The following is a 64,715-nucleotide window of genomic DNA, read 5'->3' as shown; positions in this document are numbered from 1 at the left end:
AGAAACTTAGGGTGGGAAAATTAAAGGAAAATTTGTGGATTCCAAGGAATCAAGCAATCAAAGGTAAAATTTCTTGATTTTGACTTGTGATCTACCTTTCCCATGCTTTTCTCCTTGTGTTCCATGGTTAGATTTCGTGTTTTCATGGTGAATTCATGGCTGCCCAAATAGGTATGGAGAGAGAATGAAGTTAGATTAATTTGATTTTAAGTTATGTTAGTGTTTTTAGTTAGTTTAGCATATTTAGAAACAAAACAACAAGAAAAGATTCATTTTCCTCCATTACCATTATTGGCCGAATTTTCTAGGGGAATATTGGCTTCTGATCTTGATGTTTATTTGAGGAATTATGATGAATAATGATGAATTATGAGCCTAGAAAAATAATGAGAATTTTCGGAGAAAAAATATGAATTTTTACCCATTAGGGGTATTTTCGTAATTTGCTATCGGGACTGATAATTTGCACCACACTGAGGAACATTAAGTCAATTTGGGTGCAATTGAGGTATAGAAATTGAAAAAAATTAATTTGGAGTTTAAACAGACGCGTATATCGATTTATCGGGTAAAAGACCGAAATAGGCTAACATCTCGTTTAGGCAAAATTTAGACATTTTGCACTTCATATCATGCATTAGTAGTATAAATTAGTTTATTTTGGTTTAGTACCAAAGTAGTAAACCTCTTAATTGTGCAATTTGTCAAGGTGACGAATCCTCTAGCAAGGGCAAAGAAATCGCACCCGAGGAGTAATAGTTGGAGTACCTGAATTTAGTTTTCGAAAACTGTGAGTAAACTTGTTATCGTCTTATTTATCTAGAGTAGTTTTATACAATTGTGTGATTTTATGGAAAATGGGTTTAAATGATAAATTGCTATGTTTTAAGAGAAATTGTGATTTTATAAAATGATTTTATAAATATTCTGGAAAATCGAATACTGGTTTTGAAAATAGAGTAATTGGAGACTGCATGCTTGTGTTATAAATTTATGGTTTTAAATTGAATGGCTTATGACAATAAATGAGCATGAATGGCTAAACTGATTTTGGTGTTAGAATTATTTGTATTGTGTTTTTAGCCTTGAGAGGCTAGGTTGCGATAAATTGTCATGTCATGTAGAAAAAGATTTTATAAATCAAGTGGTAGATAAAAGATTAGCTACTGCAGTGGTGGGGGGTTCCGTGGGCTAGCCTATTAGAGGGGCACGATAAACTTTTTTGTATTCTCACCTCAATCGTAGAGGCGCGTAGGGTATCTCCTGAGGTGGGCTTTTTGAGTGCACTTCACGTGGACCACCGCGTGAGAGTGAAACTCAGCCAACGCCAAGGAATGACTATGTTTCAAAATAAAAATATGATTTATGCGAAATATGAATTTTTAACAGCCTTGACGAACTCAGTTGGATACCCTTGGTCTAGGTGTCCCCGAGTACAAGATTTGGCATGAGCCAAGTTTTGAGTAATTCACGAGCCATATTGATTATTTGGTTGAAATGAATATTTGTGATGTGAAAAATTTGCTGAAGTTAATTATTTTTAATTGTCTCCATTTACTCGCCTTTAGATTATTTAGATGGTCTTTGTTTACTCACTAGGATTTTATAATCTCACCACCCTCAATTCCCCACATTTCAAGTTCGGGATAGCCGGTAGATAGCCTATTGCATCAAGGACTTCAGTTAGCCTTGCATTGTCAAAATTATAGGTTCACAGACTCGCATCTTCTTGGTTAGTTGGGGGCCCACGTGTCATTGTAAAAGAATTTTTATACTTTAGTTATCTGATTTAAAATATGTATGAACATATTTACCTTTTACACCATGTTTTTGGGGAGTTTCGGTATTATCGAAGAAAAATGACGAAAATACCCCTGTGAGCCAGAAAATAATATTTTATTGTTTTGATTTGGAAACGACTTATGATTTCTTAAAATGCAAGATTTAATAACTGTCGCTCACCGGGGCGATGCGAAAGCTGATGCTAAGCCTTGCGGGGTTCCGATCGGCATTTGGGGTAATGAGTGCCTATCGGGACGTCGCGACGGTTGTCACGGATTCGATGGGAGTTCCGGATCGTGACAATTAAAGTGGTATCAGAGCATGGTTTAAAGATCAGAGATTTTGATTTTAAAGCTTTGAATTTTAAAGTTTTTGGTTTTAAAGTTGTTATAAGAAATCCACACTGACACTGCGTGACCCAAGTTAAGTTAAGTTAAGTTAGTCAAGTTAAATCAGGTTAGGTAGAATATAATGCGTACATCTGCATATAGAATTTAGAGTTGTTTAAACTTGTTTTGTTTTTTCTTATAGATCTTATGGGATCTATAGGAACTCCTGATCCTAGTAACCAATTTCCTTATTACTGTCATGCAAAGGTCATAAGTAGGGCTGTTGTTCGGGTTTAAGATGCCACTCGTGCCACGAGCCAGTGTTGGAGAGATCTTAAAACGAAAGCTCCTAATGAAAGATATATGAATGTTAGTGGCAAAATAAAGACATTAAATCAATGTTCTGATCACATACTTGTGATAGAAAGTTAGTATTGCTAATTGTGGTATAGACTCAGAGAGAAGCCACACGATTGTGAATAATTGAGGTAGTAGCTTTAAAGGTAGAAGAGTTGTTGGGATAAAGTGAAATCAAATAGTTGCAACGCTACAGTACTGACTCTCAAACGCTGTCGCGTTAAGAACCCCTAATGGCTAGCAAGCATGAGCAAATTGAGAGTGGCATGAAGATGAAACTTACGAGTTGAGGAATGGTCATTGATTTTCATGCTAAGCTTTGTTGTTTGGAATCTTAAGTGCATTGGGGAGGTATTAAGATAAAGATGATGAGTGAAATTGTAAAGTTTCTTTATTGCCTTGTATATTGGCATGTAAAAGAAAGAAAAGTTAGAGAGTTTTTGATATGGTTACATAAAAATAAATTAACATGGGGAGTGTTAAGATGAATAATATGATGACTGAAGTCAAATCTTAAGAAATAAGGAAGATAAGAGATTAAGTCTTGTTAAAGACTAATGAGGAAGCGAGCGAAAGGTTAGATGAATGTATGAGATACTGATAAGAGATGTCAATACCAAGTGAGGAAAAATGTAAATAAAGATTTCAATAATGATATAGCAAATGAGTTGATATAGAATATTGTTATGAGAATATACTGATCTTGTCTTAACTTTGTTGAAAGGAAAGGATTAGTAACAACACAAGTAAACTAGGTGACATGCTAGAAACTCTTGGAGATAAATTGAAATATGAGTAGTTGGGTATACCTTTATGGAAATGATATACTTGGAGTATGAAAGAGCAAATAAGTGATTAGGTGTTTCAAGAATATTTAAATACCTTTGAGGAAGAATTATACATTATACGAGATGAGTATAAGATGTGTGATTTTAAAACTTGTTGAGGAGCCTAACGGCTAAGTCACAAGTTAAGTGATCGTATGCTGTGAGACATAAGTCTAAGATAGATATTCCCAATGAAATACTCAAGAAGAGTTTTGCTACGGATTTCGTGAAAGCAAGCACTAAGTTATGTGATTATAAAAAGGAAGCTGTAAGCTGAAAGTGATATTCATATTAATATTGAAAAATACTTGAGGAGAATCTAGTTTCAAGTTTTACAATTTCAGGTACAATTTGTAAATTGGTTAAGGAAGAATGATGTTATATTTATATGAAAGAGTAGAACAAAGGATGATAGAAGTTAACCTTGAAAATGAAGTTAGATAATGAAATTTTCCTAATACATTATGGAAATTGGAATTCGAAAATGCTTGAGGTATACATGATTCAAATGAGTTTGAGTCTTAAGTGACAAATCAATATCGTAATGCAAGAAAGATACAAGGTAATATAGAGGCATGAAAGATGATTAAGGACAAAAGGATGACTCTGAGAAATTATGATATTGCATCATATTCAATGATCAAATCAAGGTAGATCTTGGAAGCATAAATGGGATTATAAGGCATATACACATATGTGGGGTTGATATTGTGATCAACTAAAATGAAGAATGATTTTTAGTGAATTAAGATTCAAACTTAATATATGATGAGTGATGTAGGTAGTACCATGATAAGAAATTTTATCAAAAATTGAACTATGTGAGCATAAAAGACTCTGAGAAATAGTCAAGGAGATAATATCAAGGAAATGTGATCTATAGCATGGTTAAGCCGTACGAGATGGATTAATATGATTAAGAAGATTGATATTTCATACCTGTGAGATAAACAGGAAGTACATGGAAATAATGGAAGAAAATACCCCACCTTTTCTTTGAGTTTGATAAGTGAAATTTTGAGGACAAAATTTTATTTTAAGGGGGGTAGTGTTGTCAAACCCTACTCTATAAAATAATTACGACGTCATTTACATGCTCAATAGAATGTTTGCATGTTTAGGAAGTTCGAGGAATCGTTAAAAGACGATATTGCCCCTAATGGTACCATTAAGTCGATTAAGCCTCGAACTAGTTCAAATAGGAATTTTGAGGTGAAATTAAGAGTTTCACAGTTCAGGGATGACTCAAAATGGTAATTCGGAGTTCGAGGATCAATTTGGAGTCAAATCGAAATTTTCACTATCTAGGGGCAAAATGGTCATTTGCCACTTGGGGACAAAATGAGAATTTTGAGAAAAGATTTTTTTTGGCCCCATTTAACTTATTGGAGTATGATTTGAGTATTGGAGTATAATTTGAGGGTTTGGCAGTGAAAAAGTTTAATTCCGGTGATTTTTGGAGTGTAAGGGTAAAATCGTAATTTTTTCACCCACGGACAAAATTTGAGATTTTGAGAGAATTTAGATCACATTTGACAAATTGGAGAATGGTATGAGTATAAGGGATGAAAAATATGTCTATGGGCAATTTTTCAGTTTTTGGGGCAAAAATGTAATTTTGCCACCCCAGAGGTAAAATGGTAATTTTGCACCTCCAGAGCATTTTTCCAGCACAAGGTCTTCACCCGTCATCATTTTTGACCCTTGAATAATGTGTGGTGGAGAGAGAAAGCTTAATAGTTAAGAAATGACACATGGACCAATAATAAGGTGACATGTGTCAAGTTTATATTCATTATTTATTTAGCTTTAAAATAAGCATAAAAAATCAGCCAATTTTCTTTTACATGGCCGGCCAAACAAAGAAAAAGGAAGAACAAAAGGAGGAAAGGAAAAAACAAGAAACCTAGGTGGGAAAATTAAAGGAAAATTGGTGGATTTCAAGGAATCAAGCAATCAAAGGTAAAATTTCTTGATTTTGACTTGTGATCTACCTTTCCCATGCTTTTCTCCTTATTTTCCATGGTTAGATTTCATGTTTTCATGGTGAATTCATGGCTGCCCAAATGGGTATGGAGAGAGAATGAAGTTAGATTGATTTGATTTTAAGTTATGTTAGTGTTTTTAGTTAGTTTAGCATATTTAGAAACAAAACAACAAGAAAAGAATTCATTTTCCCCCATTACCATTATTGGCCGAATTTTCTAGAGGAATATTGGCTACTGATCTTGATGTTTATTTGAGGAATTATGATGAATAATGATGAATTATGAGCCTAGAAAAATAATGGGAATTTTCGAAGCAAAAATATGAATTTTTACCCACTAGGGGTATTTTCGTAATTTGCTATCATGACTGATAATTTGCACCACATTGAGGAACATTAAGTCAATTTGGGTGCAATTGAGGTATAGAAACTGAAAAAAATTAATTTGGAGTTTAAACGGACGCGTATATCTATTTATCGGGTAAAAGACCGAAATAGGCTAACATCGCGTTTAGGTAAAATTTAGACATTTTGCACTTCATATCATGCATTAGTAATATAAATTAGTTTATTTTAGTTTAGTACCAAAGTAGTAAACCTCTTAATTGTGCAATTTGTCAAGGTGACGAATTCTCTAGCAAGGGCAAAGAAATCGCACCCGTGGAGTAATAGTTGGAGTACCCGAATTTAGTTTTCGAAAACTGTGAGTAAACTTGTTACCGTCTTATTTATCTAGAGTAGTTTTATACAATTGTGTGATTTTATGAAAAATGGGTTTAAATGGTAAATTGCTATGTTTTAAGAGAAATTGTGATTTTATAAAATGATTTTATAAATATTCTGAAAAATCGAATACTGGTTTTGAAAATGGAGTAATTGGAGACTGCCTGCTTGTGTTGTAAATTTATGGTTTTAAATTGAATGGCTTATGACAATAAATGAGCATGACTGGCTAAACTGATTTTGGTGTTAGAATTATTTGTACTGTGTATTTAGCCTTGAGAGGCTAGGTTGCAATAAATTACCATATCATGCAGAAAAAGATTTTATAAATCAGGTGGTAGATAAAAGATTAGCTACTACAGTGATGGGGGGTTCCGTGGGCTAGCCTATTAGAGGGGCACGGTAAACTCCTTTATATTCTCACCTCGGTCGTAGAGGCGCGTAGTGTATCTCATGAGGTGGGGTTTTTTAGTGCACTTCACGTGGACCATCGCGTGAGAGTGAGACTCAGCCAACGCCAAGGAATTGTTATGTTTCAAAATAAAAATATGATTTATGCGAAATATGAATTTTTAACAGCCTTGGCGAACTCGGTTGGATACCCTTGGTCCAGGTGTCCCCGAATACAAGATTTGACATGAGCCAAGTTTTGAGTAATTCACGAGCCATATTGATTATTTGGTTGAAATGAATATTTGTGATGTGAAAAATTTGCTGAAGTTAATTATTTTTAATTGTCTCCATTTACTCGCCTTTAGATTATTTAGATGGTGTTTGTTTATTCACTGGGATTTTATAATCTCACCACCCTCAATTCCCCACATTTCAGGTTCGGGATAGTCGGTAGATAGCCGATTGCATCAAGGAATTCAGTTAGCCTTACATTGTCAAAATTATAGGTTCACAGACTCGCATCTTATTGGTTAGTTGGGGGCTCACGTGTCATTGTAAAAGTAATTTTATACTATAGTTATCTGATCTAAAATATGTATGAACATATTTAGCTTTACACCATATTTTTGGCGAGTTTCGAAATTATCGAAGAAAAATGACGAAAATGCCCCTGTGAGCCAGAAAATAATATTTTATTGTTTTGATTTGGAAACGACTTATGATTTCTTGAAATGCAAGATTTAATAACTGTCACTTATTGGGGAGATGCGAAAGCTGATGCTAAGCCTTGCGGGGTTTCGATCGGCATTCTGGATAATGAGTGTCTATCGGGACATCGTGGCAATTGTCACAGGGCCGATGGGAGTTTCGGGTCGTGACACACGGCCCTAGCATTCAACCAAAACAAAACCTACACAGTTCCCATAAAGAGGCTTGGTCTTCCTTCACTAATCCCCACTTAGTTAATGGATATATAGATTCATAGACCCCAACCTCAATCCCATAGAAACACAACCCGAACCTCACCTCAAAGCATGTTAGTATTACTGAACAAAGTAAAGACAAGGAACCACCATTTGCGAGATTTTACGTTCATTTGACAATCTGAATATTGCATTTGAAATTTATCTTTTATCAAGATATTAATTGGACATATCATATCCATTTTGTCCAACATTTTGAGGGCACATCCATATATCAAAAAAAAAAAAAAGTACCTAGCTTATCTAAATTCTGAATGAACTAAAGCCTGCTCGAATTTGCTTGACTTAAGTTAGTAACTCTACAAAGAGCAAGAAAGATCAATACGATTTGTCAAATTACGGAGAGGATCTGAAGCGATGATATCAGAAAGCTAACCGCTTGGTGGTGGAATTATAACATGGAAGTAATAATACTGCTGCTGGCTATCATGACTTTTTTTAACTTTATCCTTGAAGAGCAAGATGTGGAGTGGGATGTAACTTCTCAGGCTGGAATCTAGCTAACAATAATTTTCAGCCATATACACTTCTAGCAAACCAGACATGACCCTTAAGGAATCTTATTTCAATCTGAATCCATAAAGCTATTAAGCGAAGGAACATATCTTTAAAGGCAAACAAACCATTTCATAAAAAGGTATTTTTCGACTTTGCTATGTTTGTCTCGTATTCGTCCAAAAGTAAGAAACGTGATGCACGGTAACTTATAAACAAGGTTTTAAGGTATTAAAAGTGAGATATCAATAATTGGTGCCATCATGTGTGTATATGCTCTTCAACTTTTACTTTTATTGAAGCTTCAATCATCTTTAAGACAACTACAGGATGAAAGAGGAACAATAATAGTGCGAAAATCATAATAACATCAGTTTCAGTTTGGTTCCAAATCGGCTGGAAAACGATTCGTTAACAAGGATTTATCCCAATGTATACAATACATGAAATGTACTTTAGGGTTAGATTAGTATGCATATTTATATTATATATGAAATGTATATATATACACACACACCATGTGAAGCACATTGGACTAGTTGGTAAATTAACATTTCACTCTATTACATCGCCTGAAATGACTGCTCACAAGATCTAATATCAAGTCTCAGTGTATATTGTCCAATTTCATTAAGTTGAGCATGTTTGTTGGAAAGCTAATTTCACGCAAAAAAGTGAAAAATCCAAAGTATATATGTCTCAAGAAACTATAAAAAACGTCATGTGTTCTACTTCAGTACATGATTGAGCTACAAAAATTTTCTTCTTAGTGCTCCAAGAAATAGGATTAGATCCCAAGAAAATGCAGTAACCCATTGTAGACGATGTCAGGCTGAGTAAAAGTGAGATACTGAAGAGTATCTACAATGCTACGATACTTTTGAAAGTAAAGTTCCATCATAAAAAGAGAGTTTCTTTCTAGTAGTAACAAGGGTTGAAGTGAATTTACAATTCTCCATGTCAAACAAGAAAGCAAAGAATATATATATATATATATATATATATATATATATTCATTTTATCTAAATTAACACCAATTATTGAAGCGAGTACTTCGCTTTTATTTCAAAAAAATAATGAAAATCTCCAAGATCTTTCTTGGAGAACTGTGAAGAAAGATTTGAGATTAAAGAAGAAATAACACTCATAGGAAAACTTGTAAGAAAAATATCACCCACATACTATAAGAGGATCAATATGTCAGATGAGGAATGCCATATAAACATACACGCATGACCGCTTTTAAAACCAATATTATAAAGAGTAATGCTACATCTTTGACACCAAGCTTGTGGAGCTTGATGTAGGCCATAAATTGTGCGACGAGACTTACAAACGTTAGGGTGTCAGAATCTATAAAACTCAATGTCTAAGATGTCTAGGACCTACATTAAGACAAGTGGTGTATGACACTATTTATTTATTGAAGTGTCAAAAATTTCTATTTGTTATACTACTTATGTTAGAGTTTTATGTAGTTAATGATACTAATGAACTCACTAATTTTTTTACAATTTTATAAGGAGGTCAAAAACTCCAAGTCAAAATAGATTTATCAAAATGTAGTTTATATATTAATATTTAAATACTACATGGAAAGATAAAAAAAAATTTACTTTTATAATTTAAATATTAATTTTTTTTAATTATTTGAGTTATGGCACTACTTAAAACAATTTTTGATTACCTCTTTGTATACAAACCACCATGCAAAAAGCCTCTTTGATGGACCATCCTTTAGAAAGAGCAACAAATAAAATAATCCAAATAGTAGTAGCCTTGATAAAACGACTAAAAGTGTTGTCAAAATCATTACCTTTTTATTGCTTATATCCCGTTGCTATCAATTGTGCATTGTATCACTTAACCATACCATCAGCTCTCTCTTTTTTCTTTTTTTTTTGGATTTTGTAGACCCAACCTCAACCAACTATATATTCATGGATGGCTATTATGGCACTAGAGACCAAGTATCATTTTGCAAGAGACCTGTGAATTCCTATTTCATAGCAGAGATCCATTTACTATCCTTACAAGTCATTTGAAAGATGCGAGTTTAAGAGATACGAAGGCCTTTAGAGAAGTAATGACATGTAAAGAATAAGAAACTTTAGATCGACCAGTACCGTCACAATTGTGAGTCACCATTGGATGATAAAACCTAAAGTCGAGGATAAAGGTTAAAACTGTTTTTGGGTTGATGATACCAACATAGTTGAAGGAATGGAATCATTCATGACTGGAACTACAAGGTCAGTGAGAAGTATTGGGGTTTAGTAGATGATTTTCCAATAGTATTTTCAACTGTTGTAAGGGGCAAAAATTGTTCTATCACATGCCCTATAACATCAGGAAAAGAAGTGACTTGATCATGTCAATGTTAGAAATATTTGAGAACAAAGAAGAAATTTTGAGAAGAAAGAGGAGTATGACTTTGAGGATGTAAATTAACACATTTCTTAAGGTATTTTCTTAACTTCCAGAATACAACAAAACCCTTAACACTCTTATTAGAATTGTGAAAATAGATAGTGTAAGAACGTTATTTATATAATAAGTCAACGTATACGTCTTTCAATGAAAAGATATGTTTCCTTTCATAATATAACTCTTCAAATAGTTATTTCTTTTCATAATACAACTATAACAAAGTTATATCTAATAACCTTTTATAGTACAACTATAAAAAAGTTATACCTAATAACCTTTCTATTAAAAAAATATATTTTAATAAGGTAATTTGTTATAAATCTTTAATCACAACTTTTCATTAATAAGTCCAACATTAACAAACCATCTAACAGCCAAATGAGGTAATTCTCGAAATCCAATTTAATAGAGACAAGATTAGTGATGTTTGACATAGAGAAAGAAGGAAATATGTTCTTTGACGCCATGATAATTGAATAAAAAATAGAACAAAGACCAAGACAAGGAATTTGATTTGCTTTGAGGAATCAAGATACAATGGCTCAAGAAAAACTAAAGGAATCTTGAAGAGGTTGAGGAGAACAAGAAGTCGCCACCTTTAGCCTTGACATCATAAAAATTAGGAATATGGAGGCTGCCTTACCCTTTTAGGGCTAAGCTAGTATGTATATTTATATCACTTATGGAATTTATACATATGAAGTACATTGGACTAATTCCTAAATTAATATTTTACTCTATTAGAGTTAAATACTTAAGCGCATAATGCAAAAATAAATTAAAATATTAAATAAACCCTTGGACTATTCTAAATTTTTCAAAAAAATCTCTTATCCTTTTATTGTACAAATAAGGCTTTGTTTTATAATTTTTATCTAGATAAGTTCTTATATTGACAAAAAGATGTCACATGATGACACAAGTGCCTGTTTAATTGTTATTAAACTCATGAGTAACTAACATCCTTGGCACTCATAGTAGATAAAGTTGTTTTTGTAACATGGTGAAATTAAACTAAAATAACCCTGCCTTAGGCAAAAATGTTTTTAATTCAATCAATTTCACTGCATAAAAAAATCACATCAACGTCTACATGTGTAGAAGATGCCAGCTGACCAACAATCGTTTAAGATAATATGATAACAAGTGACATTTTTCATGAACATAGAAATCCATTTGATTACAAATCATAAAATAAAGCTTATTTAGTTATAATAAAAATATAAAAGCTTATTTTTAAAAAATTGAAAAAGTTCATGCGTATATTGATGTGGAACGTTAAAAATGTAATGATTTGTAACCAAATAGATTTACCATTTTTATGTTTAGTCATTGAATTCTTAATTTCTGTTTATATAAGGAAAGTATAATTTTTAAATTTTTTGTACATGTAAAATTGAAGTAATTAGTAATGAATACAATGATATAGTGTATTTGGGAGCAAGAACCTTGGTGCTCTAGTGGCTGCAACCACGCCCAACATTCCTCTGCTCTTCCTAAGTTTCCTCATCTCTCTTCCTCCTTCCAAACACTAAAAACAAAAAATAAATAGTTAAAATTTATAACTTCATCTAAAAGGTATTAGATTTACATTGAGAGACGACATATGTGAAGTTTATTTATTGAAACTTTTATTATGGGGCACGTGATGTTAAGATTATTTTAGTACCCACCCTCCAAAGAAACATGGCTTATTAATAGTAAAGAGCAGGAAAGGGACTAACATAAAAGAGATGTACAATTATTATAGAAAAAGATGAAGAGATTCACATGCTTTTTTTGATTGTGTTTGATTCCCTCATATATGTGGCATTAGTTTTGATGCATTACTTTGTCAAAAAAAAACAAAACAATTGCTGGGTAAAAAGCATGTGGGATCAGGGCTGCCGGTCACTACCTGTTAGTCCTCCAATAATTAATGCCCATTCTTTTTGGGGATTGAAACCCACATTCATACTATGAGAATACTATTATCATGAAACTGCATTTTCTTGCTATCGATTATATGTTCTATAAAGAAACATGCTATGTCATATCTTGTTTATTATTCATTTTTCAAAAGCACCTGTCATCTAGTTTACCACCTATTATGAATGTGGTGAAAAACAAATACAATGTCATAATGAAGTAAGTTGCCTTATAATTTTGCTGATGCTATGTTTTGTCAAAACAAGCAAGCTCTTACATCCGAACATTTGAATCACATGATCTTCCATTTAAAAAGCAAGTTTATTTTTTTTTAATTATAAAAAATAAAATAAAACAAAACCCTAATTACAGGAATGGTGTGAAACAAACCGGCAGTGAGTCAGTTACTGGTTCTAGACCTCCAACCCCTTTTGGAGGCCAATAGTATCTCCAAAACAATTGGCTTTTAGCTGCTTAAAAGCTGACCCTTTGCAGTTTATAAAGGCTCAGGGACCAGATAAAGGGAGCAAGTGGCCAATGAGTTGGGACCATTCTAATTAACTCTTGCACCATCTTGCATATTGGGAGATCTCTGTGATGTAGAACCGTTCAATCTCTTGTCGCTTGGAAGTTCATGGTGCCCCCACGCATTTCCTAATCCCAATAGTAATATCTAAAGCTTATCGACCTGCAAACTTCTATACCTTTTATAGTTAGTTGCAATGAGCCAGACACATGCTTTTCCCATTCAATAATTCCAAGTTGGAATGTCACATTAAGACATAAGGGGATGAATTTACTTGTACAGAAGTTGAGTTAGCCTTAACCTCAAATTAATACAGTTTCCCTTTATATTCCAATGATCCTTTTCCCGAGCAAAAATCAGTTTCCAAGTTAAATATATCTTTTTCTTATTTAGTAACTAGTTTACTCATAAGTTACAGAAGTTGACAAAGTTGGGTGAATTACGGAGCATACTCCAAATTCCCATACCTTCCAATTTGTCAACGAATGAAGGATTTAAAAAAGAAAAAAAAATTACAAAGCTAGTATAAATTTTTTAGTACTCAAAACTATGAAACAAGAGAATTGAGTTCTAAATCCTTCGTTCAGGTTGTCTGAGTAAAGCTTCATGTGGCTTCTCGTCTTGATCATGTGAAATCAATTCAAAAAACCAACGATGAAAAACTTATCAAAATGACTGCACGAAATTACTTGGTCCCACCAAGAGACATGGATTTTTGCGAAAAAGAAAATAATATCATGATCTTTAAAAGACAAGGAAACAGTGGACGCCAATGCTGACCCAAATTCCTCAATAATTGAAACAGACAATAAGCTTTATTTGCAAAGTGGGGTCTTGAATAAGAGTCCCGTCACTTTCAATTTTCCGTACATATAAATATATTTTGTACTTCTTTTTATAGTGTTAAATTGAGCTATAAGCAACACAAAAACTCTACAGCAACCACAAAATAATGCTTGGAGAAATGGGATAGTGTTGGAACTGGAATTTGAGAGGGTCGGGTCGACTTATCTGATGTCAAAGGGATTCCGAGATTGGAAAATATTTGAACTTCAATAGTTTCTGATTTAAATTATTTCAGGTTCATGTAATTTAACACAATTCAAGTTCGAGTCATTTTAAGTTCACGGTGATAATTTCGATCGAATTGTTTTAGATTAATCGTTTGATCATACGAGTGGGAATCATTTCAGATTTAGATTAATTTGGATTGAAAATTGTTTTAAAATCAAATCATATCATTTCAAGTCATTTTAAATTTGAATCATTTTATATTCAGATAGGACAAATTTGGGTTGTTCACTTTTACTAATCAAATCACAAATTGGGATAGGGTTTGTTAGTTTTAGATGAGTTAATCAAGTTTTTCTGATTTGAATAAGCTTTTTTAGTTTTAAATGGTTGAGAGAACTGGAATGTTTTTTATTTTTTTTTAATTGGTATGCTGTATTTATGTGTTAGAAAAAAGAAAAAGTAATATTGAAATATGATTGGACCACCAATCATGTATGCTAACCATATCTTCATTAATATTGCTAATTGTTAAAGTCAGATGGGAGACATTGGAAAACCATTTGTCTCAAAATTGAATCTTGCGGCTAACTGTAGCCAACATAATATACCATTCTTTTTCAACCTATAATCAATTCATGAGTTACGCAATGAAAAGTATTTATTCTCTAATCCTTTTCTTTTAGGATTTTAATTTCGATTTAAAATTTTAAATACTAACCACCGAATATATATTTTATTATAATGTTTAATGTCTTTTCAATTGTTGTAATTCTCTCTCTGTTTTTTTTTTAGAAAAAAGATTGGAATAAATTTAACAAAACACTAGGAAACATCAATATCTCTATGTATCTCTATACAAAAAAAAAAAAGGTAACACATAACGTAGAGGAAGAGTAATCACAAGTGATGGAAGAAAATAATTAAGGCCCATGTTGGCTTTCTTTGTCTATGCAAGAGCCAAGATGTCCCTTATTGCCAAGTTTATTAAAATGTTCATATTACCAAAATCATTCATTTTGTTTATCTTTTTACTTTTCATTTTCCTTTGTCTAACAGGCAATGAAGACATTTGATTTAGAATTGACCAGGCAACCAATCCCAATCTACACCAATTTTAATTTGTCAATGAAAAAAAAAGAAAAAAGAGGATGTTGTTTTAGTGCTGATCAACGTGAACCGATTGGACTAGTTATCAAGAAAATCCCACTATACAAACAGTTTTCTCCAATAATGCATGGTATCTAAAATATTCTTTTAAAAGCCCTTTTGCTTTTTTTTAAAATTCATATATTTATTAGTGCTTCAAGTTTAAATTTTAGAGCAAATTATAAGGAACTTTCTCTAAGTCTTGACAAAAATTCTCTAACATAAAGCAAAAGGGTTTTTGTCTATTAACAAAAAGGAAAAGAAAAGAATGCAAAAAGACAAGCTAAACTTGGACCTTAGTAATTTGCAACTTACGCAAGCTTAATTAATACCAAAATTCCTATAACAAATAATCATGTATACGGCCCATTAATTATACCATTTCCTAGGGTACTGAGGTGTACAAAAACAGCAAGAATTAATATTACCACAATTTCATCTTGGATGTTAGCATTTAATGAGCCTCATAACCCCTCTGAGAAAATGAAAATTACTTCTTCACATTCTTGATGGACAAGACGTGAAAATAAATGTGTGGTGTATATAATACAAATTAAAAATAGATATATAAGCATAGATTGACATGACTAGAGTAGCAAATCTAAAATAGACACAAAATTGAGATATATTAAAGAAATTTCCCAGTGTTTTCAACTTCTAACCTTCAACATTCTCATGATGACTGTAAAATATCCATCGTAATTCATGTTTAGCTTGACTTAATTAATGGCCGTACTACCCTTTTCTGGAATGGATAAAAATCAACGGTTCGAATGGCCCCTTCTCTTTATTCAAATGTTTTGCACATGTAAAATTAAAAAAAAAAAAAAGTGTTTACTAATTGGTGTTGAGATGGATTAACAGCAGGAATGATGCTAACAAGCACTTTTCCTCTTCTTGGCCCCAGTAAGTATTTGTTTCCATGCGGAAAGTTAAAGGGTTTGTCTACAACTTTATGGACATTTTAGTTCGATAATATGTATCTATCATGATTTAGATATATATGGGCATTTTTTCTTTTTGTTTTCTTTATTTTAGCTTTTCTTTGTCAAGTACGAAACTTAATACGTTTATTTTTTTTATTATAAGTGATAATTGGATGAATCGAATCATTTCATATCACAAGTCGTAAAACGTCATATACTATTTTAGGTTGAGTCAATTTCAGTTCAAGTTATTCCAATTCAGTCATTTTGAGTTAGATTAAATCAAGTTTGGGTTACCTCACATGAAGGATCATTTTGAATTTTAGATATTTCCGAATCACTTGAAATCTTTATTTTAATAATATATATATATATATTACTTTTTTATTTTAATTTTTCAAATTTTTTGTTACACGAGATATTAAAATCAATGGCATACCTAATTTCTGCATAATCTAAAATCTTAACTTTTAAATTTAAATTGTAATAAATTAATGATTTCCAATTACGTGAACAAATACACAAAACACACACAATATATATATATATATAATTACGATAATTAATGTTGTATACAATTTATTGAAAATTGTATGAAATCCATGATACTAGACCTTACACAATTCGTTATTATGATTGTATAAATGTGATAAAAAAATTGTAGTTGACATGGGCCCAATTAAGCGTCCTGATTTCGTCCATATCGTCATTTGCCGCTAAAGACCTCTTTATCCATAAACAAAAAAAAAGAAGAAAAAACCTATTAATAAATTAATTGTAAGCAGCATATATCAGAATATGACAAAGGATAACTAATTTCTTTGAAAAATACTTTAGCCTTAAATTCTTTTTCAATGAATTCTAGAATTTTAAATTTGGTCTTTTAGTCGTGGAAGAAACTTAATTAATGTGATAGCGAACTCAAAATTTCCTCTTTATTGTATTTTTGTCCAATATGATGGTGGGCGCATGAATATAAATATATAATAATATTATTTATTTTTGCATGTAAATGATATATATATATATTTATTTATTTATTTATTTTTGCATTATGTATACAATGACGATGATGATGATCCAACGATCATTATATATAGGAATATTATTACTGTTATTCTTGGTAAACCGGCCAAATTCATTTTTGCATGCTTCTCCTATGAACAAAGATGGTTTTATTTTGGGAAATTATGTACCAAATAAATGGAGAAATATGGATGATCTTATCTGAGGCAGCGAACATGCAAGCCAGGTTCTGGAAAATAACAAAGCAAGCTTTTCTCCTGTCTTTCTTTTGTTGCTATTTTTCAGATAAGGGTTTATTTTCTTCTCGCTTTTTGGTAGCCTCTGTCCACGAGGAAGATATTCTAGAACTAGAAGAAAACATATCTACCTCAATTAAATATTCTATGTCAGCCGAGTGTGTGGAAGTCTTGATATAGAGAGATGAGAGATCAGATTTAATTTAATGTTGATAAAGCAGCAATTAAATGCATGATTTAGGAGACAAATCTTTTATAAGTATGACTAATCTTTCTCTTATTTTGATGATGATGATGATGATCAGTCATTTAGAGAAATTAAGTAGCACTTACAATTTTTTAAGCCAAGCCAATTTCACATTGTTAATTTCTTATAAAGAACTTCCTTTGTCTTTTCTTTGCCTCCCCCTCTTCCGTTTTACAGTAAGAATAAGATGTATTAGTGGTATAGTCACATGGGATTCGACTCCCTAATTTCCATTACTTTTTGTCAATTTCTCACTTAAAACTAAAGAATTTTCACTTAATTAATATTCCCCATGTAATTAGGCACGTACTCATTCCCCTTTTTTCTTCTCATGTTTAACTAAGAAAAAAAAGAGAGAATAATATGACTTCAAAATAAGTTATTACTCAATTCTTTCTTCTTTTGAGTAAAGCATGCATATGATTTTGATTAAATTGCATTTCTCATGTCTCTTAAGTCTGACTTTAGGATTGGTGGGGGACCGTAAGGGGAAGAAGAAGAGCAGATGCTATTAATTTTGAGACACTTGGCTTGATGCATCTGCTTCAAGTGAAACTTTATGATCACCATAAATGATAGAAGTTTTGTCTCATTCAAACCATTTCTTCTCTCATTCACAGCACACCTACCAATAATTATATATATATATATATATGTTAGAAGAAGGAAAATGAACCACAAACTTGTTAGTTTCTTGAAAAAAAAAAATCAAAATAGCGCATTAATTCGGCATTTTTATCTAGGTATGTGTGCATGTACATTGTCATGAAAAATCTTAAAAAATAATTGTGTAATGCAATTCAGGTTAAACGTGGTGACTTAGATAATAAAATATTGAAAAACATAAAGCATGGATCCTATTATTTTCTTGACTTTTTGTTTTCGGAAGTAAAAGGTAAAAATATGGTTTGGATACAAGTAAACAATTTTTACAAAAAATGAAGGATAAAATCTATGCTTTTATTTTTTATATTATAAATGCATTGATTATCCTTTGGCCAGCTGTCAATTATTTTAATTAAAAAAACATTTTGGTTTTTACCATTTTCTTTTACTTTTTAATAATTTATTAGGAAGCAAAAAGGCATATATCAAAGGGAAAGTTGTGAAAGAATAACCACATTAATTGATCTTAGACAAGCACAATATCTTCTTTATTATTATTAAGGTTATTATTATTATTCTTTCTAGTACATATAAGAAAATCTAAAGAGAGAGTGAGATTGAAATCTTATATATACTTCATTAACACTCTTTGAAAGGATATACTAATTATTACTATTAGATCAAATTCAGAAAGAAAGATATATCCAAGTCCAATACTACTTTTCTACAATGTGAAACGTGCTAAAGATATAAAGAGTTCCGTTATTCAAATCATCCAAATATTTGTCTCCTCTTCATTAAAACTAATTATTACTTATTGGACAACATTGTTGGGAAGCTCAGTAGTATTGCATGTTATGATGCAATTATAAATAAAAGACAAAGGCAATAAAGAAGCTGAAAGAAATTAGAATAGATCAAATTTGCTTTTGTATAAAAACAGAAGCCACCTTCCCTTGTCAATTTACAGCTAGCCTAGTCATCCACCCAACATTTTTGTACTCTTGAGCATTTCTCAACCTCAAACAGGAATCCTCTGCATTGTGGAGCCCATGACTTTTGGGGTTGGGGTCCATTGTTTCAACATGCGGTGCCACTGAGGACAGCAATAAATATTAGATAAGCTGTAGCTGCTATATAATCATATGTTAAAATTCTTACTCACTGGTCTTCTTAGAAGCAGGAAAACAGGGAATTTTTTTGAATGTTTCTCTGGACGTATCTTTGTTATTTTCTGATAATTTTGACTATATTAAACTATGATGATCATGTCCCAGGTATTCATCAACCCCTGTCAGGCTTATTCTTGATATATAGAGTGAATTTTATTGAGACAGGTCAATTATTATTGGCTTGTAAAAGTGAGTTTTTCTTTTTCAACTATTCTCTGTTTCTTTGCATGTTTTAATATTCTGTTAAGTAATTTCCATATTAATTACACTATTATCATGTTTTTATTTATTTGATATTTAATGTTCTTATAAATACGATATGGTTACCCCATAATATCTATTTAACATCAAATTTAGGGAAAGACTCTATTGAAACTATTAGTGGATAAAATTTACGACATGGAGACAGAAAATGTCAAACCTTCAAGGTAAAGAGGTATTTACTTGGTTGCTATAACAAAAAAAAAAAAAAAAACCAGGGTCATTTTCAGTTTTCCCTTATGATAACCCCGCCTACCTTATGAAAAGAAAGGGCAGTGATCTATGTACTACAACTTTATATGAAACAAGTAAGATGTTAAATTTAGATTTAACAGCACTAATCCCTATCAATATATATTATTCATAAGAGGGAAAATTCTGAGTATGGGGAGTAATTGCTGAAAAGTGCTGCAAATGCATGCAAGTGAGGGGAGTTGTGAGAGAAATCTACTAGTAGTTGTTATTATTGGGGCCGTAATTATAAATGAGCCTTTAATTGACATTGACAAGGGTGTGTGGTCATGGCTCATCCGAGTCACATTTGAGCCGTTGTGGACCCAATGGCTCGACTGGAACCAAACCCTACCACGACTCGCACCTTCATGTTCCGTGGCTAGGTTTGGCATCATCTCTGGACCCGTCCCCCCCCCCCCCCCCAACCCCTCTTCACGTGCTACGTGACAGACCAGTCCTCTTGTGTATTATAATCCCTCCAAATAACTCCATCATATCCTCCCCTTCCTAAACCCCCTCCCCCATTCTCTCTCTCTTTCTCTCCTACTCCTTTACGCCTCTCTCCCTCTCTTCTCATTTCTCACACTGCCAAAATACTTCTCTTCTCTTCCTCTTTTCCTTCTCCAAGCCCTCCTTTCTCTCCCATGGTTCCACTTTTCTCACTATGCCTTCTCCGTCCAACTTGTCCCTCTCAAGGTTTCCCCTCCTCCACTTACTTCCCTTTCCTTGAAAATAGAAACGCATGTAAAATGGTTTTATGTAACTAATGATTTGCGATCACGAAAGGAATTAAAAAATAATTATTTCTTTTTGCCTACTTAAAAAATTTTAAATAACAGTACGATTTTAACGTGGTGCTAGCTAGGATCTCCTGAGATTTAAGCGTTTGTTAAATACGTAAAGATGTCTAAGTTGGTGTTTTCCAATTCTGTAACAGGTGGATTGGACTCTGCCAGCTTCAAAACTCCCCCGGCGAGAACTCTGATCACAGCGGCGACATCAACGAAGACAACCCAATTTCCAACACCGTAGAATGCTACGCTTGCACTCAAGTAGGAGTTCCAGTTTTCCACTCCACCAGCTGCGACCATGCTCACCAACCTGAATGGGAAGCCTCAGCAGGCTCTTCCCTTGTTCCCATTCAGGCCCGAGCGGGCCAGAAGAAGACTCAAGCTGCTGCATCTCGGCACCCTTCTGGCCCGTTAGGACGTGTGCTTGATCCAAGGAGCAAGCGCGTGCAGAAATGGAACCGCGCGTTCCTGCTGGCTCGTGGCATGGCCTTAGCTATTGATCCTCTGTTTTTCTATGCTTTATCGATAGGCAGAGGTGGCTTTCCTTGTTTGTACATGGATGGTGGCCTTGCCGCCATTGTAACCGTCCTTCGCACGTGTGTCGACGCCGTGCATTTGTTTCATCTATGGCTTCAGTTCAGGCTGGCGTACGTGTCAAGGGAGTCACTCGTCGTCGGTTGCGGCAAACTAGTGTGGGACGCACGTGCCATAGCTTCTCATTACGTTCGTTCCCTTAAAGGTTTCTGGTTTGATGCCTTTGTGATTCTCCCAGTTCCTCAGGTCCGTTAGTGCTTACCTATTTTTATTTTTATTTTTATTTTTTTTAATTTTTCAATTTTTACTCTATCATGATATGCCACGTCATCAAATTTCCATGCAAGCCAACATACTCGTCATATTTAAACAAAAAGAAAATGAAATAAATGAGCTTATAATGAATTATGATTGAAGGCTGATGTGTAAATGATGCTTTCATTTTTTTAGTAACTTTCAAGATAGGTGCATTGATTACGATCATGCAGAAGGTGCGTGGTTTGTTGGCAACTTTTGGATTCTTGTTCCTCTCATTGAGTTCACACAGTATTTTATTTTTTTATTTTTTTGTTTTCCTTAACATTGCTAAGGTTTTGAAGATTTCTTAATGATGGCTGCTTTATACAAGGATGCCAATGATTTCTAGACCATTGGAAGGAAAAAGGCATAGGGTAATTGAGTGATCATTTGTTCAAATTTTGATCTGAGAGTGACGCCCAAAACTTGACAATATTAGGTGGGTGCCACAAACCCCACCATAAGATACAGTGTTTTTGGGATTTTTTTTTGTATATAATTTTTCACCTTTAATTTGTTTTATTATGGAATGCTGATAATGATCTTACACTAGTGCCTTTTCCCTATTTGACAAGGAGGTTGTTGACAATTACTTCGGTTGCTTCCATTGCAGCTGGGTGGTTATCATATTGCATCATCACCAAAAAGATTGCACGTTTCTTGTTGGATATTAATTTTGTCCTGGAGCATGTTACCCCGTGAATTTGCATGTATTTTGTTTTACAGTTTAGAAAGGGGTATGCCTTAAATTTATAACCTCATTATTTTTTCGATTAAACAAACTAATTGTAATATGATTACTTAATTTGAATAAATACCATGCAAGATGTTCCATGGAGAATTGTGGTTTACTTACTTGCAGATTCGGAAAGCTGATGTTCTCCATTATGTTTCCAACATGATGCCATTAAATTTTATTCTGATCCAATTGTTTCATGTCTGCATAACTTGAGATTTAAGTAAAACAGAACAAACTGAACTCCTGTTTCAAGTTTTTCATCGTGTACTCCGCTTCTTTTGTTCCTTTTCAGGCAGTATTTTGGTTAGTTGTACCCAAACTAATCAGAGAAGAGCAGATCAAGCTTATAATGACTATACTGCTATTAATCTTCTTGTTCCAATTCCTCCCAAAGGTTTACCATAGCATTTGTTTGATGAGAAGGATGCAGAAGGTCACAGGTTACATCTTTGGCACCATTTGGTGGGGGTTCGGCCTTAATCTCATAGCCTACTTCATAGCCTCTCATGTAAGTCTCGCTATAACTTGTATTCTGGCACCAACTTTAAGAAACCTCTCCTGATTTTGCATTCGATTTTGGTGTGCAGGTCGCTGGAGGATGCTGGTATGTCCTCGCAATACAGCGCGTAGCCTCATGCCTCCGGCAACAATGTGAGAGAAGTGAGAGGTGCAAACTCTCGTTGTCTTGCTCAGAGGAGGTGTGTTACCAATTTCTATTTCCAGCCGAAGCAGTAGGGAATCCTTGTGGTGGTAACTCAACAAAAGTTGTTGGAAAACCATTATGTTTAGATGTTCAGGGGCCATTCAATTACGGTATTTATCAGTGGGCTCTTCCTGTCGTTTCTAGCAATTCTGTTGCTGTTAAGATCCTTTATCCCATATTTTGGGGCTTAATGACTCTCAGGTAAGTGGAAAATATTATTAATATCCTAATAATTAAATTGTCTATTCCTCTTGAATAACAGTTGGTGCACTTCCCTTTATTTGCTACAATTGTTGGTTCATAGGCCAGATTGGAGTATCCTAGTAGGTTATCACACACACTCAAAAAATTGCTCCTCTTATATCAGTTTGCTTAAACATGACATTTGTAAAACAGCAGAATTTCAGGGCAGGGTGTCCTTAGCCTGGCTTTAAATTCTAATCTGAACTCCTGATAACAACTGCCTTGAATCTTGAAGTTTTCTGCTGGCAACTTAATAACCATTTACTGGCATTTCTCACACCACGTTTCAATTAACAGCACCTTTGGAAACGATCTTGAACCAACAAGTCACTGGTTAGAAGTGATGTTCAGTATATGCATTGTGCTTGCTGGATTGTTGCTCTTCACTTTATTGATTGGAAACATCCAGGTGACTTAAAACCCTCTGAACTGTTTTGTATGGATTGGACGTTTATTCAAGTTTCCAAAGCCGACTTAACTGAATGGATCCTTCATGATCAAGGTTTTCTTGCATGCTGTCATGGCGAAGAAGAGAAAAATGCAGCTGAGATGTCGTGACATGGAATGGTGGATGAAGCGTAGGCAGTTACCATCCCGTTTGAGGCAAAGAGTTCGCCACTTTGAACGCCAGAAATGGGCAACTCTGGGAGGAGAGGATGAAATGGAATTAATCAAAGACTTGCCTGAAGGCCTCCGGAGGGACATTAAGCGCTACCTTTGCCTTGACCTCATCAAAAAGGTACTATTATAAATGGTAATAGGACATTAGAAGTTGTACAACACTGGTTTTAAGGCTTTCTCCAATGAACCCAATTCAATTGCGATTCCTTTCTCTCAGGTTCCTCTGTTCCACAACTTGGATGACCTTATTCTTGACAACATCTGCGATCGAGTTAAGCCACTTGTCTTCTCTAAAGACGAAAAGGTGCAAGCTTACGAGGTCTACTTCATCTCTCACCCTGTTATAAGCGTGTAGAAGGTTGTTTAACTTGTTAAATATATGTTCCCATGAAACAGATAATTAGAGAAGGAGATCCTGTGCAAAGAATGGTGTTTATAGTTCGTGGACGCATAAAGCGTAGCCAAAGCCTTAGCAAAGGCATGGTAGCCACAAGTATAATTGAGCCAGGAGGCTTTTTGGGTGATGAGCTGCTCTCCTGGTGTCTTCGTCGCCCATTTATAGACCGTCTTCCAGCCTCATCTGCAACATTTGTTTGTGTAGAGTCAATTGAAGCATTTGGCCTTGATGCAAACAATCTCAGATACATCACTGATCACTTCAGGTACAAATTTGCCAATGAGAGGCTTAAGAGAACAGCGAGATACTATTCATCCAATTGGCGAACATGGGCAGCTGTGAATATACAACTTGCCTGGCGGCGTTACAGAACCAGGACTAGAGGTCCAATGATTTCTGTTACAGAGAATGGAAACAGCAGTGATCGCCGGTTGCTGCAATATGCTGCAATGTTCATGTCAATCAGGCCACATGACCATCTAGAATAAAAGCAGCTGCCGCAATGCTTTGGTCATTCTGTACTCATCTAATAAAGTCTTGCTTCTCTTGGCAGAATATTCACCATGGAAATTCGTGGGACATTGTACTTTTTGTATAATATGAGAATTGGAACTTAACTTTTCAGGAAATAATAATAAAACCCTTTTGCTAAACTAAACCATTTCCATAAGCTCTCTCAAGTCTCAATTCAATGTCTCTTACAACATCCGACTGCAAGACTTTATATTGTGGTGGCCAATATGTAAAACTTTGAGCCTGAGTTCAAACCAGTAATAGGAAGGGTTCTTCTTTTAAATAAACCCTATGCATAAAGTGTTTTTGATAATAAACTTTTTCATAATTTTAACTGTTTTTAGTCAAGAGAATTAAAATTTTGATAAAATTATCCTTAATGAAATCGACTCATTTATTTGGCTCTGCGCCTCAACCTGAAACATATTAACAAGTCAAGTATATTTAGATCTGCACCTCAAATCGACTCATATTCTTTGAGTTTTTCTCTCCAAACTATTCATCTCTGGAGTATTTCTTACCAGAAAGAAAAACGTTGAAGCATTTTGAACATTTTGAAATAGTTTTTGATATACGAAGAAAACCTTTGAGCGTTTTGAGCATTTTTAAATATTTTGGAGTGATTTTTAATATATAAAAAAAAAACCTTTGAACATTTTGAGCATTCTTTATCAAGTAGGTATATTCGTTAATTATGTTGTTAAATGGAATTAAGTGTATCGTTTAAAGTTGTTTTGTTAAATAGAATTTAGTAGTTTTGGTGGTTTTTGGACATTATGTGACTAGTTTTTAAGTATTGCGTGACTAGTTTTTAAGCATTACGTGACTAGTTTTTAAGTATTGCGTAACTGACTTTGGATATTATGTGACTGACTTTGGGCATTGCGTAACTAGTTTTTAAGCATTGCGTAACTAATTTTTAAGTATTACGTGACTAACTTTGGGTATTGCATGACTAGTTTTTAAGTATTGCATGGCTGGTTGATATGGCATTGCGTAACTAATTGATAAGCATTACATGACTTGTTAGTAAGACATTACATGACCAGTTCTTAAGACATTACGTGACTAGTTAGTAAGGTATTGTGTGACTTAGGCATTACTTAAAAATCAATCACGTAATGTCTAAAAATCAGTCACGTATTACCTAAAACCAATCACGTAATGCCTAAAATCAATCTCGCAGTGATTAGGCCACGCAGTGATTAAGCCACGCAATGCTTAAAAACTAGTATCGCAATACTTAAAAACCAGTTTAATCAATTTCAACTCCTCAACTTTGGGGTTCTATGAAGAAACCAATAAACTCAAGAATCTAAAACACATACTTTTTTTTTTGCTAAATCATGAAATTATGCATTTCATAAAAGATAGGTTACAAAACTCCATAACCCTCCAAAGCAAGACAAAATATATTCGTATCGAGGGGGTCTCACTCACTCCTTTTATGTAAAAACAAAATATACTCCCTTTACAAAATATTCTCTGAACAATTTCAACTCAAAATTTCTAACAAACATACTTAACAATCATCCCAATCCTAAACATAACAAAACCGTAAACCACCATAAAACCCATCAAACATGCTTTAGCTGTTCCTTCTCTCTGAGCCCATCATCTTAACCAATCCGATCCAACTCATCAACATAGGCATCTCCATCGCAGCACACCTTTCGAAGCAATTCATCACCAAAAAGCATCCAGTTACCACAGTCATCATGTTGCTTGCAATCATCATAGAAAAGCAAAATCGTTGTTCATCGCCCTTAAAAACCCCAAGATCCACCATCCAAAAAAATAAAATAAAATAAAATAAGAAAGAGCTTAATGTCATTTCTGCTTTTTGGATGACGAGATAGACAGTATTTGACCAGAGAGAGAAATTGAGATTTAATTTTGTAATTTTTATCTAGATGGCGGAATAGAGAAAATTGAAACTATTTTAATTAGTTTGAAATTGTTTAAAGGGTATTGTTGTAAAGCCATGTCAAAATTTGACTAAAAATAATATTTTTTAATTGGACTTATAAAGAAGGTTACCTCTCACAATTTTTTCTAATAAGAATGTGAACTGCAAACCAGGTATTCAGCAAGTAGAGGTGACAAGTTAATCCAACACAATTTGCCTTTCTAGCACAGTCTAAATTGAACTTGATGACCTAACCTGACTCATTGAAAAGGTAAAGTTTCACTTACACATGGTTTGCAAGGTACAATATAGTAAAAGTTGACCTGAGGTTAAAAACATTTGTTAATCTGCTTTAAATTCAAAAGTTCGATGACTCAATTCAATTCAGATCAAAAACAATGTAAAAAATTCAATTAAAATTGATTATTCGAATCTTACTTTTTTAAAAGAGAAATTATGCATCAATCAATAAATCAAATACTTGAGTACATGTAGATGCTTATTTTTAGTTATTAATATACTATCTTTTCAGTATCAATAAATTACCTCTTAAAAAATTATATCACATAAAAAATAATGAAAGTACTTTAATAAAAAAACACTTTAATGCCTTATGAGTAGTTGTCTTGGTATCATTAGATAAATTCATTGCACCATTTGACTTATGTATAAAAATTTTGACAATTCATATGGGGACTTTTAGGAAAATTTGGACATTCCCTCTCCTCTCTAAGTTATCTGTCTACACTTGTATCCTCCCTCATTGTTCTCTCTAAATCTCTCTCTTCCCTCCTTCATCCTTGCTTCCCTACTTCCTATATCTTCTTCCACCACTTGTCACAGCACTTGCTGCTTCGAGGTCTACTCGAGTCTAATCACTTTTAATACATCTCATTCTAGTCATATGCAACACTACCTCTTCTTACTTCGCAAAAAACCATTATGCTATGATATAGTCCTAACAATTTTTTAGTAAGTTAAATATCAACCCAACTGAACACAGGACAACAACCTAGGAAAAATGCAGGACAGAGAGGTTTCATCGACCAAACTGGTCGTACAAATTTCAGTTATCCTAAAAAATAAAATACTAAAGAAAGTCTCGTCATCCCTCCTATAACTGTATTTTGGTTGACATGTACATTGCCTGGAAGAGAGAGAGAGAGAGCTCATTTTGCTCCAAATATGGGGCTGAGAGTTGGAGCCAAATTTAGCACAGAATATCCAAAAAATCCCACTATTATTTCTCTTTCCATCTGGGGTGTAACGAAAACAAAATGGAGATGATCATCATCATTCCCTCCTGGCCTCCCTGACACTTAAACGTTTTGAATGAAAGCATTTTCTATGTTTTCCAAATTCTTTGAAAAGGGTTTTCAATATATTCATTTGGGAATCATAGGAATTGCATCCATTCCAAATTTTTTAGTCAGTGAATCAGGAACTTGATGTTCAACCCCAAGGGTACATTCTGTTTCTCTTGCACCCTTTCCTTTGTACATTGTTGGTTTTTTCTTTATTTCTTTGCTAGTTTGAGGGAAAGGGAGATTCGAGCCTTCCACCTTAACTCTTTTAAGAAAGTTAACGATAGCTGCTTGTTCTTTGTTTGGTTCATATGGAAACTAGGAACAATTGAATTTATAGCTCCATGATCATATTTCAATTCCTTGTTTCTCCACTGGCAGTTAAACAGAAAATCATCAAAATTGTTGATTGTCATTCAAAAGATGAATGATTTCGAGAGGCAAATTCTCTGACCTTAAGTCTTTTGATATCGAATGCAAATCATTCCGCTTAGAAAGGAAAATTTAAGGGAAAGAGGTTTTATTATGTTCATCAAATTAAAAAAAAAGAAAGAAAAATTTTTGTTTTGTAACCTATGCCATTATATTGAAGTCATTGAAATGATGCAAAGCACTTTGACCTTCCCAACATGCTTGTAGGTCTGACATTTTAATTTGTTATTTGCCTATATTCTCATATCTTCAGAAAATACATTTTTAACAAAAAAAAAATTGTTCTTCAATCATATGTGAGCAGAAATATGTTTATTCATTTGATTTTTTTCAAAAATAGCAGATTCAATTTTGTGCATTTTATTGGTCTCCAAGTCCATAAAATTTATGCAGTTCTTTTCAGACTTATTTATTGTTTAGTAGGTACCTTGGCATTCATAAGTTGTCACAGGTATTAGCCACATGGGGTTGAAATTTGCAAGGCCAGGGCCGGGAAAGAATGGAAATGCCACTCTTCTCCTCCAGCATAGAATGCTCGCTTATCTTACAGCAACTTCTTTTATTCGGAACCTGGTGTCCAAGAAAAGAAGGCGAATGGTTGTTGGTGGTTATGATCTGGATATGTCATACATAACAGATCGTCTATTAGCAATGTCATTTCCTGCTGAACGTATGCGAGCAATGTATCGTAATCCTCTCTGGCAGGTGAAGTCTGTGCTAGAAATGAGACACCAGGGGCATTATAAGGTGAAGTATGTATTTTAAATGTGAAAATAATGTTTTCCTATCCTTTAATCTTTTCAAGTAATTTGTGGTCTTATTTATGCTATCTCCTTTCCATCTCATTGCATCTCTGACTCTACGAGTATCAGAAGCATGACTTTGCAGCCATTATCTTCCTGTCCTAGGTTACCCTAGGAGTAGGAAAGTGCAGAGTAGTTGATTGATGAATGGTTGCAAAGTTCTGCTGCAGCTCAGCCTAATAGTAATTGATTTAACATTTCGTTGGATACAATTTTATTCTTTCGGGAAAATACATTCTTTGTTATTTTCTAATTTTTAATGGAGGATATTGCCCTGTCTAAAATGAACAAGTACTTAAAGTTTCATCACGTACATTTAAGCTGAGAATAAGGCTCGATTAAGTCGTTATGGTTTGCATTCTTGCTGACATAGACGACATAGATTTCAAGATCAATATTGGGTTGCTGATTATATATCTTCTTTGGTGATTTCTATGAAAACTAATTCTTAGCTAACCTTTTACAAACTTTCCCTCAAAATTTCAGAAAAAACTAATATTTCTTTGACAATATTTCGCAGATCTACAATTTGTGTATAGAAGAAGACTATGATCCATTACATTTTCATGGCCGTGTGGAGAAGTTTCCTTTTGATGACAATCATGTTCCATCTCTCCAAATGATGAAGTTGTTCTGTGAGAGTGTGCATTCATGGCTATCAAATGACCCAAAAAATATTGCAGTTATACATTGCATGGTATTACTAGCAAGCTTCTTTCTTTTCTCTTTGTTTCTCTTCAACATGCCCTCACCCCTTTTACCCCCCTCACATTCCATTCCATGAACCCATAATTCAAATCCAAGACCTCAAACTTCCTAACAAAAGAAGATACCACCGGGCTATATGGTTATTGGTTTATACCTAACTAGCTTTGACATCTAATCTCTTTGCTTGTTTTGATTTATTAATTGTCTTTATGATTTCAGTAATTTCATTATAGATACAGTGGAAATACAGATGCCATTGCATTTATATGTCTTTGTATTAATATTTCTTGCAATTTTAGTGGTCACCAAGCACCAGAGATTAGACTGATTGCCGTTTTAAATGTATACAAAATTGTTTCTTTGTAGATGTTTGGTAATCTAAAAATGATGGTTGTAGTGGTATTTATTTTTCTTTATTAGATTAGATAACGTTCTCAACTTTGGTGTCTTTCACCTGAACTTGCAGGCTGGCAAAGGTCGAACAGGATTAATGGTGTGTGCCTACCTTGTTTACAGTGGCATGTTAGCAGAGGAAGCTCTTCAGCTATATGCCCAAAAACGGACTACCAACAATGAAGGAGTAAGTAGAGTTAGGTATAACGAGAATTTTCAGATGTAATTTCAATGGTTAATAGATGATGAAGTATGTTGTATGAGTTAGTTGATGCTTTATTTAATGAAAATGATAATTACTAATCAAATATATATATTTACATTTATTGAAGATTTAACTGCCAGAAAGAATTGAAACTGCAGAACATTGTGACTAGTCAAAACATTTTAATGAACTTGATCAGTGAAAAAGATATGCTTTCTAAAAAACTGGAAACAGATAATACTATTTATATAGTTCTCAGTTGAAGAACTCGTTCAATGTTATTTGAAGTATAAAGGGATTCATAAATAAGTACATGGTTTATTATGGAAAAATCTAGTGCAATAATTTCTTACTATTTGAGGTTCTGATGGCGAGTTTATGTAAGGATATGTAGAATCACCATGATATTAGTAGCCAAAGTGGTCCTCTTCTGTAACTTGCCTTTACATAAACCTAAGGAAAACTTCATTTGCACCAATCTCCTATCTGTATATCAATTTATCTATCTACATATTGTTCTGATAAACAAGATACTAATAGAAAAACTGATCACATTTAGAACTGATCAATATTCCTACCAAGTTTATGGTTACACTAACAAGACAAACTATCAGGAAGCTTTGTGATTGATCTAACATGCTTCATTAAGATTGATTAATTGTACTTATAGATAGCTGAATTTCATGGAACAGTATACAGTGATGAAAATTAACAAGAAATAAACCATCTACAATCAAGAACATGAAAGAAATTAATGTAGAAGGACTGCCATGCAAGGTCAAGTTTTAGGCTCATATGCTCTTAGAGTTTTCACACAAAATTGAAACAGGGACTTATCCAAGCTGCAACAAACATGATGTAACTCCAAATACTCTTTCAAAGAATTCACATCCTTGTAAACATCTTCCAGTATATAAATGTGCTTTCAAGAATGTTCTATTATGCATTCATGCTGTTTTAACTTTCTGCACTTCTTCTGATAGGTCTCTATACCAAGCCAACGTCGTTATGTGGGGTATTGGGAAAATATACTTTCATTTCCAAGGGGAGTTAGAAATGGACTTCCAGATGTCAACTTGCCTCCACCATGTGGTAGAGAATTGCGACGAATTCGTCTTTATGACACCATTGCCACAACCTCTGTCTTCTTTGTGGTCTCAGAGCTCCAAGAGGTTACTCCATTCATGCCACTAAGTTTGTGAATTCACAACAACTAAAGATTCATACTATCAACTGAGCTTGGTTTCACATATCCTTAACCAAATTTCTAGGGTTGTCTAGAAAATCTTATATATGATCAAGGGAAAACTAAAATTAATCCCATTTCAACCTAAAATCCCTTCTTTCATCAGTTCGAATTTGCAATGAGATTGCATTGGGTCCTGGTCAATAGTCACTCCAGATCTTAATACTTCTTCTTGCCTGCAAAAAGTTAGTGGCTAAGTGAATGTAGGTTGACATGCTAGTTTTAGAACTTAGCATCTAACCTTATCAATTGGTAATGTCATGCATTAGTAGTTGTTAAATTTTGAAACAGACTCAGGTCATCTAAAGTTTTCCAAAACGCAATTCTTTATCACTTGGAATGTTTTTCATTTTTGTACTTTTGATGTTGCAGGCATGTACCTTGGACTATTACTGCCATTCTTAACTGTTCCCTCAGTAAAATGAAGTTTATCTCAATTCTAAGCTATCTTTTCTTCTTTATTTTCTCACAAGCTATTACCACCCTTACTGCACAGATTCCTAGTCAGATGTACTGTCCACCTGTTGAAGTTGCCAAGAGTTGCTGTAGAGAAATCAATAAAGGATATGAGGTTAACAGCAGTCCTCGGTACTTCTTGTCATTTATTGAAGGTGAAGAAGAAGGGAACACATCAGAATCAGAAGAACCTCGTGTCGTAGTCCAAATGGACACAGAAAGTCCTGTATTATACCAGAAGACCTGTCTTGACTATCATTTCAGTAAACCTGTGCAAGTAAGTCGCTTGTAATGCTTGCACCTCTATTTATATGTCTGCTTTGCTATGATGTGTTATGTCAAATTCAGAGTTGGCGATGCTGAGTATTTTGGCTTGCAGTAGAAAATTTTGGTGAAGAGTCTAGCAAAGTATTCAGGACTATTATCAACATTAGAGTAATTATTCAGCAGATGGGTTTAACCATGTTTTTTAGATTAAATTAAAAGGAAACTATACTTCTAGTTTGTATGGGGAGTTCTTTGGAATTACTTGCATGCATATGCTTAATGAAATGGTGTATTGTCTGGAAACATGTTGAGGATCTAGATTTGCTCAAAAAGTCTTGCATGCCTTCAAATTTATATTCTTGTTACCATTTAGTACCAAGGGCATGAAAATTAACTAAGTTGGACAGGTTAGCGGAGATGTGCGAGTTATATTCTATCAAAAGATGATTGGGGGTCGTCTTTTTTATGCTTGTTTCAATACAGCCTTCATAAAAAACAGCTTGCTACAGGTATGTTTATGGTTTCCTCTAAACGTTTTCTTTGTTTCTTAATATGCTTCCCTACTCTTAGGAGACAAAAAAAGAAAAGAAAAGAAAAAGAATAGAATTGCCTGTCATTCATATATACGTTATGATAATGAGAGATATGGAAAATTTAAAGTATCTAAGTTTTATGAAGGATACCAAGATTAAAATTTTTTTGCATCTTTAATTTTACTTTATATCTCAACTTTGCCAGTTTACTATCCGGGATTTGGACAAAGTTGGGAGCACAGGTAGATCAATATGTGGCCCTGCCTTCTGCATGGAGTTGCTATTTGGTCCTGCTAATCCTAAGCATTCCGTGTCATGTTCATCTGATTACGACAACTAAAGTCAATATCTGTTTAAGAAACGATACGATGCACCTTGTTTGTTTGATTTTTCTGGCAAAATGGTCCATTTGATGAAGTTATGGATCAAGTGATACAGCAGCTTACACGCTGAGCGATTCTGTAATCTTGCCTTTGGGTGGTAAGATACTGGAATGAGAACAAATTTTGTACTCATAGATTTGAGAGCATTTGGTAGGAGATGAGATTTATATCAATGTTTGACACTGATTGCAGATATGTCAAATTGCATCTGTATCATCTATCTCCAAGGTTCGCAGGCAGATATTTCACCTTTTGTCTCTATCTTAACTTCTCCTTGACTATTTATTGCTCCCCTCAACAGGATCTAGCTCTGGACTTGGTGCTCCTCTTTTAAATTGTGGTGTCCATTGCTCTGCATCGCTTAAGAGTTTTTATATTGAATTGAGAGATATAGCTCTAATCAGAACCTTAATTAGGAACTTCCAAGTAGAATGTATCCTAGTAGACGAGAGAAGTGTAGTTGAACTGCTTACATATGAAGCATTTCTAAAAATGGGTGATGGCCCAAACAACCTTAATCTTGCAAACCAATCTACAGGTTTGCGAACCAACCCTCTCAGTTAAGGGTATCATCAGTCTACCAGTCACCATAGGCCAAGAAAACACACACTTAGCCTCATAGTTGATTTCATGGTAATACACCAACCCTCGACGTATAAATGCCATATTTGGTTGCCTACTAATGAAATAGACCAGCATGGTCATTGCCATCTGTTGTCTCACCATAAAGTTCCCAAATCTCACGGGTATTGGATACATCCAAACCAACCAAGCAATTGCCAGGCTATGTCACTTGCTTTCTCTTCAATTGTCTAAAACCGCTAAATAATCGTCCAAACAGGGAAACCAGGAAAACCACAGTAGGAGGTAGAATGTCAGTGAAGTTTTAATGTGGTACATAGCAATTTGACAAATTTTAACCCCAGAAAGCTTGGATGATGGAGATGAAAACCAAACTCAGTAAGTTAAAGCTAGTTGAACAAACCATAAGGGAGATAATAAGAAAACCACCTACATGGGTTCTTAAATGATCAGGCACACAATCGTTTATTCTTGCAACGTAATGCTAAAGTATTCACCTAATCAGTAACAGACATGCCAAGCATACATCCATTTGTCATTACCTACCACTTGAACGTAGACCCTTCGCTAAACTGATAAAACAAAAGAAGAGGCACAAGACCAAATTATCCAAGCTATCAAAGTTGAGGTCAATAATTTCTGCCAAGCTGAATACATCTGGTCCAATATCCCGAGTGGTTCTCCAATGTGATAATGGTGAAGAAAGTTATTGGAGGATTTTTTATTTTCATTCTCATACATAAAATTATGGGGATTATTCTCTTATGTAATCTTTTCTTATTAACATTTTTCTTTGCCTGCATTCCAAGAAAACTTAGGATTAGAATACTTCCTTTTATACTATTTTCTTATACTCCAAATAAATCTCATATGTATATATGTTTTCATCTTGTTAACGAAGAGTATGATTTTTTTACTCTATTCTTTTGAGTTATTTTATTTTTCATCGCATCAAAGCAGGTTATGAAATCTTGATTTTTTTAAATGATAGGAGATGATGCGAACAATGACAAAGGCAAGAATATTGAAGAATTGGTGGCAAGTGCAAGTGTTAATCAAAGTAAGGCCATTGATGCTACTTCTCCATACTACTTGTATTTGTCTAATCATCCAAACCTGATTTTTGTAACGCACCTTGTCAATGAAAGTAAAGATAATTATTTCACGTGGAGGCGTAACTTTATGAACGCGCTCTATTCCAAAAACAAAGCAAATTTTGTGGATAGAACAATAGAAAAGCCAGATGTTCGTTCTCTGGATTTACAGTCATTGATACAATGCAATGCAGTAATTCTTGTTGGTATGTGCCCTAAACTCAATTGGATTAATCAACAAATATATATTGTCTTTTAATGCATACTTAATCGCATATGATAGAGGTTTTTCTTTATGTTAGTGCAATAATAAGGAATTATTAAGTACTAATTATATAAAGCCCGTAGAACATAAAGGCTTTGCAAGAGAATTGTAAAGTTGTTACAATTATGAAATCACTATGCATCAAAGCCATATTCCTAAAATTGTTCTTGATTATTGTATTGTCAAGATAAGGCATTGACAATACTAAAAAACTAGTACATGTTAAGCTTCCTTACTTGGGAAGTAAGCAATCGATCTCATAAATTAAAATATATAGGATGCTTGAGGATGGCATGTGGTTGCTTATTAGAGAACAAGTTCACTGAATATGACTCATTATTAGAACTCCATTTGATATTTCATTCATGTGTTTATGGAATATGTTCTCATATAATAATCGTGCAACTAGTTCTCAGACTTGAGACATCAGATCATCTTGTATGAAGAATTACATACTTTGATTTCACCTTTACAGGTTTGGAACCGACTAGATGCCTAAACAAGACGTTTTTGGATATACCATGAAGCATGTAAAGGTGGATGAGTGGTTAAAAGAGGATTCATCACCCCAAATGATACGAGGAGATGTATCTCATTTGTTCTCAATTCTTGATTAATTTGTATAAAATCTTTCGCTCAAAAATGATGAATTTGAGAAAAGTTAGTTTCCTAAATTCATAAGGTTAGTCATAAATTATGAGAATTAATATGTAATGTCATAAGTAGACATTGAGTCATGCTTTATAACATATCTAGGATATGTCATGAAAAGATTGTATTACATTGAGAAGCTCATCACTGAAGGGTTTTGTCAAATTCTTTAATTAACTTTCTAACATATGGGTGATCATAATGTGTTGCTAGATATCGCTCATGATATATAAATATAAATCAATTGTCAAATTAGTATTTGATTATTATTTTATATTTATGGCCAACATGTTAGAAGTCTAATGGGTCACATATATTAAATGACATAATTGAGATTAAACAAAGATAATCACTTAAGTTAGACTTAATTGAAATAAACAAAAATAAAGTTTAAAAAATTAATTAAGTTCATAAGGACTTAATTGAATAAAAATACAAATGTTGTATGCAGGGATATGTAATATATTATTTTTTTGATTATATAATATATTGTTTATGATTTATTATTAATTAAATATATTATTTTCAAAAGTATAATTTGCTTAATTATATGTCAATATCCATAATTAAGTTACATATTAATATTATATAGTATATCAAATTAATATTATAGTTTCATACGTTACAAAGTTGGTATATATAATAACTACTCTATAATATATATATATATATATATATATATATATATATATATATATTATACTCGTCTAATTTTATAAAATTATTTTTATATATTTAATAATATTAGTATATTAATTATTCCAAACAAAATATATAATATTATTATTTCTTGTTTACATAATATATTTTATTCTAGATTTGAGTTTTTTTGAGGTTGCCATATTTAATATCATATATTAATATTAACATATAATTTATATCATTTAAAATATATAATTACATGTAAACTTATATTAATTAATATAAGTTTATATATATATATATATGTTACCAATTTTAAATACTTATAAAAACTCAAATATATAGTATACACAACAAATTAAAATATAATATTTTTATTTTATCCAAGTGAAAATATTTAATTTTTTAATTATTTAAATAAAGTTGAAAATAACCTTTGTGATAGATTTTCAGTGACAGACTTATGACGACCAATTTTATTTTTAATCTAACAAGGTGCCTCTTTTTCCCTCCAAATTAATTGTAACAAATCCATCACTATTTTTGTCACAAAAATATAATATTAAATTAAACTAATCCTTATGATAGATTATTCTGTCACAATAATCTCTAACTATACTTAAATTGGCAATGTTATGTACTTAAGCTGCCCAAATTAAATTTTCATCATAATTCCGTTACTAATTTTGTCACCAAACAAGGAATCCTAATATTGTAACGGCTTCAATCACAAAATTTTATCACTGATTTTGGTACCAAGAAAAAATTTTTACACCCAAATTAATTGTAACGGATTTAGTGAAAAATTTAAAATGTTGTCATAATTCTGTCACGAATCTGTCACAAGTTCTTAGAAACAAATTATCATTAATTCTATCATAAAACCGTCACAATTCTGTTGCTATAAGTCATTATTTGCGACAGAAAATAGTAACGAAAAATTTTTCATCACAAGTATCCGATTTTCTAATAGTGATAACCAAGTTGCTCTTTTAATTAGAGGCTTGTTGAGTTACTTAAAGCTAAACTTTTACATGAGTACGTTTGAGTTATTAGTGAGTCTTACTCAACTAGTACCGTGTGGTTCAGATGTATCACACATGATTACAAAGTATTGGGGATAGTTAGGCATAATGTATATGATACATTTAGACAAGAAGTTGTTACCTAATTGATCTAGGAGTTGTATAAGATACAATTGGTAAGCTAAGTTACCTACCTATTAAGTTCATCATGGCATGTTGATTCACTCAAGGTTATGGTGGGATGAAAGGGGTCATAGCTCAATAAAAAGTTTAAAAGTTAAATTTTTCAAAATATTATAAGAATGCTATTATTTTGATAAAATATTAAAAATAATCATATAAGATTTCAAAACTTTGTCTTTATAATTACATAACTTGTGTTAATGACTAAGCTTTATATATATGTTGGTTTATACAGGATATAAATCGATCATGTCGAACAATTTGTCACTTAGAAGCATACTTGATGCAAACAAGTTGACAGACCTAAATTTCATTTACTGGTTTCGCAATATCAAGATTAAAATGAAAATAAGAGAAAAAGGCTTATGTCTTAGATGTTCTTGTTTTTGAGGAACCTAACGATGATGCTACAAATGAGGAAAATGAGGCCTATAAAGTTTATATGGATGATCTCGATCAAGTCACATGTGTGATGTTCACTAGTATAGCTCCAAAGCTTCAAAAGCAACATGAAGCTATGAATGCCTTGGATATTATCCTAAATTTTAGAGAAATGTTCGATAAAGAAAGTTGCACAAAGAGATTTGACATTTCAAAAGAATTCTTTCGATATAAGATGTTTGAAGAAAGCCAAGTAAGGCCTAATATACTTAAGATGATAGGTTATATCACTCGACATGAGTAGTTGGGTTGGGTCATGGATCATGAATTGAGTATAGACCTTATACTCTCTTCGTTAGCAAAGAGCTATTGATAGTTTGTGTTATACTTCAACATAAACAAGATTGAGGTAACCATATTAGGCTTATTGAATATGCTCAAACAAGCTAAGAAAACCATTGCGAAGGAGAAGCTTTTAGTTCATCTTGTCTCTCCTAAAAAAGGTAAAAATAAAAAAAATTTATGAAAGACAAGGGTGAAAAGGCATCAACTTCAAAAGGTATAAAGCCTATTGTGCTGGGATTCCACCTCATTCTCAAACATGAAATTAAAAACATAACATAGCGAAAAAATAAAATATGCATTTCATTAAAGAAATAGTCAAATCCTACATAATCAATATTTGAGTTTTTCATGTAATTTTTAAATTAATTATAAATATTAATAAGTTTAAGTATTACATACCTTGCTCTAAATATCGTAATCAAGAGCCAATTAAATCCAAAAGGCCTTGTAATGAAGCAAGAAACTCGAAAAAGAGAATAAGTCAATTTGAAATCATGCAGCCGAAATCTTTGCTTATTCATTTTTAGGATTTGTTAAATTTCCAACCACCCAAGTGTTTGGCCTCTAATGGTAATCCCCACAGTAACTAGATAAAACCTTCTCAAAGGTAGGATTTTACTTGTGCTAGCAAGTTTTGTTTCTAAAATAAAAAAACCAAAAGTTTTTGCCAAATCTTATTTCTATCAAACAAAGAAAGCTATTTTTCTTTTCTTATTTTTATGAAACGGTTAAGAAGTGGTTGAAAACTTGAAATTTTAGTTGGCTAACATATTTATATAACCAAACTAAGTTGTAACCCTAGATACAATATTTAGATTTCTATTCAATTAAGTCCTTGTGAACTTAATTAATTTTTTTACTTTATTTTGGTCTATTTCAATTAAGTCCAACTTAATTGATTATCTTTATTTAATTTCCATCATGTCACCTAATGTGTGTGACCCATTAGATTTCTAACATATTGGCAATAAATATAAATCATATCAATTTAAAAATTGATTTATATTTATAGATCATGAGCGGTATCTAGCAATGCATCATGACCACCAAAATGTTAGAGAGTCAATTAAAAAATTTGACAAAGTCCTTCAGTGATAAGCCTTTTAGTGCGATATGATCCTTTCATCAAATATCTTAGATATGTCATAGAGTATGGTTCAGTATCTACTTATAACATTCCATGTTAGTTCTCATAATTCATGACTAACCTTGTGAATTGAAGAAACTAACTTTCCTCAAATTCATCATACTTTAACTAAAAACTTTATATAAGTTAACTCAAAATTGAGAACAAGTGAGATACATCCCCTTATATCACTTGCGGTGATTAATCCTCTTTTGATTACTTTTCCACCTTCGTATGCTTCATGGCATACTTAAAAACACCATATTTAGGCATCTGGCCTCCTTCAGACGTAATTATATTTGATAAGAGAGTGTTAGTTAAAATTTTACCTATGCAAGTATACGTATCAAACAAATAGTATACTAATAAGTAGAGTATCGATCCCTTAGAGAATTATTCCAAAAATTTACTAAGTATTAAAATTAAAATAATTTAGTTTTATTCAAACAATCAAAATTTGGATAACTAAATTAACTAAAAATTAATCAACTAGAACTAAACTAATTAACATTAATTAAAAATCAAAGCAAAAATATAATGGAATGCAAATCAAATTAGAAAAACCTAAGATTACAATATCCCTCACACTTCATCTAAATCTTACCTTTCTTTCTCCTAACTTAATATCTAAATCTTACCTTTCTCTCTTAACTTAATCCAATGAGTTGAATTGCAAATCTAGGGTTTTCAATTATTTATAATGCTCTCCTGAGTCTCTTATAAAAATATCTACTTTAGCTAAAACATTATATTTCTATGTGAATTGAAATTAAAATAGACTCATTAAATTCAGGTTTTAACATTAGTTACATACAACATATAGGTATATTCTTATCTTATACACAAATCAATTTATTCATTCAATTAAATAAATATGATCATATGCTATTCCTATTTTAGTCTACACTAACCTTCTTTTCTTAAGTTTGTTTAGGTTTCTAGATCAATTTAATTGGTGATTAAGAAATTAAAAATATTAAGAATAAATTAGAATAAATAATTCTATTTATTAAAAATAAGCTAGAAAGAGATTAAAAATTTAAACTATAAGTGAGTTCAATTGTAATCCTAAAAAAATAAATTTAACTACTCCTAGTTGCAATAAAAACAAAAACCATATTAAGTTTAGCCATCAAGAGTAATCAAGAATAATAAAAGCTAAGAAAGAAGAAAATAAACAAATTTTGGCAGCTTTGATCTTCAATCTTCAACCTCAACTTCTAACTTCTTAAACCTCTTTTAGGATTTCTCCTCAATGTGTCTATGTGTCTGACTTCTCCCTAAGCTAACTATTTATAACCTAATTTAACATAATTCTACCTAAACTAAACTATTTTAGCCTAAAAACACTTGTTATGGACTTACAATAAGTATAAGGCCCAATAGGGACTTAGTCAGCTCATAGCTTGCTCTTTTCCATCTTGTTTCTTCAATTTTCCAACTTAACGTTGCGGCACACCCCATCTAAGCCACAGCATTGTAGTACCCTGTATTTTGATACAGTGGCTAATAAAGTTTATGGATGCCAATTGAGGTTAATTACCAAGTTAAAAAGGATAATTCAGAAATGAACCTGTGAAATCTTGATCTCTATAAACACATAACTAGAAGTAGAAGCAATAATGCGGATCAGGGGTAATTTCGTAATTTCTCGTGGTGAGCTCCTACGAGTGGGTTTTTTTATGCTATTAAGGTCTAAATAGGCCTAAGGAATGAATAAATGATGTTTATGATGGTAAAATAAATGAAAAAGATAAAAATAATGATAATTTCCATGGTAGGGGTAAAATGGTCATTGTTCATCTCCGGTTGAAATTTTTACGTTTTCGTGAACTCGAGTATTTTTAGACTATTATGGACTTTGTTTCGATGTCAAAAGAGTAAAAAGGTTGCACAAAGGATGGGAGGAAGACAAAGCTACCATTTAAGGGCATTTTGGTAATTTTAGTGAAAATTTGGATTAACTTGAAGCATAAATATCTAAGCTCCAACAGCTTCCAACAGCTTCTCCTTCTTCATCCCAGCCCTTCTCTTCATTTCACGTTTTCTTCATTCTCCATGGGAGAAAAACCTTGAATCCTCCATAAATCTCTCATGGAAAGTCCAAATTTCATGCTTTTGCCCACTCCTTCATAGGGTTTTTCATGCTCTTTCACTTTTACACCTCAACAGCCTTTAAAAATCTTTGTTCATCACTTTCTCTCACTAGTTGGAAGTTTTAGAGAGAAAAAGAGAGACTTGCCATTGTAGCTTGAAAACTCTTGAAAATGAGTTCAACTATAAGTCCACCAAGGTGAGTAATGAATTAGATTTAATTTTCAAGTTGTTGATAATGGTTGATGATTAGAGTGGTCAATTAATCTATTGTTGAGATTGTTAATCATTTTTAGAGTGACTAGAGTAAAGTAAACAAATAGCCACTTAATGGTAATTGAGAGCTAGTTAGGAATAACTAGCTAAACTTGAATTAGGAAATAGCTTTTGAGAGTGTATTAATGCCAATTTGGGTTGGTTGTGATGTTGTGTGTGTATAGGTTCCAACAAGGCCTCACATGTCCAATTGGAGCATTAGTTGAGGTTAGAGTCAAACAAAAGAATCAACAAAGCCGGTGAGTGAACTTGCATTTCAAAATTGTTTTGGGAAAAATAATTGTATTTGTATGAAACATTTGAATGATTTATTCCAACTTTTCTTTAAAAATGTGTGCCCGGGAACAAGCCTTTGATAAAACGTTTTGATATTGTGAAAATGTGAAATGTGTAAAAGGACAAACCTATGTGCTCCTATATTATGTTGATATATACATATATATACGAATATATGTTGTGCATTGATGAATAATGTTGTGTAATGATATTGACCCGGCTATGTGCGAGTAGGAGTGAGCATAAGCCGATGATGACTCAGCTATGTGCGAGTGGGAGTGCGCATAAGCCGATGATGACCCAGCCATGTGCTAGTGGGGAGTGCATATGAGCTGATGATGATGGGAGGGTGTGCATGATGATGATGGGAGGGTGTGCATGATGATGGATATATATATATATACATATATAGATATGTGTGTTATAGAAAGTTTATGAAAATAATTGTGATTGTGTTGTGTGTTGGCATTGTTAATTGCTCCAAAAATTACTTTTTATTTCAACAAGAAAAGGGCTTTTGATGTAATAAGACCCATTTCACTCAAAATGCTCTATTTCTCGCTACAGTGAGATTCATTTTCATTGCAGCGAGAAACTCTCGGATTTTAGGGGTCACACTGGCCTGATTCTCGCTGCAGCGAGAAACTCTCGGGTTTTGGTGCAGTGCTTTCACTCTGATAAAGATTTTGACCATCTTCCCACCTGAAATGGGAAAAGTGGTAAACATAAAAGTTGTAGCCCTGCCTCTTATCTTTCTAATGGTCTAAAAATCAGGTCAATTGAACTTCTGTAGTGGTAGATATGATAGAAAAACTGAAATATATGCAAATTGAGACTGTTTCTTGCTGCAGCTAGAAACTTGCTGCCATGCTTGCTACCTTGCTTGATTTTGACCTATTTTTCACCCATTTAACTTCATGGATTGATCATGGGTTTTTGCAACACTATGAGGTTATTGATCAAAGTTTGAAATAAGGAGTTTTTAATAAGAAATTAAATCAATTGCATTGTTTTTTAAACAAGTGCATCATATTTTCCAAATTCCTTCTACCGATTGCTTGTTCCCTTCTTGTGTTCACTCTCTGAGTTTTTTGCTCACATTTTTAAACTTCATGTTTTCAGATTTGGAGGTAGTTGGGACCTAGATTGAGTTGTCCACGTATGCTCGCCTTCTTATGCTAGGTATTATGGCATCTCAGTAGCTGTACCTTCACTTACGGTCACTCCGTTGACGGTCAAGAGTCTTATGCTTGTGTACATGTATAAGTAATGAAGACCACTAAGATTCATGTTAAAAATCAAATATGTATATTTGATTACTGATGCCATTATAAGGTGGCAAATAAGTGATACTATGTTAGCATAATACAAATGTGAATATTGGATTACTATAAAACGTTACTGAAATATTTATAATTGAGAGTTGCAATATGTGGTTTTAGAATGATGATCGGTTTGCATAAAAATGCTTGCTTAGGCTTAGTGGGCTATGCCCATTGGGCCCATGCACCGGTCATGGCCCGGTATTTAGGCTGTGACAAGCATTCCCTTTGCTTCATGGCTTTCTTCTTGTCGACTGTTGCACTCTGTCAACTTCAACTACAATTTTCTCTATCTTCGAGGTAGAACTAGGTAAAGTGATTCATGAAGGTTGTAGCTCTATTTGTTAGCTTTCCAATGGTCCAAGAATCGCATCATTTGGAGATCTGGAATGAGAGTTATGCTCAAAAGATCGTGACATGTACGAATAAAAACTAAACTCCTTAAGCACCTTTCTTCATCCAATTAAACCTTATTTTTCTAGAGTTCTACAAAAAACATAAAAACTAATAAATAATAACTAAACTAAGATAAATAAACATAAAATTAACATAAAATAATTTAATAAAAATAAACTAATTAGAAAAATAACTAAATCATAACTTAAATTGAAAAACTTAGCTAACTTTTAAAAACAATTTGAGATAAAAATAATTTTATAAAATAGAATTATCCAAGGGTTAGAGATAGAATACACAAACACTAAAAAATTCTCAATCAACTAGGAAAGTGTCTTACCTACTAATACCATAAATATAGGCTCTTTGGACTACTTTAGAGTTTAATGAACTTGGAGTTTAACGCCCAAAAGATCCTCAATTGCATGATGTGATTAGCAGTTCATATTAAATTTTCAATAGAGCGATCAACGAACCTTTACGATGAAAGGATGATGCTTAGTAAATAGATATGTATCTACTTTTCATTTGTAATTGTCATGTTCTTGTACATTTTTGACTTTTTATTTTTAATTGATTTTAATAAAAATAATTCAATTTGTGTTCATGTTTTTATTAATTAAATAAAATATTCTTAACATATTTGTAATATTTAAAATTATTTCTTTTACACATTTGTATTCATGTGGTTTTTAATTTTTTTATCATTATGTTTTAAAAATTAAAAAAAAATTTCTAAATATCAACAAAATTTTACTAACGAATTCACACTTTTTATTGATGGAATTTGCTGATAAGGTTTATGTATAATTTGTTGGCTATTTTATCGATAGTCTACTGAAATAATAGGTGATTATCACTAATTACTCCTTTAGTCAACGGATTGGCTACTTTTTCAATAGAGTGGCCAACAGAATATTCCATTGACAAATTATTCCATCATCAAGAAAATAGAAAAACCAATGAAGATATTTTCGACCATGTACAGATAGATTTTTCTATCGATATTTTCATCAATAAATTGAAATATTGAAAGATTATAATGCTTTGGTAGTGTTAAATAACTTATGTTCTAATAAATTCAATTCCTTAAAAATAGCAAGCCCTCTTTTCTTACTTAAATATTGAACAACCAAGCCTTTTTCTTGAATTGGATTTGGAACAATAACCAAACCTCTTTACATGCTTGTTGATTGAATTGGATTTGGAACAATGCGAGGTTATATATATATTCCTTGAAAACTTTACACGCTGACGTGGCACCATCCTATTGCACCAACAACGTAAGTTCTCTACTCCGAGGTCCACAGGAGAAAAAACAGAAAAAGCTCGAAAAGAACACACAACACCCCCTTCAACGTTAAAAACGACATCGTCCAGCCCTCACTCGAGACTTCTTTCTCAAAGGTCTTCCAACATCCTCAAGCTCTCTCTTTTCTCCACAATGTTCGAAGCCTAAAGTTTTCCAGGAAAAAATAATCCCTGTTTGTTTCTGACGAAAAAAAAAAAAAAGGAAAAATCCATTTTCATTTTTTTTTCTGCAGAATATGGCAACCCAAAAACCCCAAAGAACTCCAGAAGAAGTTGAGGATATAATCTTAAGAAAAATCTTCCTTGTAACCCTTAAAGAAAACCAAGAAAACTCTTCTTCTGATCCAAAGGTAGTTTACCTTGAGAGGACCGCAGCTGAGATCTTAAGTGAAGGAAAAAGTCTTTTACTTTCACGTGATTTAATGGAAAGGGTTTTAATTGATCGTCTTTCTGGTGACTTTCCCAATTCCGAATCTCCTTTTCTTTATCTCATTGGTTGTTATAGAAGAGCTCATGAAGAAATCAAGAAGATTTCCAACATGAAAGACAAAACGCTGCGTTCTGAGATGGAGGCTGCTGCTAAACAGGCTAAGAAGTTGGCTGCTTCTTATGCTAGGATTCATCTGGGAAATCCTGAGTGGTTTTCTAATGGGAATTTAAGGGATAGTAACTTGAAAACGGGTTCTTCTTTGTCTTCGAATTCGCCTTTGTTGCCATTACTTTTTGCTGAAGTTTCAAGTGGAGTAATGCTTGATGGGTTTGGAGGGAATGAATTGGGAAGTGGGGTAGACTGCCCACCAGGGTTCTTGGAGGAGTTCTTTAAGGATTCAGATTTTGATACTTTAGACCAGATTTTAAAAGGGTTGTATGAGGATTTAAGAGGGAGTGTTTTGAAAGTTTCAGCTTTGGGGAATTTTCAGCAACCTTTGAGGGCTTTGTTGTATTTGGCACATTTCCCTGTTTGTGCTAAGAGTTTGGTTAATCATCCTTGGTGGATACCTAAAGGGGTTTACTTGAATGGACGTGTTATTGAAATGACTAGCATTTTGGGTCCCTTTTTTCATGTTAGTGCTTTGCCCGATCATACCATTTTCAAGAGCCAGCCCGATGTTGGGTGAGTTTTGATGCTGATTTTGCATTTTGGTGTGTGTGCTGTTTGTCTTAATGCTTGTTTTAGTTGTGTGATGTTTATTGAAAAAGATTATTGACTATGTGTGTTTATGAAGGATTACTGATTGTGTGTGTTTATGTTTAATTATCATATTTAATTGGGTTCTAGTGGGTATGGAGTAGCTATGAGAAGTTATTGAAAACATTGACAGCATAAAAGATTGTGATTTTGCTTTGTGATATGAATTTAACGTTTGAAGACTTGGATTCCTGGTGCTAATATTCTTTTAGGAGTTCCAAACTGACCTTGTTAACGGAAAGGGAGGTTAAGTTTCAGCTGAATGACATTAGAAACCATGGTTAAGTTACCTTGTCCATCCTGCTAACCTTCAAGTATGAAGAAAAACAATGTAGTCGGGCAGTTACTTAATGGAGATGTGCAGGGATAGCAAGCTAGCAATGGCAGTGAATTGCAGCATTTGTCTTTTTGGTAATGGGGGTCTCTTAAAATCTTTGTGGATGGCTGACTCAAAATTACATTGCTTGCTGGCTTTTAACTATTTTATAGCAGTCTTGATTGCTCATCTCTGCATTATGTGCTAGTGACCTCTAATGGGAAGATTTAGCAACCTTACTCTTATTGAAGGCTGCTTGTCTGAATTTGGATTTATTGGTTGGCTTTTGTTGATGTTGTCTAGTGTGAAGTGAGGCTAGATTCAACCTATAAGTTATTTTACCTTATCTTTACCCTCTGCATCTGTACTGGAGTAGGGCTTGCAGGTGCTGATTGTTCTCTGGAATAAGGTTGGATAGTTAGCTACTAGGTTGACTTATCTATATGTGCATGTGATATAATTTGGAATTTGTGCTTAGCTTTTTTCTTATACTGGTGAGAAGGTCTTCTCTTTTACTTTGAGAGAGGCTTGATGAAGTGCTTGAGTGCATTGATAGGATGATGTTTAATGTGGATCTTTATTTAATTGGAAGTAATTTGATGTTTGAATTTTTGAGGGAAAGAAGAAATAATGCAGGAAGGTAGCTTATTTGTATATTTTACAAATCCTTTGGATCTTTTAAGTTGTGGTTGAAGATCCATGCCATTTAGTTTATTTCATAGTTTATCTCAATCTTAAAAGTTCTTATGCAGTTATCTTTAGTTATGAAATCTTTTTCTTTTCTATTAGCTTTTGTCGAGTAATAAATTGTATCTCTTCAAAATACAGCCAGCAGTGCTTCTCAGAAGCATCAACTCGACGGCAAGATAACTCATTCATCAAGACTATCATGAATACTTTATATGACGGTCTGGCAGAAGTTCTTCTGTGTCTCCTTAAAAATACTGAGACCCGTGAGAGTGTCCTTGAGTATCTTGCAGAAGTCATCAATAAAAATGCATCCAGGGCCCATATACAGGTTCTATTTTTTCCCAGTCCTTAATAACATTTTTGAGTGGCAGTTACAATGCTTATCAATGACCAAAAGCTCAATTATGGCCATTGATACTGCATTGCTGATCGATGACAATTTGTTCTTTTGTTTACTAAGAATGTTTTAAATAAAATGCTGGAGTCTCTTTTGAATTACACTTATTTGATTTTGCTTTCAATGTATAAGAATATTTATACTTGGTTTCTTTGACACAATGTCAATGTTGTTGATGACATCTATCATAGGTTGATCCTATATCTTGTGCTAGTTCTGGAATGTTTGTCAATCTCAGTGCTGTTATGCTTCGACTTTGTGAACCGTTTTTGGATGCAAATTTAACAAAAAGAGATAAGATTGACCCAAACTATGTTTTTTACAGTAATCGTTTGGATTTGAGGTGAGGACCTTTTATTCAGTGGAGATCATTGTGCTTTTAACTGTTATATTCATTGACTTCTTTTGCTAAGTATTCTCTATGAACCTGTGTTAGGGGGCTAACTGCTCTGCATGCAACCTCAGAAGAAGTTTCTGAATGGATGAACAAAGATAATCCTGTAAAAACTGATGGGACCAGACCACATGGCGATGGTGAAAATCGTCTGCTGCAATCTCAAGAAGCTACCAGTTCTGGAAGTACCCTCAGTGTGAAGCCAACCTCAAGTAGTGGTGAAAAAGCTAAATATCCATTTATTTGTGAATGCTTCTTTATGACTGCTAGGGTACTCAACTTGGGCCTCCTAAAGGCATTTTCTGACTTCAAGCATCTAGTCCAGGTAATGCATTACTGATTCTTAAGCTTTTTCTGTTCTCTTGTTTCTTCTCTGATGAGTGACAATATATGGTTTGCCCCCATCCAGGACATTTCAAGATGTGAAGATACTCTTGCCACCTTAAAAGCTATGCAAGGACAGGCACCTTCTTCACAACTGGAGCTGGATATATCTAGGCTTGAGAAAGAAATAGAACTATATTCGCAGGAAAAATTTTGTTATGAGGCTCAAATTTTGAAGGTACATCCCCTCTCTTCCCCACCAAGTGTGCCCACACTCAACACACCAACAAATGCACATGGGTTTGCTTGTCTACTGAAGTTTAAAGTGAATTAATATCTTTTCTGTTAATTGGAAGCTATGTTATCTTGTACAGTCTTGGGGTGTGAAAATGTTCAAACTTTGAACCATTGCATTAGCCATTTTGAGTAGTTGTGATCACTCTTATCCCCCCTTCTGCCTTATTCGTCTTGACACCTGAAGAAAAGAAAAGAAACAATAAGAAGAAGAAGATTCCAAGAGAAACACAAGCCTATGCCTCTTCCTTTCTCCTTGTTATAAGAGTGCCCTTTCTCTTTGTTGTTTTCCCTCTTCTTCCATATTATAGGATTTTTTCCCCTTCTGGAATAGGAGATTTTGTATTTTTATGTTTGTAAAATCTTTGTTATTGAGATATTGGGAAAAGGAAAAATTATAAATTTGTTAGTATTTTGATGTATTGCTTGCTTCTTTTCACAAGGATGGGGCGCTTATTCAACATGCACTTTCATTCTATCGACTAATGGTGATTTGGTTAGTTGGCTTGGTTGGCGGATTTAAAATGCCTCTACCATCTACTTGTCCAATGGAATTTGCTTCTATGCCAGAGCACTTTGTGGAAGATGCTATGGAACTATTAATATTTTCCTCCCGGATTCCAAGAGCTTTGGATGGGGTTTTACTGGTAGGGTTTATATGAGATAGCTATGTGCTCCATTATACCTCACGTTCATTCTTACGATTATGGTTTTATTTTATGTATTTTGCCTTTTGCTTGGCAGGATGACTTTATGAATTTTATTATTATGTTTATGGCAAGTCCCCAATTTATCAACAACCCCTATCTCAGAGCAAAAATGGTTGAAGTTTTGAACTGTTGGATGCCCCGTGGAAGGTTATTCAATCTCTTTCGAAAGATATATACTGTTGTCACGTGTCTCTACCTTAAGAAATATTCCCTAAGTTTACACTACTTTGCTTCCTTCTTTCCAGTGGTTCATCTGCCACATCTACACTATTTGACGGGCATCAATTGTCCTTGGAATATCTTGTGAGGAATCTTTTGAAGCTTTATGTTGACATTGAGTTCACAGGTTCTCATACACAGGTAGCTTATATGCATTAAAAGTGATAAAGAGAGATAATTTGTTAACAATTTAGTTCTAGATATCATGTTACCTGTTTTATTAATGTCATAATTTGTTGACTTTTGATTGTCTCAAATGTGGTTGTTGGCCACCTTTGATGAACTACACTGCTTGTATCTTCTCTATGTGCAGTTCTATGATAAGTTCAACATTCGCCATAATATTGCTGAACTTCTTGAATACCTTTGGCAAGTTCCTAGTCATCGTAATGCGTGGAAACAGGTAGGGTCTTCTTCATGGGCTGGTACTTGTGGCATTTTTTGATGGTTTTTGTTTTTAATTGAACAATCAAAGCATTTCCTAAATTGAATTGTAATATTCAATATCAGATTGCTAAGGAAGAAGAAAAGGGTGTTTATCTGAATTTCTTGAACTTCCTGATCAACGATAGCATCTACCTCCTTGATGAAAGTCTCAACAAAATTCTTGAACTCAAAGAGCTTGAAGCTGAGATGTCAAATTCTGCAGAATGGGAGCGGAGGTCAGCTCAGGAAAGGCAAGAGAGAACTCGACTATTCCACTCCCAGGAGAACGTCAGTATTTCTTTTCCCTTTTCCCCCTTAGAATGTGTATGCATGATTCATGGTTTTGAATTTAGACTTCAATTAAACATATATGACTGATATTTTCAGATTATACGGATTGATATGAAGTTGGCTAATGAGGATGTTAGTATGCTGGCATTTACATCTGAGCAGATTACAGCTCCTTTTCTACTCCCTGAGATGGTAACATCTTTTCATCTGCACCTATGCTTGTTATCCTTAAAATTTATGCTGACAAGTTGTTACTGTTTTTTTTTTTAAATAATGAAGTTTACCTTGTTGTCTCTTTCTATCTTCACTTAATCAATTTTCATTCCTTGTTTCCTTTGTGCAGGTTGAAAGAGTGGCCAGTATGCTCAATTACTTTTTATTGCAACTAGTGGGCCCTCAAAGAAAATCTCTTAGTCTGAAAGATCCTGTAAAGTACGAATTCCGTCCAAAAGAATTACTCGAGCAGGTTGGCATAAAGTGGAATTTTCATTTTGGCATATACTAATATAAAGAGGAAGGAGGAGGTTACTGATTTCTTAAAAAGTCACTTTGACCTTAACTGATATTTTTTGTCCTGCCAATTGCTTGATTGTTTTGAACCAAAAATTGGTGTTGATGCTGTTGATAGAGAATGGAAAGAGATATGCACTAACTCTTATTCTTTTATTTATTTTAAGATTGTCCGCATATATGTTCATCTGGCAAGGGGTGACGCCAAAAACATATTTCCGGCAGCTATCTCCAGTGATGGTCGTTCATACAATGAACAGGTAATTGTTAGCTGTGGACAAGCTATATATATACATAAAATGTTTTAAGTTATAAGTTTCTTTTATGGATATATTAGAATGTTTAAGTTATAGAAAACACAATCTGAAAATTCAAGTTTGCTCCAGTTGTTTAGTGCTGCAGCAGACGTGCTTCGGAGAATTGGCATGGATGGGAGGATTATAGAAGATTTTATTGAACTTGGTGCGAAGGCCAAGGCTGCAGCTTCTGAGGCCATGGACACTGAAGCTGCCCTTGGAGATATACCCGATGAATTCCTTGATCCGATTCAAGTATGTTTATTTACCTGTTGTCAAAATTTGAAATTATTCTTGTTAGTACCGTTCCAGCTATGCTGTTTCTTTTGGTGTCCTGCATACCTAAATATTTGCTTCGTTTGGGGGTTTGGGTGGATGTGCCCATTTATTGAGTACTTTGTCAAAACAGAAAAGAAAATGAAAAAGGATCACTGACCACAAAAAATACCGGTTCTCTTCTTTCCTGCAGTATACTTTAATGAAGGATCCAGTGATTTTACCATCTTCAAGGATCACAGTAGACAGACCTGTCATCCAGAGACATCTTCTAAGTGATAGTGTATGTTCTCACGCGTCTACCCTTTTAAGGATAATTCTGCCAAATAGTTAATTGGCTGATAGATAATATTTAATAATATGATTGCAGACTGACCCATTCAATCGATCCCATCTTACCGCGGATATGCTGATTCCACACACTGAATTGAAGGCACGAATTCAGGAGTTTATTAGGTCCCATGAATTGAAGAGGCGTGGAGAAGGTTTAAACATGCAGAGCTCCAAGGGAACAATACAACCAACAAGTGGGGAAATGTTAATTGACTAGGGCAGGCCTTGTAAGATTACATTATGATGATGGATTACGTTTTATATTGTTGTGAATGGTGGACAGGTGCAATGTATCTAGTTTAAATGTCAATCATATTTCATATAGAAGTCAACCTTACTGGGAAAACTCTTGAAGTGTCTTAGCCAGTAAAGTTTCTGAAACAATACTGCACAAAAAGGATAAATTATATGAAATCAAATACATGTATGAATAATCCAATTGTTTTATGCATAAGTTCCAATGAAGCTGAGCTAGCTCCGCTCTGTTTGCTGTGGCACCAAGGAACCTAAGTTGGTATGAAAATAATTCAAATTCTGCATTATCATCATCTTGTTAAAAATGTTGGGCATGCAGTGAACCAAAGCTGCTGCTTCTATCTCTGCTCCCAGCAAAGGCGGTGCCAGAAATGAATTATACCATATGATGGTATTGGATCATCATTTAGTAAATAGAAAGAAAAGGCCGACTTAAACAATTACTATTTCAGTTTTCTTCATTGCAGAATGTTTGAAGCTACTTAAAACTATAAGAAAACAATCCACTACAAATGTCCTTGCACCAAAACACTTATGGCAGCTACAATGATAAATCATATCTAGACTGTGACACACTACCAAGTTGCATTCTTTGACTACACTGCATTACATCTAACAACTCTCGCTTAACCTACCAACTTGATCAATTGGTCCTTTTCTTCAGTGGCTTGAAATAAATTGTTTTCCATCTCTCAGCAGCCACATCTCAGATTTTTATGTTGCAATTTATGATTATCTTACAGCGGTAAATCATACATCCAACTGTTGACTACTTCATCACAGCCCTGGCACGGCCATAGTGGCCTTCCGCTTAGCATACTCATTAGCTATGCTAATTGCGCTATTATTATGACGCAACAAAAATTCCGCAAGTAAGATTTGGCTTTCTTCCTCATTCAGATCACCGTGACAACCCTGTGTTAGAATGAAAAATATGTAATTGCTATAAATTGAAGCAGACAAACGACTTCATTGCAAATACTAGATGCATAATTATCAAAAAAACTATGTCCCAAAAGGAATGACCCCATCAATAGAACTTTGTACACTTCAACTTGGAGATCCAACAATCAAACCATGCGAAAGGGGTAGGGGTTGGGGTTTATGTAATGCAGAGGGCTATCTTTACTTATGTAGCTCAAGGCTCAATGGCACTCAATATGAAACCATCTGAAACTTGAAGGATGCTTAATACGTGAAAGTAAACTGAAACAAACAGAGTAAAATGTAATTCAACATCCCTCAGTTTGGCACACACATCAAGAAAACTCCTGCGACTTGAATGGGACTCTTAACAATGTAAAAATAAACTACAAACATCCCACATACATAGACACAGGACGTTCCTAGGTGCATAGCAAAAATAAATTTGGATTGTCACATCAACAACAATCCTATGTCCATAGACCAGGGGGAACATAAGTATGGAGCAATAGGTTCATTCAGAGTTTTACATAGAAAGAGGTTTCTGCACATATTTTCTACTATCTCTATGATCCCACAAGACTCAGAATGATAGAACAATCACAATTAGTACATCCCTAAAATATCTATGAAAATAGGCAGTAAATATTACCAGGCGAGTTGTTCTGTCACAAACAGCATGGTGCATGACTATGCCTGCAGCCACTGAAACATTGAAAGAGTCCACCATGCCTTTCATCGGAATACTACAATGCAAATCTGACAGTTCCAGGGCCTCATCACTTATTCCCCTGCAATCAGGGTCCCGGCAACCTCAACTAACATCAAAAGAGACAGGAATAGAAAGCACCGTGACAAAAAATTTGGCCACATTACAGAAGCAAAAATAATGCATATTATATCACAAACTTAGAACATATTCACGAAACTAGGGCTTCAGATGGACTTGAAATGACAAAATCATAAACAAATAGTCTTTAATAAGTTTTTCCTTGTATTGTTTTATTGTTTTCAGCTAGATATTTGATGTTGTTATGAACTACAGAAAATTTAAGTCAGAATTACCCTACTAAATTCTAATGCTAATCATATACGGTATAGGAGCAGCACACTTGAAAAACCAACAAACTACCATAGAAAAAAATATTAGAATTTTACACATGTAATTTACCTATTTTCATTCCCAACTACAATTGCAGTTGGCCTTGACCAGTCCATGTCATATATGGATACCTGAAAATAGAAGCAAATAGTCAATGGCATATTTTTGCAGACTTAGACCCCTAGAAGGTTGATCACCAGCAGCCATCCAGTTGTTCAAAAATTCTATATTGTAAGTGACTATCAAAACCTGATTTAAGAGGAAAAAGGTACATTCTGATTTAAGGATAAAATACATTTATTTATCCTACACACAAAATTGTAGTAAGTACAACCAAAGATGGAAAAATGATCAATACCGCATCCATTCCGACATGTGTTGTAGCTATCTGATAACCGCGTGATTTTAAAACTTCAAAGCACTCTTTGGGAGACTTCCAGAGTTCGATGTCCAACCATTTCTCTGCACCCATGCTAACATGACGGTTGTCTCTGTATCTGCAATATACATATGATGTTAGCAAAGCAATAGACTAATCCAATGTTCATCCTAAACCAACTTAAAACACAATACGTAAAGCTAATCAAAGTAACAATTAGCTCTAATATGCACTAATAATTAGGCATAACAACTGAAAACCCTCGAATTAACAACCATCACCCAGCACAAAACCCTTTTGGCATGAAACCTCTTACCACCTTTTCGAGCTGTCACATGACACCACATGAACTGACTGCAACCCAAGTGCATCAGCAGACCTGAACGTGGCCGAAACATTGCCAAAATCGCACAACCCCTCAACTACCAAGCAAACTGAATAGCTCCTATTTCTCACCACCCTCTTCAACCTTTCTTTCCTCTCCTCCATCAAATATGGTCCCACCGCCTCCAGCACCTCCCTGCTGGTCAGGTAGTCACTCCCACACCTAAACCTATCCAAGTATGGAAACCACTTACTGGGTACTTCCATCCCAGATTTCCTCTCCATTTTCATCAACCTTGACACATCATCTTGGTGAGTCAGCAGGTGCTCCACGGTGTCCTTTGCCAATTCTTCCGGGGATTCATCTTCTAAAGGGGCAGTGTCCTGTACCGCCGAGAAAGATCTCGTTCGGATTCTACGAGAACAAATTCTACTGCATAAAGGAGCTGCATTTAACCAAAACAAAACCTAAAGTAGGACAAATAAAAAGATGGGTTCTTTCATCTAAACTCAATCATATCTGGATCTTGCATTTCTCAATCAATAAAAGAAAAAGGCATTGCACTTAAACAAAAGAACATGAAATGAAGAAATACAAAATATGGGGTTTTGTTTTCTAAAAAGAAAAAAAAATCTAGCCCCAATCATATCAGGGTTTTCTAATTTTGCAAATAACAAGAAAAAATGGGGTTTTTTTTGTTGTAAAAATGTTAAAAAAAAAGTATACGAGATGAGAGAGAAATGAAACGTACCTGAAGTGAGGGGGCGAAGAGAGAGAGGAAGGAAGAGGGGTTTAAGGTTTAAGTCAAGTTTGGATTGAAGAGTAGATAAAGATGTACCGATGAGGGTTTTAGAAGCACTCATTACTTTTTTTGGGGTCTTTACAGAGAAAAAAAATGTCAGTCGGTACTGGGTTTGGCGCCAAGGAGTTGCAGTGTGTAGGTGATGGAAGCTTTTAATTCAAGGGTTTCTCTCATGAATAAGATATTTGGATAGGTTTGGAAGCTAAGTGGATTACAACACAAACGATGTCGTTTCTGGGTTTCTTTATTTTTTTTTACTTTGATGTGTCCTCATTGGAATGATTAGTGGGAAAATTTTAACTACTAATAACCCTTTAATAGAGTATTAATGTATCAGTAAAGCAAATTATGGACCTTGTTTGACCTATGCTACCTAAAAATGGTTAAATTAGTAGGATTTGCAGCACAAATTCAGAATTATTTTAGACCTTTTTTTTTTCATTTTAAAAAAGGGAATGGGATGTAATTCAAGCAAAGACAGTCTTGACTTGAGCTTATGTTACTGGCTAAATTGGCATTAGTGGAGCAAAGTGACCCAATTTCAAGTTATCAAATTGGCATAGCGAACAGTTTTTTATTCCAACCTTTCTTAACCTGTAATCCATGTGCAGGATGCTGCGCAGTGAACATTTTTACTGACCATAATTTATACCCCTCTCGCTGCTGTTTATTGGGATTATTAACACTGAATTTGTTTTGCTCAGAACATTTTCCCTAGTGCTGTCAAATGTTATTGAACTGCGGTTTCTGAAACTGATACTCTTTTAATTCGTCTTACCATGGAAATATTTCGGTTACCTTGCTGCACCTGGCCAGCAAAATAGAACTGTTTGGTCTCGACCAGGAACCAAACAAGTAGAAAATCCTTAGCAGGTTGGGAGTCAAATCGGTTAACCATTTTTCGGCAGTCTGCTAGAACTATCATGTCACTCCTTTCAGTATTGGCCCCTCTTAATGACTGATTTCATCTGCACAAGTTCACAGGATAGCAGTTTAAAAAAAAAAAGAAAAGAAAGAGAACAAGTTGCTTCTATTTATTTATATTACAACATTGTATATCCAACAGGAAACCTATTCTAATAATATTTGCAGCTGCGATCAGACAAAAATGGGAAATCTCGAGGAGATCTCTTTCATGGTTATTGGGCGGTAATTGGCTCCCAGAAAACTAGAATCAAGGACAATAAACGATAGCTCCCCTCTTTCAACTTCATCAAGTCAATGCATATGATTTTCAATCCCATTAGAACAATACCTAAGTGCATCCACTTTGAATGTTAGTTGATCAGAAATCTTGACCTGACGGTTAAACTGTCACAAGGAGATAGCAGTAAAAGCTACCACAGTTTTCAGTACTAAAATGTCTCTCCATTAGAGGAAATTAAACTTAGAGATATTCCATCAATATCCGTCTGCTCATATGTATAAATGCATATAAGTTCCCAAAGAACCTTTACCTCAGATATTTGTGTCGCCAAAATGTCGATTTTCCAAGGTTCTGAAACATCCCAGCCTCACATTGCTCTCTTTCCAAGTGCTGGAATGGGTCACCTGACCCCTTTTCTCCGTCTTGCTTCCATGCTATTGTCACACAATTGTATGGTAACTCTGCTCACTACTAAATCTACAGTATCAGCAGCCGAGTCCACATATATTTCTTTCTTTCTTTCAACAAATCCAGAAATCAAACATATTGAATTCCAAGTTCCTCCTATGCAACCTTCCAATACCACTGCAGATGATCCTTTCTTTATCCAATTCAAAGCTACTAGCCGTTCTGCCCATCTTATTTATCCTTTAATATCTTCTTTATCGCCACCTCTCTCTGCCATCTTTTCTGACTTAGTAGTAGCCTCTGGTGTCAGCAAAGTTGCTGTTTATCTTGGTATTCCTAATTACGCTGTATCCACCACTTCTGCCAAGTTTCTTTCTCTTTTGGCTTATCTTCCAATCCTGACATCTGATGCTGCTAAACTGAGCAACAGATCTACTGACATTGAGATACCAGGCCTAACCCCATTGCCTATATCAAGCATTCCGCCTCCATTCTTCAATCCTGATCATCTTTTTACAGCAACCCTTGTATCAAATGCCATAGCTCTCCCGGATTGCAAAGGAATTCTAATGAATGCATTTGATTGCTTTGAGCCTGAAACTCTTTCAGCAATCAACAATAAGAGAGCTTTAAGAAATCTCCCACCAATTCTCCCCATAGGACCATTGGAAACTTATGAGCTCAAGAAGGACCTGGGTCAGTATCTACCTTGGCTAAACAGCCAACCAGCAGAATCTGTCGTGTTTGTAAGCTTCGGAAGCAGAACAGCCATGACAAAGGATCAAATAAAGGAATTGAGACATGGACTAGAAAAAAGTGAGTATCGATTCCTTTGGATACTGAAGACGAAAACAGTTGACAAGGATGACACTGAAGATTTGGAAGACTTATTAAGCTGTTCATTTCTAGAAAGAACAAAGAACAAGGGCATGGTATTAAAGGAGTGGGTGAACCAGCAAGATATTCTAGCACATCCTGCGGTAGGAGGCTTTGTAAATCATTGTGGGTGGAACTCAGTGATGGAAGCAGCTCAGAGAGGGATTCCAATGCTGGCATGGCCTCAACATGGGGACCAAAGAGCGAACGCGGAGGTTTTGGAGAAGGCAGGGCTTGGAATATGGGATAGGACATGGGGCTGGGGTGGTCAGAGGTTGGTTAAAACGGATGAGATTCAGAAAAGGATCAGTGAGCTGATGACAGATGTGAAGCTGAAGAGTAGAGCCAAGAAGGTAGGAGAAGAAGCTAGGAAAGCCACTGGAAATGGTGGGAGTTCCATAAAGACAATCATGGAAGTCATTGAATCGTTAAAGCAAAACAACAGGAGCTGAGGTTTTCCTTTTTTGGTCAATTTCTTCTTAATTGCCTTATTGTTTTAGGTTCTCTTAAAAGAGAAACAAAAAATAGAATGGGATATTGTTGAAGCAGGAATTTTCTTGACTTCACCAATGTTCTTAGTTTACTTGGCATTAGTGGAACAGTGTGATCCAAGTCAATGTATCTGCAAATTTCAGTCAACTGTTTTAATTGAACTTTTCTTGACGTGTAAACTATGTGAAAGATGCTGCACTAAACATGTTGTTTAACTTTTTATCCTCTTTTGGCTGCTGCTTTTATGCTATTCAATCACATATACAATGAATCTGCTCCATGTTATTCTTGTACTCAGAGACAATGCTAAGCAGTGCCGTAGGGTTCAGTAGATTCCGAGAGTCATGATAAAAACAAGATGTCATCAGCTTAATCTGCTTTATTTTTTCCCCATGAATCAGGTAAATCTGGAAGCTGTCATTTAACGTGTTAAGCTTGGAGTTCCAAATGTACACTTCATTTAAAATTACAAATGGAAGAAATAAAATTCATTACTTTAGCACTTGAGCATTTGGTTCATTGGTTGGTTCATAATCTCAATGCTTAAAGTAGTAAGGTTCTTGCATCCTTAGAGTAGGCATTTACAAGACCTGTGATTTCTTACCCGTCAGAGTAAAATTTGAAATGAATTTTTATATTTTCTTGCCAGCTTGATCAAGTTTGTCATTCTTGGAAAATCGATTCTTTGTTCTTGAGTTATCGGTTTTTCATAAAGTCTAGAACTTTCTGTTTCCAAAAAGTCGATTCTTTCTTCTTTAGATGTCAATTCTTTCTTAATTTGGCTCAAAGGTGGCACCTTTGCAATTTTTCAAAATTCGATTCTTCTTTCTTAAGGTGTTGGTTCTTCATTGTGCTTTGACGTCAAAATTTAATTTTGAATTTCATATTTGACGCTCCAATCTTATCCATTTGTCCCATTTCTTCCTTACTTTCCAAGTTTCTGATTTTAGTCATTGATGCTTCAAGAATCGATATCTTCTTTATGAAAAATCGATTCTTTGTCTTCAAACTTGTGCCTGGATTCCTTCTATTTTCTTGGAATCGATTCTTTCTCTCCAAGCTATCGATTCTTTCTTATCCCAATAGCTTTTGTCTTTCAAGAATTGATATCTCCTTTTCATAAAATCGATTCTTCCTATAAAGAAGTAAAGAATTTTGCTTCCTGTGTAATGAGAATCGATTCTTCATTTACTAAAGGTCAGTTCTTGAGGTTGATACTTTGAGTTTGAATTTGTTCAAAAGCATTTTTCTTTGCAAGATCAGCTTCAAAACTCTTGTGGATTTTCTTTAAGTTTAAAAACATTTTCTAAGCATTTTCAAAGCATATTTAGATCAATCAATTTTATCATTTCAAAACCAAGGGAAAGCTAACAATCTTCTCTTTTTTGACATGACAAAATTAATAGCTAAATTTGCTTATTGAAGAACTCCCCTTGAATTTGTGCTTAACATTCAAAAGATTTTAGAACTAGGGTAAAGCTACAAAAAGGATTTGAAAGCATTTGTCTTGAGAAGAACTCCCCCTAGATCTGTGCTCATTCAAAAAGATTGCATGATATTTAGAAAGCAATTTTGAAATCATTTTTGAAGAAAATCCAGCCATAAACACAAGTAAAGCTTTGGCAAAATTTACATCTAATATTCTCCCCCTTTTTATTATATCAAAAAAGAATAGAAAATAGAGTATAAAGAATATAAAACTCTCAAACAGGCAATATACAATTAAATCATTAATTTTAATATTTTATTTCATTCTTTTTTTTTAAATATTAAAATATAAAGATTTGTAATTAACATTTTAATTTAACTTTGGAAGTTTAAAAATTAACTTTTAATCATTTATAATTAAAACTTAAGCATTTTTATTTTAAATTCGTTTTAATTTTTTCTTTTTGATTTTATTTTCTTTCTCTTTTATTACAATATTTAACTTTTAAATAAAATATTAATTATTTTAATAATGTATTTAAAATATTAATAAATTTTTATTTAAATTTTAATATGATTATTTATTTTAATTTACATAATATTGATTATTTATATTTCTTTTTAAATATGAATAATTTATAATTAAAACATTAACATTATTACTTTATTTTATTCTTTATTTTAAAATATTAAAATATAAAACATTTATAATTTAATTTTTAAGTTTAAAATGTTAACTTTTTATAAGTTAAATTAAAACTTAAACCTTTTTACTTTAAATTCATTTAAATTCTTTTGTTTTACTTTTAAATTTATTTTATTTAGTAAGAGAAACAGAGAGGCAGTTGGGTAGAGTGAGAAAGAAATTGTAAAAAATAAATAAATTACATTTTATATAGTAAGGTAATTGTTAAAATTAACGAAGGGTATTTTTTATCATTAATTTTTTTACTTTATTCCTTGTCTCTTGGAATAGCCAATACCAAGGGGGGCCCTGGTGTTGGCTATTCCCCTATCACCTTGAATAGCCATTCCAGGGAATGGTCATTCTTTCTAACTAACTAAGGTGTTAAAGCAAGATTACGAATAGAGGGGGAATGGAATAGTTATTCCCCCCAACCAAACATGTTGTAAGAGAAAGCTGAGTGGAGAAAGGAGTGAGACTTGTTTTGTTCGGTTAAGGTGAGAGTTAGGTACACATAAAAGTGTGGGTTCAGTGAGATCAAGGAGAGTGAAAAAATTGGGAGACTTTAAGGAGAGGAGCTTTTAATGCATTAAGGGTGTGTTTGCTTCACAAGAAGGAATAGAGTGGGAATGAAATAACCATTCCATAGGAATAGAATAAGAGATGAATAACTACGATATAGTTTGATTCATAGGATAGGAATTGTTATTATGAACTATTCTAATGTTTAGTTGATAAGAATAATTTTAAGAATAATTAAAGAATAAGTGATAAATAACAAAAATGCCCCTTAATATAATATTTAAATTTTAAATGAAAATATTAATAAATTGTTATTTAAATTTTAATATGATTTAATTTAGAGAATATTAATAATTTATATTTCATTTAAAATATTAGAAATTTATAATTAAAACATTAATATTATTATTTTAATTTATTCTTTATTTTTAAAATATCAAAATATTACAAATTTCTAATTAAAATTATAATTCAATTTTTAAATTTTAAATTTTATTTTTTATAATTCAGAATTAAAACTTAAACCTTTTTTTAAAATTCTTTTTAATTTTTCTTCTCTTAGATTGACCACCGAAGATGTAACTGTCTTGCGTAAGAGAGCATTGACATGTGTTACTGTCATCACGTGGATGTGAATCCTACATCGTCGAGATAATGCTCTTAGTGAGTAGAGCCACAAAGTCCCACATTGAAGAGAAACTCTCAGCGGGGTGTAAGGGAGAATGTCATGGTCTTAGAGAAAGGAACTAGGAATCCTACATCGGCTATGTATTAAAGTGATACTAGGAATATAAGGGTTCACACCACTTTCAACCTGCGAGGTGCTTTTTATGAAACAAAACCGTGAGGCTAGAGGGCCAAAGTGGAAAATACTTCATAGGGATTGGTGTGGACCGTGACAATATGCGATTCTTGAGGTCGGATCAAGTTGGGGAGTGCCAAATCAATGCTCCTCGTGGCCAAATCTGGCCATGGAGTGCTAGATCCGATTGTGAGAATCTAATGAGGGAGTGCCAAATCTGATGCTTCTTGTAGCCAAAATTGGCGTTTTCGTGGACGGATCTAATCAAGGAACACCAAATTCGACGTTTTAAGACTAGATACAATAGGAGGCATTGAATTCGAACCTTCCATGTCCCGGTTTGGCTAAAAAATGCCAGATCGGCACTTCTTGGGGCCAAATCTGGTCTAAAAAATATCGATACCACTCGCTACCACTGCCCTCTACTGTCTTCCATGATGAAGGAAATTTAGTGAGAGATAGAGAAAGGTAGAAGGGTAGATAGATTAAAAAATTGGGAGAAATAAAGAAATTTTAGTTTATGTTGTATGTAATTTTTAAAATTGATGGAGGACAATTTTGTCCATTAGCATTATAGGCTATTCCTTGGCTTCGGGAATAGCCATTACCAAGGGAGAGAGGACCGGTAATGGCTATTCCTTTTTCTCCCTAAAAGGGCATTCTTTAGAATGACCATTCCTTCCAACCAAATAAATGATAACTCTATTATATAGAGTTATCATAGGGTACTTTTTGAAGCATAAATTTTACTTATTCTTTTAGTTTTCTGCGTAGTCCTTAGCAAATTTCATGCTTTTTAGTAGAAGTAACTTTTAGGGTGTCTAGTGTCATTTAGACAATTTTAGCTTCATTTTTTTGTCAAAAATCCCCTTAGTGCAACTTCTGATCATTTAACCTTTTTGATGTTAAAGGAATGTTGGCTGAAAGTGAAGCTGAAAATGAGGACCAAAACAACTCTACACTAGGCAGCTTGAAGGAGGAGAACATGGAAGCAGAAAGCTCAAAGTTGCAGCACCAAGAATGTCCAGGCAGAGAGTTTCTCGTTGTAGCGAGAAACAGGGCACTAAGGTAGGAGGATTTTTGTTGCAGCGAGAATCCAAACTCACTATAGCAAAAATGAAGGTCTTTGCAATGCCAAGTCAGCTTCTAGCTCGCTGCAGCGAGAATCCAATGTGGCTGCAGCGAGAACACATTAGAAAAAGGAATATACTTGGCTCGAGATTCTAGGTCAAGGCTAAAAGAAGAATGGAGTATAAATAGGAATTTTTGCATAGAAAAAGAAGACATTCAGGGAGACATTTTGGGCAAGAAGAGGCAGAAGCAAAACTAGAAAGAGAAGAAGAATCAAGAGCTAGACCTTCTAAAGCTGCAACAGAACATCTTCCTCTCTCTCTCTATCTCATTTTGTAAAACAATGCTTTTGTTTACTATATTGTGTACTCTTTTTTTTGAAATGTTGAGCTAAAGTTATTAATCTAGGATTATGGTTGACTTTATTATGTAGTTTGGATATTGATTTGGTTGGTTGCTTAGTCTCATTGGAAACATTGATGTTTACTCAAATTTAAATTTATTGTCCATTTATTGGATTGATCACTAATTAAATGTGTTCAAGTATTTAGATGACACTTGAAAGAGTTAGTCTAAATTAGACCTAGATTTGAGTAATGTGTGTTCAAAACACTTAAAAAAGGAATTTTAGTGCTTTGATGTGCAATTAGGGTAGAAATACATTTAATTGCCACACATAGTCAATTTGGAAAGCCTTGGCTTAAAGAGCTTAGTTTAGTTGTCTCTTATAGTCATATAGTGATTCAATTAGATTAAGCAAGTGTGTAATATCTCGACGGAGAATTACACATACCTTAAGATTTTAGACTAACATCAAGTTTCATTGAGATTAAGTGTTTAACCAAACTCAATTCCAAGTGAAGTATTAAAGGATACCATAATCCTAGAATATTAGGCCATTTATTCCATTTCAATTTATCATTTGCACCACTTAGATTAGATTTAGTTAATTAGATTACATTTTTAACCATATTTCAAAATTTGTTACTTGGATAAGAGTAGTTTGTTTTAATTTTAGTAGTTAGCAGCAATTATTAGATCAACTCCTTGAGGATCGACAACTCACTCATCACATTACTACTTGTTGCGATTGTGTATGCTTCCATGAAATCTTTGCTTGCAATTTGCATTCAATTTAAGCATATTCCATATTGCACGAGCAAAAGATAAATTTTTATTGTCAACAATAAAATCCTAAGAAAGGATTAAGAATACTTCAAAAAAAAGTTAAGAGAAGTTCACTTAACTACCTCCATATCTGAGCTACCAAGCCAAACTCTTTAGAATATCTCAATCGTGAAAATAACTCAGTGAATCTTGCCACTAGTTCTAAGCTACTTTCAATTCTCCATGTGACATGGTTGTTCCACGTTGTTCTCATACTATAAGACAATATTTAAAAGAAATAATGGTTAGCCAAAATTGGACATCTACATTTTGCCCTCTGCATAAGAATTTTTGTAAGAAATTTTTATGCATAAATAAAAAGCCACAATTTGAGTCATGAACATAAAATAAGTAATGTAAGGCAACACTTTACATGTTTTTCTTATCCAAAAGAAAAAGTAGCTAATGAAGCAGTGTTAAAACACTTTTTTAACGTTTATTCCATTCAAAGCAAAATCTTCTTTGATTAGAACCTTGCAAATTTATGCAATTATTTTTATTATTATTTTTTATTATTACAAAATATGCTTGCAGTTAGGAAAGTCCACTTGAAGCGTTGCACCTCGGAACATCCTCATGCATTTCGCACTTGGTAACGTCCCTGAGCATTA

The 64,715-nt window shown here is 33.7% G+C and overlaps 5 protein-coding genes across 11 annotated transcripts; 4 read left to right on the top strand and 1 right to left on the bottom strand.

Annotated features, from left to right (window-relative positions):
* Positions 20,129-24,603, top strand: LOC18601600 (cyclic nucleotide-gated ion channel 2). Of its 2 annotated transcripts, none has more exons than XM_007032592.2 (8): positions 20,129-20,304; positions 20,546-21,179; positions 22,262-22,477; positions 22,557-22,873; positions 23,213-23,324; positions 23,418-23,654; positions 23,754-23,855; positions 23,933-24,603. In XM_007032592.2, exons 1-8 carry the CDS (start codon positions 20,273-20,275, stop codon positions 24,419-24,421), a joined length of 2,139 nt encoding a protein of 712 aa, XP_007032654.2. In that variant the 5' UTR covers positions 20,129-20,272; the 3' UTR covers positions 24,422-24,603. The 2 variants fall into 2 exon arrangements, with proteins under 2 accessions (XP_007032654.2, XP_007032653.2); XM_007032591.2 differs by having other exon boundaries at positions 20,137-20,304; positions 23,754-23,840; positions 23,933-24,421.
* On the top strand, positions 27,621-34,741 carry LOC18601599 (phosphatidylinositol 3,4,5-trisphosphate 3-phosphatase and protein-tyrosine-phosphatase PTEN1). 6 transcript variants are annotated; one of them, XR_001927358.1, is made up of 10 exons: positions 27,621-27,819; positions 28,543-28,838; positions 29,415-29,591; positions 30,069-30,182; positions 31,184-31,372; positions 31,943-32,179; positions 32,577-32,678; positions 32,908-33,182; positions 33,278-33,313; positions 34,659-34,741. XR_001927358.1 is itself a non-coding variant. In XM_007032590.2 (8 exons), exons 1-8 carry the CDS (start codon positions 27,804-27,806, stop codon positions 33,040-33,042), a joined length of 1,266 nt encoding a protein of 421 aa, XP_007032652.2. In that variant the 5' UTR covers positions 27,621-27,803; the 3' UTR covers positions 33,043-33,346. The 6 variants fall into 6 exon arrangements, 4 of the variants coding, with proteins under 4 accessions (XP_007032652.2, XP_017974342.1, XP_017974344.1 ...); XR_001927359.1 differs by lacking the exon at positions 34,659-34,741 and adding an exon at positions 33,387-33,696; XM_007032590.2 differs by lacking the exon at positions 34,659-34,741 and having other exon boundaries at positions 32,908-33,346.
* LOC18601598 (probable ubiquitin conjugation factor E4) lies at positions 45,143-52,212 on the top strand. Its single transcript, XM_007032588.2, has 16 exons — positions 45,143-46,168; positions 47,388-47,577; positions 47,838-47,989; positions 48,083-48,365; positions 48,450-48,602; positions 49,102-49,305; positions 49,403-49,515; positions 49,614-49,728; positions 49,901-49,990; positions 50,098-50,301; positions 50,401-50,496; positions 50,648-50,770; positions 50,982-51,074; positions 51,201-51,365; positions 51,580-51,669; positions 51,757-52,212. The coding sequence occupies exons 1-16, from the start codon at positions 45,291-45,293 to the stop codon at positions 51,934-51,936; spliced, it is 3,129 nt and encodes a 1,042-aa protein (XP_007032650.2). The 5' UTR covers positions 45,143-45,290; the 3' UTR covers positions 51,937-52,212.
* On the bottom strand, positions 52,407-55,683 carry LOC18601597 (tRNA (guanosine(18)-2'-O)-methyltransferase). The gene is made up of 6 exons (XM_007032587.2): positions 55,456-55,683; positions 54,699-55,149; positions 54,359-54,497; positions 54,070-54,131; positions 53,551-53,689; positions 52,407-52,889 (listed from the first exon to the last, which is right to left on the bottom strand). The coding sequence occupies exons 1-6, from the start codon at positions 55,565-55,567 to the stop codon at positions 52,752-52,754; spliced, it is 1,041 nt and encodes a 346-aa protein (XP_007032649.2). The 5' UTR covers positions 55,568-55,683; the 3' UTR covers positions 52,407-52,751.
* LOC18601595 (UDP-glycosyltransferase 708C1) lies at positions 56,465-58,582 on the top strand. The gene has a single exon (XM_018118927.1). The coding sequence runs from the start codon at positions 56,935-56,937 to the stop codon at positions 58,387-58,389; it is 1,455 nt and encodes a 484-aa protein (XP_017974416.1). The 5' UTR covers positions 56,465-56,934; the 3' UTR covers positions 58,390-58,582.

The sequence above is a fragment of the Theobroma cacao genome, chromosome 4, assembly GCF_000208745.1.
Source record: "Theobroma cacao cultivar B97-61/B2 chromosome 4, Criollo_cocoa_genome_V2, whole genome shotgun sequence".
Taxonomy (NCBI): Eukaryota; Viridiplantae; Streptophyta; class Magnoliopsida; order Malvales; family Malvaceae; genus Theobroma; species Theobroma cacao.
Note: the sequence above shows the minus strand (reverse complement) of the source record. Positions and strands in the feature narration are given on the sequence as shown.

Excerpts from the sequence above, each read along its gene's own strand:
- LOC18601600 (XM_007032592.2), top strand. The coding sequence starts at position 20,273 with ATGCCTTCTCCGTCCAACTTGTCCCTCTCAAG. Across the intron at positions 20,305-20,545 it reads TCCAACTTGTCCCTCTCAAG|GTGGATTGGACTCTGCCAGC; the intron begins GTTTCCCCTCCT and ends ATTCTGTAACAG. Across the intron at positions 22,478-22,556 it reads CCTACTTCATAGCCTCTCAT|GTCGCTGGAGGATGCTGGTA; the intron begins GTAAGTCTCGCT and ends TTTGGTGTGCAG.
- LOC18601599 (XM_007032590.2), top strand. Across the intron at positions 29,592-30,068 it reads TTGCAGTTATACATTGCATG|GCTGGCAAAGGTCGAACAGG; the intron begins GTATTACTAGCA and ends CTGAACTTGCAG. Across the intron at positions 30,183-31,183 it reads GGACTACCAACAATGAAGGA|GTCTCTATACCAAGCCAACG; the intron begins GTAAGTAGAGTT and ends TTCTTCTGATAG.
- LOC18601598 (XM_007032588.2), top strand. The coding sequence starts at position 45,291 with ATGGCAACCCAAAAACCCCAAAGAACTCCAGAAGAAGTTGAGGATATA. Across the intron at positions 49,306-49,402 it reads CTTTGGATGGGGTTTTACTG|GATGACTTTATGAATTTTAT; the intron begins GTAGGGTTTATA and ends TTTGCTTGGCAG. Across the intron at positions 49,516-49,613 it reads TGTTGGATGCCCCGTGGAAG|TGGTTCATCTGCCACATCTA; the intron begins GTTATTCAATCT and ends CCTTCTTTCCAG.
- LOC18601597 (XM_007032587.2), bottom strand. The coding sequence starts at position 55,567 with ATGAGTGCTTCTAAAACCCTCATCGGTACATCTTTATCTACTCTTCAA. Across the intron at positions 55,150-55,455 it reads TCTTCGCCCCCTCACTTCAG|CTCCTTTATGCAGTAGAATT; the intron begins GTACGTTTCATT and ends GGTTAAATGCAG. Across the intron at positions 54,498-54,698 it reads TCATGTGACAGCTCGAAAAG|ATACAGAGACAACCGTCATG; the intron begins GTGGTAAGAGGT and ends TGTATATTGCAG.
- LOC18601595 (XM_018118927.1), top strand. The coding sequence starts at position 56,935 with ATGCATATAAGTTCCCAAAGAACCTTTACCTCAGATATTTGTGTCGCC.